We start from the raw sequence: 72089 nt of genomic DNA, 5'->3' as shown, positions 1-72089 counted from the left end.
GCTCGAGTATCAGCGACCTTTGCCGCTGCCCGGACCTCCATCTGAGCAGCCTCAGCATCAGCCTGATATACAGCAATGGACTTATCCGCCAAGACTTTCGACGACTCAACCTCCGCCTTAGCCTCAGCAAGTCATGTTTCAAGCTCCTCAATCTTCTTAGCTTGAACCGACCCCTTTTGCTTGACACTTCGAAGTTGAACGTCGGTCGATAATAATTTTGTTAAGATGGTCTCTTTTTCCGCTGCCAGGCAGTCGAGGGTCTCCTTCCACCGATTGCATTCAGCTCGGATTTGATCGACTTCTTCTTGAAGTAACCCGATCTTTTCGATCTTTTGCTGCAACTGAGACAACGAAGGGTTAACTTCCACGGTTGAGTCAGACCTATACTTTAACAGAACGAGGCTCACCTGCTTATCGAGCTCGACCCTTTCTTCACGGACCTTAGCCAAATCCGCTTGGAGGTCCTTTATAGCCTCGTCCTTTTGGCTGCAAAGAAGCCGCAGGGCATCTCTCTCACTTGAGACCTTCCGGAGCTCGGCCTCACACTGGCTAAGATCGACTTGAAACCTACTAATGGCCTGCACAGTAAGAAACAAGAGTCAAGTATGGAAAAGAACAAATAAACAAAGTATGGAAGAATCATTACCCGACTGAGCCTCCTCTAATAAAAGAGAAGTGTCACCGATATCGGAACCATTGTCGACTCCAGTAAAACAATCCCTAAAAGGATCCCCTGCACCAGAGCCTGCGCCGATATCGGGAGTCTTCAATTCTCGAGCTTCCTTCAGCGCCTCCTCAGAAAAAGATGGAAGAGAAGGCGAATCACCCATTGTCATATCCCCGAGCAAATCGCTCGGAGTACTCCGGTCAAGATTCTGGTCTTCGGAAACAACCCCGACAGACACAGCTGCCATCGGCTCGGGAGCTCTGGCAATCTCGATGGCCTCCGTAGACCGGACTACCAAAGCCGAGGAGCTATTTTCTTCTTCTTCTCTCAGTCGTTGGACCGAGTCAATCGAAAGGGCAATTGTTTTTCTCTTCACCCTGCGAGTTTTGGGCTTGGGGTCCTCTGACCGAGAGGAAGCTTTTCGCTTCTTATCTTCCCCCTGTTTAGGGACCATGGACTTGTTTCCTTCTTCGCCGCTCGAAGGCCTCAAAGCGACATCCCTGGTTACGCCTGCACAAGAGGAAATCGGTAACGAATAGAACGCAAAGAATACTTCGAAGGAAACAATAAGCAAACCTCACCATGGTTCTTGGCCTCCCATCTGCCTTTTGCCAAATCACGCCAAGTACGCTTGGCATAAGAGGAGGTCGAGGCCAACTTCCGAACCCAGTCCTCGAGGTCGGGCACCGCTTGTGGCATCCAAGGGGCAGCTGAACATCAGGGAAGGACATCAGAAAAAATCGAAAAAGCACCTGAAAAGTGAACAAAAATCACTTACGGTCAAAATTCCATTCTTCAGGGAACGACATCTTCTCCTCCGGAATGAGATCACGGGTCCTCACTCGGATATAATGACCCATCCAACCTCGATCTTTGTCTTCATCGATGCTCGACATCAATGCCTTCGATGCCCGACGATGAAGTCTGATTAGTCCTCGAAAGATCTGAGGCCGATACAGTCGTATGAGGTGGTTCAGAGAAAAATCCAACCCCCCGGCTTTGATAGAGAAGAAGCGCAATAAGATCACTATACGCCATAAAGAGGGATGGATTTGGAAGGGTGACTTGATACCTTTTGCAGAAATCAATAATCACCGGGTCGATAGGTCTCAGTGTGAAGGGATAAGTGTAAACACTTAAAAACCCCTCCATGTAAGTGGTAACATCCTCATCGGAAGACGGAATTTGCAACACGACCTCGGAACCCCAGTTGCAGTCTTTTCGGATGGCCTCGAGGTGATCCTCCGTTATAGAGCATGTATACATCGATACGTGTTCGCATCGACCCAGAACGGAGGAAGGGTTCTCCACCTTAAAATCAGTTTTCAAAATGCACGGGCCAGGAACATAGTCATGAACTGACGGCTCCGCCGGTGCCTTATCATCAGACGGCCGTGAGGAAGAGGCTTTTTCCTTCTAAGGTACGGTTTTGGAAGTTTTCGCCATTAATATGAAAGGAAAGAGTGCAAAGGAATAAATAGACAGCACCAAAATTCTGGTATGGACGACCCCATAGCAGCGAAGTAGAGAGGATAAATAGGAAAGTTTGGAAGAAGAGAAGGCGCAAAAATGGTAAAAGTTGTATGGAAAGACTATTTATAGACTAAGGCCTGACGGTTCGGTATCAGCGGTGGCCGACCACCGTTTGACACACATTAAATGCCTCGGTAAAACCGAGCCGATGGGATAGCTATCACATACGTCGAGATCGGGTTCGATAGAGACGTCGGCATAAATTTGATCGAGCCGCAGGAAAATCATATCGTTCCTCGCCACATCCTTTCCGAGAAACGAGGGGACTATCTGTGTACGGTCAAAATCGATTCTCAGTCATAAAGACCGGTCGAGACAATGACGTTTCAATCGAAGGGTATCCGCATGGCGAGCTCGGACGAATTTCGAAGTAGAGACGTCGAGCTTCGAGCTATAAGACCAATCAACGGCAAAACTCGATATCATTATCGAGCCCGTATCCAAATCGGACTATGGGGTAACGCCGATCGACACAGGCCCCGAATATCGATGCTCCAAGGCTGAACCGAGCTCGAACTAAGACTGGGGATTCGATCTAGCACCAAGCTCGAGTCAGCGCCAAGCTCGCAAACAAGAGCCGTTACAACCGCACCAAGGGAGAGAATCTTGGCGAGAATCAAGGGAGAGACAAACCATCATGAGTTCTCCACTATATGTATTATTTTATGTTGTTATAGATAAAGTAGTGACCCTCTACTATAAAAAGGGAGATAGACTGCAATAGAGAGAGGTCTCCAAGATATATTAAGATTTTATTGTGCTTGTTCTTCTAATATTTTTCAGTCTTCCCGTCTATCATTTCCCATTTCATAGCAAAAAATACCTGTATTGTCATTTTGTATCAAAGAAATTTGCATACCCTTAGACCCATATCTAAATTTAACGTTATCCGATTTTTCGGGTAAACACCTATTTCTTCCGAATGAAATAAAGATCGACTATCTCCCTGCGGCACCACGGTGTAGTTACCTATTCATGTACAAATTGGTATTATATCACCTTAAATGTAATACGGGTTTTGATTGTTATTTAAATTTTATCATGTAAAATTGTTAAATGATCTTTGTTATCTAATGATGGAAATGCCCGTTTTATGTAAATGAAAATGTAAGCATATTTTTGAGGGCTTGCCATCGAAAAGTTATTAAATCGAGATTTATTTTTGTACTTTTCGACAGAATGCCTTCGGAATACTGGAACTGCACTACAATGGAATGCACATTTCAGATGGGCCCAAAACCCATGTCTCGTTTGAGATATTTTGATGGGCCCAAAAGCCCTTTGGAGTTGGATCTTTACACAAATAGCCGATCTTATTCATTATTTACTTTTTCTATCCATATATATTGATTATATATATCTATACACATATAATACATAAATTATATATTATACCTCCACCGGCTATTTTTAGTTTAAGCGGTTGAGTGGACGGCTATTTGGGTTAATTCTTAACAATTATTACTACAAAGATTTTCTTAATGGCTTTCTCTTGTGTCCTATCAATTAGCCCCGAGTATCTTTGGAAGTTATTTCTCTTCGTATTTTAGATGTTAATACTGCGTTCATTTTTTTTTAAAGTCTTACATATTCCCTCAGTCACAATTTTTTTTTTGGGTCATGAGTCACAAAATTTACTTTTCTGGTCAATTGTCACTTCCCAGAGCTCTCTAATAAAAAGAATCAATAAAGATGTTTTAAGTTTAGTTTTAGACTTAGTTTATTTTGATTCTTTCTTACTTTACGCCTATACTAATAAAGAGGCTAGCCTTTTCGTATGTGCTTCAATTCTTTTGTGATCAAAGACATTCTTATTATTTTGATGTATTGAGAAATAATTAGTTATGTATCAAGTTGTTAATTTTTGGACTTGAAGCTGGGACCAGCTAGCTAGATTAATAATTCATCACTATTAGTTTGGGGTTGATACACGACATGCTGCATCTATCGAATTGGTTTTAGGCATTAATATTATACTCAATGAGCGTAGGAAAGATGACAATATATTATCCGTCGCTTCAAGTGTTCAGGGGGAAGTAGTGCAATCTCCAGAAATAGTAGTGACCATATACATTTTTATGAGATACTAAAACAGACGAAATTCAATCTAGGGACTTAAGGGCACCATCTAAATGCTAGGATTTCATTTATCTTTTTCCTCCTTCCTTCGGGTTTTTCCACCTAATAGAAACTCTATCATTGTAATTAACTAACAAAAGTCACACCTTTTCATTGAAACACCACCACCCCATTTATTGAAGAACCCTAAAGTTTCAATCAACTAAAACCAACCAAACCCACTATTATGTTTACCTCCTTCTTTTTAGTATTTTTTCCTTTCTTACCTTAAATTTTATCCGTTATTCTCATTTTACAGAATAATACTCCATGACTATGGTAATCACTGTGTTTACCCATAATTACTATTTCCATTCTTTCCATTTAACAGAAGCATTTAATATATTATTATGATCCATGCATTTGATTACCCCTATGTTATATAACTCGAGCATTTTGTGTTCCATGGACTACTCGTGCAGAAAACTTTGGCAATCAATTTTTGGACTCAAAGGCCAAACTAATTAATAGCAACTCAAGAATTTGAAAAATAGAAGAATGAAATTGTTCAGAACCCATCCAATTATGTTATTTTCGTTTTCTTCCATTTCTTTTCATTGGTTTTGACTCTCTCGCCATTTAAATAAAAGTTGGTATCTTTGTTTTTCTTTCATCTGTATATATTAATTTTTAAAATTATTAAAAATCTTATAATTATATAGCCATAGGGAGGAAAAAACAACAAAGCGTGAATAATTGGAGAGGAAGGCTTTCTTCTTTCCTTTTTTCCATCAAAAGTAAAACTTTAAAAGTTAATATGTGGAGATTATTGAATTGTATAAACTATTTTATTTACAGTTTTATGTTGACAAAGGATATGAACTTTTTACTTTTGGAAAAAATATGAGAGTCAATTTACTTTTTCTTTCATTTTCCTCTATATATATTTATTTTCACAAATAATTAAAAATCTTATAATTGTATAATCATGGAGAAAAAAAATAACTAGGCGTGAATAATTAGGGGGTGGGGGTGGGGGAGGCTTTCTTCTTTCATTTTTTTTCTTCATTCTTTTACCTTTAAAAGTAAAAATTTAAAAGTCAATGTTTAGTGATCGTTTAATTATATAAACTACTTTATTTATAGTTTTATGTTGATTAAGCACATGAACCTTTTACTTTTGGATAAAATTTGGTAGTTAAATTTGAAACACTGAACTCTATCAACTTTGAATCTAGGATATATTTGTCAATAAATAATAAATGTTTAATTTTACGTTACATGTTATTTCATTAGTATTTTTCAATATGGTTTGAAAGAGCACGTAAGTTCAGTTCTATTCAAGAAAAGAATTCAAAAGAGATTGATGCTAACAATATGAGCTATTTTACTTTGTGAGCACCTAAATTTTGACCATACTTGAATTTTTTTTCACTCATCTCACCAATACCTCACTTCTCACTCCATATTTTTCGCTCACATCTTCCCACGCGTGTCCCCACCCCACTTTCCTTTGTCCCACATGCTTGTCCCCCCACACTTTGTCCACACTCCACTTTCCCTTGTCTCACATGCTTGTCCCCACTCACAACCCCCACATGTCTCCTCCTTCATAAAAAGATCAGCCATGAACACCCCACGGGTGGTCTCGAATTCCAGCTTCAAAACAGTCTAAAAAACGAGCCAAAATCCAGTCACCAACACCACCTAAGAACACCATCCAAACCAGCAATTTCAGTCATAGTAAATCCAGCCAAAAACTCCATTAAAATAGTCGAAATTGCAGCAACTTTTCCTCCACGAATCATCTCCTTTAACACCCAAAATCCATCTGAAAAAATAGCTGAAATCACCACCACATAAAGCTCGATCAGCCGAATACAGCCATAAAATAGCATCAAACACCAGCAAATTCCAGCCCCAAAGCAATAAAAAATGCAGCACCATTAGCCCTCTGAAATACACCCATAAACGCGGCAAAGGTCCAACTTTGTCTTCCCGTTCAGTCGAGTTAGAGGTCGCCGCCAAGGTCGTAGTTCGTAGATCTGTTCGTGGTTCCAACAAGATTTTCAATCATGGGTCTAGTGTTACTGCACTAGCTGCTAGTGGAACTTTATAGAGTTTCTCTATGTATTGCAAATCTGAAATTACTTCACTCAAGGTCCATTTCTACTTTTGATCTTTATTTCGTACATGGCATGGTGTTTAATGTTGTTGAGCTTACACTACTGGTGCACTATTTATATGTTTATGGGTTGATTTGTTCATAGTTTGAAAAACTATTGTGATGCTATACTGATTTTCAGTTTCTCTTTATTAGCTTTACAACTGCAATCTAGTGGTAATAGTTATGGTTTTAGATTCCATTTGTGTGTTTCTAGTTATTTGTTAAATAAATCAGGTGAATAAGGTTTCATTATAATTGAACTTGGTTTAGAATTCATAAAGATTGGTTTGGTATTTTACTGATGGGTCAGCGCCTTTTCTTATAAAATTGAAGTGTGTCGTGTGATTTAATTTGAAGTTGGGCCCATTTGAGCTACTGGATACAAGACTAAAATCAGATTTTGACTTAAGAATACTTGCTTGGTTTTGAAAGTATGTGGGCCGAAGGAATTCAATTATGTGGGGTATGTAGAAATGAATAACATATTTACCCAATATTTTTATAATCTAGTCTAATTAATAACTCCAGTAATGTTGCTAGAATGTAGTGATCTCCGACTCCTTGCTTAGTGTTATTTGACATTAGACAATTAATTTCATCAATAAGATCATACTATTTTTTCACAATAATTTCATAATCATGCCTCACAATTATCTCAAACTTAAGAAATGACTATTGAATGCGATAGTATGCTTTAGGCGCGCTCTTAAATCTATTATCGTGATTATGCATACGTCTGCGTGACTTAGTTACGATTTTCAAAAATAAAGGTAAGGTATGCGTCCGCGCAACTTTGACGAAACAATATCAATAATAATAATAAAGTGTTCTTAATTGTGTACACGTACGCATGACACCAAACAAATGAATACACACATATGGTTCGTTTGAAGATAATTCCTTGATTACGAATAATCAACCAATAAAAGCAGATAGATAAAACATGAAAACCAATAAAACACAGTTTATCCAAAAATAATATAAGCCAAATATAGTTAATAAAATAACCGTTCTAGAACCACGAAATTCGGGAAATGCCTTACACCTTCTCCCCGGTCAACAGAATTTCTTACTCGAGCTTTGTTTTCGCAGACCAATAATAATATAGTCAAACTTTCCTTTGACTAGGGATTCAAATAAAAGGTGAGTTGGAACACCAAAATTAAATTTCAAGTGGCGATTCTGTAAATAAAATCATCCCTACTCAAATTTGTCACTTTAAGTGAAAAAATTCTTTAACCCACAACAATAACACACATATTCTTTTGAGGTAGAAAAGGGATGTGACAGCTCTGGCGACTCTGCTAAGGAACTCTCAAGAATTCGAGCTTATATATTGACTTTATTTGGCTTTATTATTTTTTGTATATATTGCAATTTATTTGGGCCTAATGTACTACTTGTCCATTTTTTACCGCTTTAATATTGTTGAACTGTACATATAAATTGTATCCTCTTTTGCACCCCTCTGAGTCTTCTGATAGTTAGTTATGCTGTGTTTGCCTACCAGCATCTCAAAATTTCTGTCTTGAGATAAAGTCAGTTAGTCTACCAGCTTCTGGTGAAGGATTCAGTCACACATATTTAGGCGGGAGAGCCATTAGCTAGCTAGTGTTGTTCTACTACTGGTGACGCTTGACACTCCTCAGCTCGGGTTGTCCGCCCGGGTAAGCCAGGTCTAGATATCACCCCCTTTAGAATTTAAAAAATTAGAAGAACAAGCCACAAGCAATTAATATCCTTAGTAGGCCACGCTTTATTTGCATCATGTGCGGTGGACTTAGTGGGACTCGGCACAAGGGCTAGGCCCATCTAGGACATGTACCAATTTTTCAGACCAGCATGTTCATATTTCTGTGCTATATGTAACATTACTTGATAGGATTTACTCAAATGTTGACCGGCTTTAGAATAGATTGATTGAACACAAGAGAGAGAAAGGGAACATTTCCTCCACGTTTTCATAAAGTTCCAATTTTATAAATAAAAAAAAAGCGTTGAAGGGTTCTAATGGGTAAAATCACAATTTTCAAAATATTTTTCTTTATTAATTTTGACCGAATTACGCGGGTCTGATTCTCACCTGGTGTGAGATACGTAGGCAAACCTCATCGGTTTCGGCCCATATTTTCAAAAATCCAAAAAAATATTTTTCTTTAATTCTTTTTTTTAAAGTCTTTCTTTGAGACATCAAATCCAAAAATATTTTCTTCCCTTTTTAAAAAAAAAAGTCTTTCTCCCAAAATTCAAAAAAAATAAATATATTTTCTGTCTTTTTAAATTTACAAAAAAAAAATAAAAATCCAAAATATTTTCTTTCTTTTTTAAAAAAGTCTTTCTTCAGAAGATTAAAAACAAAAGCAAAAAAAGCAAAATCAAAAAAAAATAATCTTTCTTTAGAAGTTTTCTTTGAAAAAAAATATCCAAAACAAAAATCTCAAAAAAATAAATATCCAAAATATTTTTCTTGTTAGGAGCTTTTATGGGATTATTTGTATGAGTAAAAACAAAAATAGTTAGTTTATTTACTTTATTTCTAGATTTGACCGAATTACGCGGGTCTGATTTTCACCAGATGTGAGATACGTTGATAAACCTCATCATTTCCGGCCCCAATTTATAAAAAAAAGAATTCCAAAAATATTTTCCCTTTCCTTAATTTCTTCTTAGAATTCTTTCCTTAGAAAATTCAAAAAAACAAAATCAAATCCAAAAATATTCTTCTTTTTCGAAGTCTTTCATGCAAAAAAAAATCAAATAAAAAAACTTTCTTTCTTTTTTAGAAGTCATTCTTTCGAAAATCCCAAAAAAAATTAAATTATAAAACAATATATAAAACATCAAAATCCAAGAATATTTTCTTTATTTTTAAAGAATTTTCCTTTCAAAAATTTTCAAAAAAATAATATAAAAAAAAAATTAAAATTCAAAAAAATTTTGCTTGTTAGGAGCTTTTGTGGTCTGTTTGTATATGAAAAAAATAAAGAAAAAAAGTTATTTTATTTATTTTATCCCTGAACTATGTAATGATCTGATTCATGCGGCGTCATGATACGTAGGCAATCCTCACCGGATTCGATCATATCCATAAATAAATTGAGTGAAAATATAAACCGAAAAAAATTGAATGAAAAAAAAGAAAGAAAAGAGTGACAAAAAATAATAGAGAAAAACAAGGAGTGAAAAAACAACAAAAGAGAGAAAGAAAAAGAAATCAACATATAAAAAGAAAAAAGAAAAAAAAAAAAGAGCCCCCGAGATGGAATAAGTTCACCACTGTTAGTGAATCATACTCGAGCTTGTTCCAAAAGCTAGTCAGGCTAGGTCTACTGCAGCCAGTAGCCCCGAACTGGCCAAATCATGAGTCCCCATCGTACCGTGCTAAGGCTAGATGTGAATACCACTCTGGAGCAGTGGGACATGATACGGAAGACTGTTGGACTCTTAAGAGAGCAGTGGAAGACCTCATCGAGGTCAAGGAAATAGTGCTTAAGGATGAAGAGGCCCCTAATATGATGAACAATCCTCTGCCTACTCACACCAATGGGCCAATAGTCAGAATGATCTGTGAAGATGAGGAATTTGATCTGGCACTGAAGGCCATTGCCGAGACATAAGAAAAGCCAAAAAAAAATGGTCGCCAAGCTTGAAAGTCCCCCATCAGACGGGAGTCTCGGTAGTCAGTCTTGCTATCCTTTCTGTGTTCGGATTATCTCAGGGTGTGATCCGGATGTTTTACTTTATTGTCTTACTTTCCAATGTGAACCCTTCTATCTTTAAAATTCAAAAGAAAAAAAATCAAAAAATAAATAAAATAAAAATCAAATGAAATTAATATTTCGTTGTCCAAGAATCTCTTTTCATAATCTTGTCACTTTTCTTATTCTCTTTTCAGTTCTGTTAATACACATTTTAATGACATGACATGCTTGCGGACTTCATGCCCAACTCCTAAAATGATGTCAGACTTTGAAATAATGATTCAAGAGTCAGAATGCGATGAAAATAAGTCTAAGGAAATAAAACAAAGAATCGGAACAACTAAGAAAAAATTATATCCAGATTGGAAAGGTCCATACATTGTAACGAGAGTACTGCCAAAAGAGAGTGTTGCACCTGGAAAATATCGAAGGAAATGTCCCTGAAATAACTGTTAAATCAAGTGCAGTCAAAAGGTACTATGCTTGATCCTCTATATAGCATTAATGTTCTCCGGTTGGGATGAAGAAGGCTTTCTTTCTCACTATCCAAATATTCAACCATTTGCAAACCCTTTGAGCCAAAAATTTTTAATTACCCTCTTTGGAACCTAGAAGTTATTATTGAAAAAAATATTTGAATGATAAATGAAAAAAAAACAAAAATAAAGAAAAAAATAAGGAAAAGAAAAAATAAGGAAAGAGAAAGAGGAAGAAAAAGAAAAGAAAACAAAAAATCCAAACAAGTTCATGTTCATTGAACTACGTTTGACTTGATTCCGAAAGGATACGTAGGCAGCTTCTCTCTGGGGTTCAATCATACCAAAATAAAAATTCGCATTCCCCTAAAAGTTGAAACTGGGGAAAATGTTACAATGGTTCGGCGATGGTCTCGCCTGAGAGGTTCCAAAGTTGTAATTCAATCCAAATCCTTTTTACCCAAATCCTTTTCAATTCCTTCCGATAATTAATGAGAATGTTTAAGAGTTGGAGGATACAATCACTTGGATCAGATGCCACCAAAATAAGAGAAATAAAATGAGAGAGTTTTATTGGTGAAAATCCTCACGGGCACCATAGGGCGATGACGAGCAAAGCAAATGAAAATGAGAGAGTCTTCTTAGTGAAAACCCGCAAAGGGCACTACAAGGTGATGGTGAGAAGATAAATGAGAGAGATTAGCTGGTGAAAATCCGCAAAGGGCACTACTGGTCGAAAAGAGGATCTTCGCAGCCATTGGTATTGACAGACGTGGGCAAGGTTTCTCGGTTTCGAGGCAAAAGTTGTGATGAATTTCTAAGTGTTGGACGGTTTACACAGATCAGGCATCCAGTCCAAATGGCATGTCATATTCATTGAAGTTCACATATACTCCAGATAAGTTCTTCTTTCATTCCCCCGAAAGGGATACCTCTTGTCTAAATTCATTATACATTCCATTGTTTGTTTTTCTTTGAATCCCTTTCGGTCTAACTCTGTTCCAATACTAAGGCAAACAAGGGATAGCAAGACTGATTTACAGGGCTTTCGTTTGATACAAGCTAATATTCAAGAGGTACCCAGCCTTGGCAGGGGCATCAAGTCAACCCCGACTGGCCATGGTAGATGATGCTTTGAAATCAAAAACTCTCGAAAGGAGAAATTAAAATTGAAAGTGCCTACAAGGCAAAATGAAGTTGAATAGTTTAAGTCCCAAGTAGCTAACCGTTTTGGCAAAGTTTGAAAATCCAAAGGTTCCCCTATGCTCTAAAATTGAAAGTTGTGGAGGAAAGAAGTCAAAAGTGAGATGCCACAAAGGAAAAATAAAGTTGAAAAGGTTAAGTCCCACGCGACCAACCGTCATGTAAAAGTTTGAAAAGTCAAAGGCTCTTCGGGTCCAAAAATGCAAGTGGTATTCATGAAACATTTAGTGGCAGGTTGAAATCATCATCAAAAGAAGATGGGCACAAAACCAAGCTGCCAAAGTCATCAAGGCCACAAACCGACCACTACTTTTTAAAACTCACAATTTTTCTTTGTTAGTAGCAAGAACAAAGCAGTGCAGAATGGCGATTCCTAAAGAACGAATGTCACCAAAGGTAAGTCCCTCAAAATCTCTATTTTATTTTATTTTCAGCATCCATCACTACTGTCCATACCTCTAATTTTTGTAGCTTAACCCAGGTAGAACCTTTTCGCCTAGGGGGATCCAGCTCATATTTCCAGGTAGAAGTACTCTTCGCCTAGGCTTGTTTTACGTAGCTTAACCCAGGTAGAACCTTGTCGCCTAGGGGGATCCAGCTCATAGTTCCGGGTAGAAGTACTCTTCGCTCAAGATGTTTTATAGCTTAACCCAAGTAGAACCTTTTCGCCTAGGGGGATCCAGCTCATAGTTCCGGGTAGAAGTACTCTTCGCTCAGGATGTTTTACGTAGCTTAACCCAGATAGAACCTTTTCACCTAGGGGGATCTAGCTCATAGTTTCCGGGTAGAAGTACTCTTCGCTCAGGATATTTTACGTAGCTTAACCCAGGTAGAACCTTCTCACCTAGGGGGATCCAGCTCATAGTTCTGGGTAGAAGTATTCTTCACCCGGGTTGTTTTACGTATCTTAACCTAGGTAGAACCTTTTCACCTAGGGGGATCCAGCTCATAGTTCCGGGTAGAAGTACTCTTCGCCCAGGTTGTTTTACGTAGCTTAACCCAGGTAGAACATTTTCGCCTAGGGGGTCCAGCTCATAGTTCTGGTTAGAAGTACTCTTCGCCCAGGTTGTTTTACGTATCTTAACCTAGGTAGAACCTTTTCACCTAAGGGATCCAGCTCATAGTTCCGGGTAGAAGTACTCTTCGCCCAAGTTGTTTTACGCAGCTTAATCCAGGTAGAACTATTTCTCCTTGGGGGATCCAGCTCATAGTTCCGGGTAGAAGTACTCTTCGCCCAGGCTTGTTTTTCGTAGCTTAACCCAAGTAGAACCTTTACACCTTGGGGGATCCAACTAATATTTTCGGGTAGAACATTTTCACCTAGATCATATTTTCGGATAGAAGTACTCTTCACCAAGGTTTTCTTTTCATAGTTTAACCCAGGTAGAACCTTTTCGCCAAAGGGATTCAGTATTTTTTCAATAATACAGGGCACCAACCCCTGGTTACATTTCCTTTTCAGTAATACAGGGCACCAACCCCTAGTTATATTTCCTTTTAGTAATACAGGGAACCATCCCCTGGTTACATTTCTTTTTAGTAATACATGGCACCAACCCCTGGTTATATTTCCTTTTCAGTAATACAGGACACCATCCCCCGGTTACATTTCCTTTTAGTAATATAGGGTGCCAACCCCTGGTTACATTTCTGTAACGATCCGGCCAGTCGTTTCGGGAGTTATAGCCCTATTTTTCCCCATTTCTGTTTCCTTTATGCTCTTAAGCTATATTATGATATACCGCCTTAGTTGGTTTGGGTCCGGAGTGGTTTCGGAGTGGAATGAGACACTCAATCTCTTATTTATAACCTTAAGTTGGAAAAGTCAACTGGATGTTGACCTATATGTAAACGATCTCGGATTTGAATTCTGATAGTACCGTTAGCTCCGTTAGGTAATTTTGGACTTAGGAGTACGTCCGAAATGTGATTTGGAGGTCCGCAGTAGAATTATGCTTGAATTGGCGAAGTTGGAAATTTGGCGATTTTTGGTCGGCAATGAAAATTTTGATATCAGGGTTGGAATGGAATTCTAAAAGTTGGAGTAGGTTCGTAGTGTTAGTTGTGACGTGTGTGCAAAATTTGAGGTCATTCGGACGTGGTTTGGTTGGTTTCGGCATCGGTTGCCGAATTTAGAAATTTAGAAGTTCTTAGGCTTGAATCCGAGGGTAATTTGGTGTTTGGATGATGTTTTGAGTGACTCGAAGGTTCGACTAAGTTTGTATGTTGATATATGACTTATTGATATTTTTGGATGAGGTCCCGAGGACCTCAGGATGATTCCGGTTGGTTAACGGATTTGTCAAAGTTGGAAAATGCAGTTGAAGTTGCTGCTATTGCTATTTCCGCACCTGCGGAAGGAGGAGTCGCATGTGCGTTTGGGGAAGCCACAGATGTGGAAATGGAAGGCCAAGGCTGGGAACGTAGGTGCGAAGAATTTGCCGCATCTGTGAGCCCGCAGGTGCGAGGTCTTGAGCGCAGATGCGGAAAGGAAGAGTTGAGCCGGTTCCGCAGAAGCGAAAGTGTTACGCATGTGCGCGCCCACAGGTGCGGAACCTGGGGTCGCAGATGCAGAATTGAGGGCTTAAGTGATTTTTGCAGGTGCGAGGATTCAACCGCAGGTGCGGTTCTGCAGGAGCGGACATATGGTCGCAGGTGCAATGGTGCTGGGCAGAAAAGCCCCACCTCGTGTGTTTTGTCTTCATTTTCCATTTTTGGATTTGAGAAACTCGGGAGAGAGGCGGATTTTCGAAGGTTTTCAAGGAGCAACGTTGGGGTAAGTGATTCTAACCCATAATGGTATAAATTTCGTGAATCTATGGCCTTGTTCATCATTAATTAGTAGGATTTTGGAGTGAAAGTAGGGGGTTAGGGCTTGAAATTTTTAAGAGTTTAATTTAAGGATTTGAGGGACCAAATGATGTCGGATTTGGATAAATTTTATATGTATGGACTCGTGAGTGAATGGATTTTCTAGTTTTGTACATTTTGTCGGATTTCGAGACGTGGGCCCGGGGGCCGGGTTTGAGCCAATTTCGGGGTTTGGTCTAATTTTGTAGCTTTTCTTATGGAATTTATTCCATTAGCACGTATTGATGGTATTGTACTGATTTTTAATAGATTCAGAGAATTTGGGGCCCGAGTCCAGAGGCAAGAGCATTGCGGGGTAGAGATTTTACCGGTTTGAGGTAAGTAACCATTGTAAATCTAGTCCTGAGGGTATGAAACCCCGGATTTTTGTATCATTCTACTATTTTGAGGTGACGCACATGCTAGGTGACGGGCGTGTGGGCGTGCACTGTTGGGGATTGTGACTTGGTCCATCCCGTAGCAACTGTAAAGTTGCATATTTTGTGGAAATTATATAATACTTATATGTTTTAGAAAGAGTTTCTGTAAATTTGGCTGAATGCCATGTTTGGGCCTTGTGCCAGTATTGTTTGGACCCTTATGGGCATTTTATTACTATCCTCTCACTGTTTTCGATTGAAAATCTATACTCAGTCATGGTTATACTTGTTTACTGCATAACTCAGTTTTATGACTCTATTTTGATGCATATAAATGTTGTTTTGGGCCGAATGCCTTGCTTTTTACTGAAATGTCTGAGTGGCTTGAGAGGTTTACGACTGAGTGAGGCCGAGGGCCTGATTTGTGAAGATATTTATGGGATCGGGCTGCACGCCTCAACATGTTTGATACAGGCCGAGGGCCTGAGTGATTTATGCCATAATTTGGCTTGATATAGCACTTGGGCTGAAGGAGACCGTCCGAAGTCTGTACACACCCCTAGTGAGCGCAGGTACCTACTGAGTGCGAGTGACGAGTAACGAATGACGAGTGCTGAGTGACTGTGAGGCATGAGTGATTGTGAGGTAGGCCCGAGTGGCAAGAGTGATGGTGAGGTATGCCCGAGTGGCACGAGTGACTATGAGGTTTGCCCGAGGGGCTGCTTATGATTTCATCATTTTTTCTCACTTTTGCATTGAGCCTTTGTTTGAAAAACTGTTGAAAATATCTTTAAATGATTTTTACTGAAACCGAGTTTAACCGAGATGATTTGATTCAAACACTGATTTTTAAAGTATACTGTACTTTACTTAATTTTTGTGATATGAACTTGATATGCTTTATTGTTCATCACTACTGCTCAGTCTTTATTTATTATTGTTACTTACTGAGTTGGCGTACTCACGTTACTCCCTGCACCTTGTGCGTAGATCCAGGTGTAGCTGGACACGGTAGCAGTTTTTGAGTATTCTAATTGCAGATTTTCTCGGGGATAGCAAGGTAGTTGCTTGGCAACCGTAGCCCCTGCTCTTCTCCCTCTTATCTTCCTTTAGTTCTATTTAGCTATTTTCCAGACTATGTTAGTCTCTATATTGTCAGACAAATGGTAGTAGATGCTCATGACTAGTGACACCCCGATGCCGGGCTTTTCTTTTCCGCACTTTTATTTTGATTTGAACTCCTTTACGAAGGTGTTTATGTTAAATAACATTAAAATTATCTTTGAAATGAAAATATCGGTTTGTTTTGGAAATGAGTCGGCTTGCCTAGTTTCACGATAGGTGCCATCACGACAGGGGTTAGTTTGGGTCGTGACAGATTGGTATCAGAGCCTAGGTTACATAGGTCTAACGAGTCATGAGCGGGTTTAGTAGAGTCTTGCGGATTGGTGCGGAGATGTCTGTACTTATCTTCGAGAGGCTGCAGAACCATTAGAAAGATTCCACATTCTTGAATTCTTGTCGTGCGAATATGTTGACTCTAGTAACTAAATATCTGTTATTTCATTCTCTCATAGATGGTGAGGACTCGTGCTACTGGTCAGGAGGGCCAGCCACCAGTACCACCAGCCAGGGCCGCGGTAGAGGCCGTGGTAGGGGTAGAGGTGCAGCACGTACAACAGCTGGGGCAGTACCTGTAGATCCACTGGTTGTCCCAGACCAGGACCAGGTTCTAGTTGTTGATGCACCAGCTCAGGCACCACCTGTACCTATTGTGATTTCAGGCCTTTAGGAAGCCCTAGCTGAGATTCTGACAGCGTGTACCGACCTTGCTCGGGCGGTCTCTATCTCAACCGCCGCAGCCACTTATCAGGCCAGGGGAGGCACTCAGACTCCCGTCGCTTGCACACCCGAGCAGGTTGTTTAGGGACTGCAGACACCGGACGCACCACCAGCCCAGCCGGTTGTAGTTGCTTAGGATTATGTGGTTCCTGCTATGCCTGGGGATGATCAACGTAGGTTGGAGAGGTTTGGGAGACTCCAGCCACCACTTTTCAGTGGCACAGAGATAGAGGATGCTCAGGACTTTTTGGACAGGTGTCAGAGGATACTCCGTACTGCTGGTATTCTGGAGACTTGTGAGGTATCCTTCACTATTTTTCAGTTTTCTGGGGCTGTACTCAGATGGTGGGAGACTTACGAGAGGCGTAGGCCTGTTGGCGCAGCACCCCTTACTTGGCAGTAGTTCTCCATGGTCTTTTTGGAGAAGTTCGTGCCTCGATCTCGTAGAGAGGAGCTGCGCAGACAATTTGAGCGGCTTTGCCAGGGTGATATATCTGTGACACAGTAAGAGATGCGATTCTCTGAGTTGGCCCGTCATGAGATCTGGTTGGTTCCCACGAATAGGGAGAGGATCATGAGGTTCATTGATGGTCTCACTTATCAGTTACAGTTGCTCATGATTAGATAGAGGGTTTTAGGTGCTACTTTTGATGAGATTATCGACATTGCTCGGAAAATTGAGATGGTTCGCGGTCAGGAGAGGGTTGAAAGAGAGTCCAAGAGGCTTCGTGGTCAGGGTGGATTCAGCGGTGCTCCTTTTGGGTGTCAGTTTCAGCACGGTAGAGGTCGTCATTTCAGACAGGCTCAGTCAGCTCGGCCATTTCACCGTGGTACATCATCTGGCCATGGTTCTCACAGTTCTCATTAGGGTCACTCATCACTTAGTGCCCTTCCTACTCAGAGTTCGTCCCGTGCTCTACCTGTTCAGGGCTCCTCTACGCCAGGTTCTTCTACCAGTTATCCCGGTGCTAGGGGTTCCCTTCAGTTCTCGCCACCAGCACCAATGAGTTGTTTTGAGTGTGGGGAGTTTGTGCATATATGGAGGCATTGTCCTCGTCATCATGGAGGTCTATCTTAGCCGAGGAGTCGGCCTCTGACTTCAGTACCAGTTACCTTACCAACCGCCCAGTCAGCTCGGGGTGGAGGTCAGTCAGCTAGGGGTCGCCCTAGATGAGGAGACAGATCAGGGGGTGGCCAGGCCCATTTCTATGCCCTCCCTGCCAGACCAGATGCTATTGCTTCAGATGCTGTGATTACAGGTATTGTCTCAGTTTGTCACCGAGATGCCTTAGTATTATTTGACCTTGGTTCCACGTATTCATATGTTTCTTCGTATTTTGCCCATTTTCTAGATATGCCCCATGAGTCTTTAGTTTCATCTGTACATGTATCTACTCCTGTGGGCAATACTATTATTGTGGACCGCGTATATCGGTCATGTGTGGTGACTATTGTGGTTTGGAGACACAAGTAGACCTTTTGCTACTCAGTATGGTCGACTTTGATGTGATATTTGGTATAGATTGGTTATCTCCATGTCATGCTGTTCTAGATTGTCACGCTAAGACGGTGGCGTTGGCTATGTCGGGAATTCTGAGGGTTGAGTGGAGCGGTTCTGTAGATTATGTACCAAGTAGGGTGATTTCATATTTGAAGGCTCAGCGTATGGTTGAGAAGAGTTGCCTATCTTATTTGTATTTTGTGAGTGATGTTAGTGTAGAGACTCCTATTATTGATTCTGTTCCGGTGGTACGTGATTTTCTGGATGTTTTTCCTGCAGACCTGTCGGGCATGACGCCTGACAGGGATATTGACTTCGGTATTGATTTGGTGCCGGGCACTCAGCCCATTTCTATTCCAGCGTATCATATGGCACTGGCAGAGTTGAAGGAATTGAAAGAACAGCTTCAGGAACTCCTTGATAAGGGGTTTAATCGGCCTAGTGTGTCACCTTGGGGTGCACCATTTCTATTTGTGAAGAAGAAGGACGGTTCCATGAGAATGTGTATCTATTACAGGTAGTTGAACAAGGTCACAGTCAAGAACAAGTATCCTTTGCCTCGTATTGATGATTTATTTGACCATCTTCAGGGAGCGAGGGTGTTCTCCAAGATTGATTTGAGGTCCGGTTATCACCAGCTGAAGATTCGGGATTCAGATATTCTTAAGACATCTTTCAAGACCCGATATGGACATTATGAGTTTTTGGTGATGTCTTTTGGGCTGACCAATGCCCCAGCAACGTTCATGCATTTGATGAACAGTGTATTCCAGCCCTATTTGGACTCATTCGTTGTTGTATTCATTGATGACATCCTGATGTACTCTCGTAGCCAGGAGGAGCACACTCAGCATTTGAAGATTGTATTACAGAGATTGAGGGAGGAGAAGCTTTATGCAAAGTTCTCCAAATGTGAGTTTTGGCTCAGTTCAGTAGCATTCTTGGGGCACGTGGTGTCCAGTGAGGGTATTCAGGTAGACTCGAAGAAGATAGAGGCGGTGCAGAGTTGGCCCATACCATCCTCAGCCACAGAGATTAGGAGCTTTCTTGGTTTGGCGGGTTACTACCGTCGCTTTGTGGAGGGATTTTCTTCTATTGCATCGCCCTTGACCAGATTGACCCAAAAGGGTGCTCCATTTAGGTGGTCGGATGAGTGTGAGGAGAGCTTTCAGAAGCTCAAGACTGCTTTGACCATAGCTCCAATGTTAGTTCTACCATCAGCTTCAGGTTCTTACACCGTGTATTGTGATGCCTCGAGGATAGGCATTGATTGTGTTTTGATGCAGAAGGGTAGGGTGATCGCCTATGCCTCACGCTAGTTGAAGACCCATGAGAAGAACTATCCTATCCATGATCTTGAGTTAGCAGCCATTGTTCACGTCTTGAATATTTAGCGTCATTATTTGTATGGGGTTCATTGCGAGATCTATACTGATCACCGGAGTTTGCAGCATCTGTTCAAGTAGAAGGGTCTTAATTTGCTTCAGCGGAGATGGTTGGAGCTTCTTAAGGACTATGATATCACTATCCTGTACCATCCGGGGAAGGCCAATGTGGTGGCCGATGCTTTGAGTCATCGGCCAGAGAGTTTGGGGAGTTTAGCATATCTTCCAGCAGTAGAGAGACCTTTGGCATTGGATTTTCACGCCTTAGCGGGCCAGGTGGTCAAATTGGATATTTCGGAGCCTAGTCGGGTATTGGCTTGTGTGGTCTCCAGGTCTTCTCTTTATGACCGTATCAGGGAGCGTCAATATGATGACCCCCATTTGCTAGTTCTTCATGACAGGGTTCGGAGAGGTGATGTTAGGGATGTAACTATTGCTGATGATGGCGTGTTGAGAATGTAGGGCTAGATATGTGTGCCTAATATAGATGGGCTTTGAGAGTTGATTCTTGAAGAGGACCACAACTCGCGGTATTCCATCCATCCGGGTGCCGCAAAGATGTACCAGGATTTGAGACAGCACTATTGGTGGAGGCGGATGAAGAAGGATATAGTTGGGTTTTTAGCTTGGTGTCTCAACTGTCAGCAGGTTAAGTATGAGCATCAGAGACCGGGTGGCTTGTTCAGAAATTAGACATTCCGGAGTGGAAGTGGGAGCGGATCACCATGGACTTTGTAGTTGGGTTCCCACAGACTTCGAGGAAGTTCAATGCTATTTGGGTTATTATGGATCGGCTGACTAAGTCCGCGCACTTCATTCCAATTGGTACTATTTACTCTTCAGAGCGATTGCCTGAGATTTACATCCGAGAGATTGTTCGCCTGTATGGTGTCCCAGTTTTCATCAATTCATATAGGGGCACTCAGTTTACATCGCAGTTTTGGAGGGTAGTGCAATGAGAGTTGGGTACTCAGGTTGAATTGAGCACAACTTTTCACCCTCAGACGGACGGGCAGTCCGAGCGCATTATTCAGATATTGGAGGACATGTTGCGCACTTGTGTTATTGACTTTGGGGGTTCATGGGACCAGTTTCTGTCACTCACGGAGTTTGCATATAACAACAGTTATCAGTCGAGTATTCAGATGGATCCGTACGAGGCTTTATATGGGAGGAGGTGTAGATCTCCTGTAGGATGGTTCGAGCCAGGTGAGGTTAGGCTCTTAGGTACAGACTTGGTCCAGGATGCATTAGATAAGGTGAAATTGATTCAGGAGCGGCTTCGCACGGCGCAGTCTAGGCAGAAGAGCTACGCGGATAGGAAGGTCTGTGATGTGTCTTTTATGGTTGGGGAGAAGGTTTTGCTAAAGGTATCATCCATGAAGGGTGTTATGAGGTTTGGGAAGAGGGGCAAGTTGAGCCCCCGGTTCATTGTGCCTTTTGAGGTACTTCAGAGGATAGGGGAGGTGGCCTATAAGCTTGCCTTTCCATCCAGCTTGTCGAGTGTGCACCTAGTGTTTCATGTTTCCATGCTCCGGAAGTATATTGGAGATCCGTCCCATGTTTTGGACTTTAACACGGTTCACTCTGAGGGTGATATGACTTATGATGTGAAACCGGTGGCTATTTTGGATCGGCAGGTTCGAAGGTTGAGGTCAAAGGATATAGCTTCAGTGAAGGTACAGTGGAGAGGTCAGCCTGTGGAGCAGGCCACCTGGGAGATTGAGCGAGAGATGCGTAGATATCCACGCCTATTCGAGACTCCAGGTATGTTTCTAGACCCGTTTGAGGACGAACGATTGTTTAAGAAGGGGAGGATGTAACGACCCGGCCAGTCATTTCGGGAGTTATAGCCCCGTTATCCCCATTTATATTTCCTTTATGCCCTTAAGCTATACTATGATATACCGGGTTAGTTGGTTCGGGTCCGGAGTGGTTTCAGAGTGGAATGAGACACTTAATCTCTTATTTAGCACCTTAAGTTGGAAAAGTCAACTGGATATTGACCTATGTGTAAACGATCTCGGATTTGAAATTTGATGGTCTCATTAGCCCCGTTAGGTGATTTTGGACTTAGGAGTGCATCCGAATTGTGATTTGGAGGTCCGCGGTAGAATTATGCTTGAATTGGCGAAATTGAAAATTTGGCAATTTTTGGTCGGCAGTGAAAAATTTGATATCGGGATCGGAATGGAATTCCGAAAGTTGGAGTAGGTTCGTAGTGTCAGTTGTGATGTGTGTACAAAATTTAAGGTCATTCGGACGTGGTTTGGTTGGTTTCGGCATCGGTTGCCGAATTTGAAAATTTAGAAGTTCTTAGGCTTGAATCCGAGGGTAATTTGATGTTTGGATGATGTTTTGAGTGACTCGAAGGTTCGACTAATTTTGTATGTTGATATATGACTTGTTGGTATTTTTGGTTGAGGTCCCGAGGGCCTCGGTGTGATTCTGGGTGGTTAACGGATTTGTCAAAGTTGGAAAATGCAGCTGAAGCTGCTGCTACTGCTATTTCCGCACCTGCGGAAGGAGGAGTCGTAGGTGTGTTTGGGGAAGCCGTAGATGAGAAAATGGAAGGCCAAGGCTGGGAACGCAGGTGCGAAGAATTTGCCGCATCTGCGAGCCACAGGTACGAGGCCCTGAGCGCAGATGCGGAAAGGAAGAATTGGGTCGGTTTCGCAGAAGCGAAAGTGTTACGCATGTGCGCGCCCGCAGGTGTGGAACCTAGGGTCGCAGGTGCGGAAGTGAGGGCTTAAGTGGTTCTCACAGGTGCGAGGATTCGACCGCAGGTGCGGACATATGGCCGCAGGTGCGATGGTGCTGGGCAGAAAAGCCCCACCTCGTGTGTTTTGTCTTCATTTTCCATTTTTGGATTTGAGAAACACGGGAGAGAGGCGGATTTTTGAAGGTTTTCAAGGAGCAACTTTGGGGTAAGTGATTCTAACCCATAATGGTATAAATTTCATGAATCTATGGCCTTGTTCATCATTAATTAGTAGGATTTTGGAGTGAAAGTAGGGGGTTAGGGCTTGGAATTTTTAAGAGTTTAATTTAAGGATTTGAGGGACCAAATGATGTTGGATTTGGATAAATTTTATATGTATGGACTCGTGAGTGAATGGGTTTTCTAGTTTTGTACATTTTGTTGGATTTCGAGACGTGGGCCCGGAGGCCGGGTTTGGTCTAATTTTGTAGCTTTTCTTATGGAATTCATTCCATTAGCACGTATTGATGGTATTGTACTGATTTTTAATAGATTCAGAGAATTTGGGGGCCGAGTCCAGAGGCAAGAGCATTGCGGGGTAGAGATTTTACCGGTTTGAGGTAAGTAACGATTGTAAATCTAGTCTTGAGGGTATGAAACCCCGGATTTTTGTATCATTCTACTATTTTGAGGTGACGCACATGCTAGGTGACGGGCGTGTGGGCGTGCACTGTTGGGGATTGTGACTTGGTCCATCCCATAGCAACTGTAAAGTTGCATATTTTGTGGAAATTATATGATACTTATATGTTTTAGAAAGAGTTTCTGTAAATTTGGCTGAATGTCATGTTTGGGCCTTGTGCCAGTATTGTTTGGACCCTTAGGGTCCTTTTCTTACTATCCTCTCACTATTTTCGATTGAAAATCTATACTCAGTCATAGTTATACTTGTTTACTGGATAACTCAGTTTTATGACTCTATTTTGATGCATATAAATATTGTTTTGGCCGAATGCCCTGCTTTTTACCGAAATGCCCTAGTGGCTTGAGAGGTTTATGAATGAATGAGGCCGAGGGCTGATTTGTGAGGATATTTATGGGATCGGGCTGCACACCACAGCATATTTGATATAAGCCAATGGCCTGAGTGATTTATGTCATGATTTGGCTTGATATACGCTTGGGCTGAAGGTGCCCCTCCGGAGTCTGTACACACCCCAGTGAGCGCAGGTACCTACTGAGTGCGAGTGCTGAATGACTGTGAGGCATGAGTGATTGTGAGGTATGTCCGAGTGGTAAGAGTAATGGTGAGGTATGCCCGAGTGACAAGAGTGATTGTGAGGTATGCCCTAGTGGCACGAGTGACTGTGAGGTTTGCCCGAGGGGCTGCTTATGATTTCATCATTTTTTCTCACCTTTGCATTGAGCCTTTGTTTGAAAAACTGTTGCAAAATATCTTTAAATTATTTTTACTGGAACCGGGTTTAAACGAGATAATTTGATTCAAACACTAATTTTTAAAGCATAATGTACTTTACTGAATTTTTGTGATATGAACTTGATATGCTTTATTGCTCGTCACTACTGCTCAATCTTTATTTATTGTTGTTACTTACTGAGTTGGCGTACTCACGTTACTCTCTGCACCTTGTGTGCAGATCCAGGTGTAGCTGGACACGGTAGCGGTTGTTAAGTATTCTGGTTGCAGATTTTCTTTGGGAAAGCAAGGTAGCTGTATGCCGACCGCAGCCCATGCTCTTCTCCCTCTTATCTTCCTTTAGTTGTATTTAGCTATTTTCCAGACTATGTTAGTCTCTATATTGTCAGACAAATAGTAGTAGATTCTCATGACTAGTGACACCCCGATGTCGGGCTTTTCTTTTTCGCACTTTTATTTTGATTTGAACTCATTTACGAAGGTTTTTATGTTTAATAACATTGGAATTATCTTTGAAATGAAAATATCGGTTTGTTTTGGAAATGAGTCGGCTTTCCTAGTTCCACGATAGGCGCCATCACGACAGGGGTTAGTTTGGGTCGTGACAATTTCCTTTTCAGTAATACAAGGTGCCAACCCCTAGTTACATTTTCTTTTCAGTAATACAGGGCGTCAACCCCTGATTACATTTCCTTTTCAGTAATACAAGGCGTCAATCCCTGGTTACATTTCCTTTTAGTAATACAGAGCACCATCCCCTGGTTACATTTTTTTTTAGTAATACAGCGCGCCAACCCCTGGTTACATTTCCCTTTCAGTAATACAGGGAGTTAACCCCTGGTTACATTTCAGTAATACAGGGCACCACCCCCTAGTTACATTTCCTGTTAGTAATACAGGGCACCAACCCCTGGTTACATTTCCTTTTCAGTAATACAGGGCACCAACCCCTGGTTACATTTCCTTTTCAGTAATATAGGGCACCAACCCCTGGTTATATTTTCTTTTTAGTAATACAGGGCGACAACCCCTGGTTACATTTCCTTTTTAGTAATACAGGACACCAACCCCTGGTTACGTTTCCTTTTAGTAATACAGGGCGCCAACCCCTGGTTACATTTCTTTTTTAGTAATATAGGGCGTCAACCCCTGGTTACATTTTCTTTTCAGTAATACAGGGCGCCAATCCCTGGCTATATTTCCTTTTCAGTAATACAGGGCGCCAACCCCTGGTTATATTTTTTTTCAGTAATACAAGGCGTTAACCCCTAGTTACATTTCCTTTTTAGTAATACAGGGCGCCAATTCCCTGGTTACATTTTCTTCTCAGTAATACAGGGTACACCAATCCTCTGATTACATTTCCTTACTAGTATAGGGTACACTAATCCCTAGATGTGTTCTCCAACATAGGGTACACCACTCCCTATTTGATTTGATCTGAAATGCAGGATACACCATTCCCTGATATCATTGCTAATATAGGGTATCACATTCCCTGGCCACATTTCCCAACATAAGGTACACCAATCCTTAGTTGAAACATTCTTTTGGGACAATAAAGGAATATTATCCAAAAAAAATCATCATGGCCTTTTCAGGGTACACCATTCCCGATCTTTTATTGTTTTTAATAAAGAAGTAGTTTAGAATTTTGTTACAGGGGCAGAAAAATTTCGTTCGTTTGTTTGTTGTGGTGTCTGAGTAGGTTTTACCTCGAGGCACATGGTTTGACGTGAACAAAAGAACAAGTCTCAATCCAAAATAAATGAATAAAAAGAGAGAGAAGTGAATCCCAATGCAGAAGCAGATGGAAAGGATATAGACTGCTCAATACGACTGAAGTCACGAGCATTACATTTCACGTTTTGATTAGAAGAAGTCGTAGAAGAATGAACTAGCACATGCAGTTAGCAAGCATCAAGGTTCAGATCAGAATCTGCATGAAGAACCAGTCAAGACTCAAATCAAGTTTTAGAAGACTTATAGATAGGAATCTTGTAACTCATAGCTGATAGGTTTGTTTATTTTCTTTTGATTTTGATGTAATAACTGGACTACAAACCGAAGCCTCGACAGAACCTCACTCGACTCTCCAACTCAGCATTTTATCCTTTTTCCTTGAACTATACACGGTGTTATTTCCCTGTAACCCGGGATATGTGGGTTGTCCATAACCAAGACCCGGTCACACTCTTTTCTCTTATCTCTTCCCTTTTGAATGATGGTATAGCCAAAAATTAGTCATATCGCTCATCTTTTCTTTGCCTGAAAACTCTTCGTGTTTTCAAGAAAAGAGGGGCATGCTGTGAGCACCTAATTTTTTACTATGCTTGAATTTTTTCTCACTCATCTCACCAATACCTCACTTCTCACTCCATCTTTTGCGATCCCATCTTCCCACGCGTGTCCCTACCCCACTTTCCTTTGTCCCCCCATGCTTGTCCCCCCACACTTTGTCCCCACTCCACTTTTTCTTGTCCCCCATGCTTGTCCCCACTCACAACTCCCCACATGTCTCCTCCTTCATAAAAAGATCAGCCATGAACACCCCACGGGTGGTCTCGAATTCCATCTTCAAAACAGTCCAAAAATTAGCCAAAATCTAGTCACCAACACCGCCTAAGTACACCATCCAAACCAGTAGTTTCAGTCATAGTAAATACAGCCAAAAACTCCATTAAAACAATCAAAATTGCAGCAACTTTTCCCCCACGAATCATCTCCTTTAATACCCAAAATCCATCTGAAAAAATAGCTAAAATCACCACCACATAAAGATCAAAAAATCAGCCGAATACAGCCATAAAATAGCATCAAACACCAGCAAATTCCAGCCCCAAAGTAATAAAAAATGCAGCACCATTAGCCCTCTGAAATACACCCATAAACGCGGCAAAGGTCCAACTTTGTCTTCCCGTTCAGCCGAGTTTGAGGTCGCCGCCAAGGTCGTAGTTCGTAGATCTGTTCGTGGTTCAAACAAGGTTTTCAATCATGTGTCTAGTGTTGCTGTACTAGCTGCTATTGGAACTTTATAGAGTTTCTCTATGTATTGCAAATTTGAAATTATTTCACTCAAGGTTCATTTCTACTTTTGATCTTTATTTCGTGCATGGCGTGATGTTTAATGTTGTTGAGCTCACACTACCGGTGCACTGTTTATATGTTTATGGGTTGATTTGTTCTTAGTTTGAAAAACTATTGTGATGCTATACTAATTTCCGGTTTCTCTTTATTAGCTTTACAACTGCAATCTAGTGGTAATAGTTATGGCTTTAGATTCTATTTGTGTGTTTCTAGTTATTTGTTAAATAAATCAGGTGAATAAGGTTTCATTGTAATTGAACTTGGTTTAGAATTCACGAAGATTGGCTTGGTGTTTTACTGGTGGGTCAGCGCCTTTTCTTATAAAATTGAAGTGTGTCGTGTGATTTAATTTGAAGTTGGGCCCATTTGAGTTACTGGATACAAGACTAAAATCAGATTTTGACTTAAGAATACTTGCTTGGTTTTGAAAGTATGTGGGCCGAAGGAATTCAATTATGTAGGGTCCGTAGAAATTGATAACATGTTTACCCAATATTTTAATAATATAGTCCAATTAATAACTCCAGTAATGTTGCTAGAATATAGTGATCTCCGACTCTTTGCTTAGTGTTATTTGATATTAGACAATTAATTTTATCAATAAGATCATACTATTTTCCATAATAATTTCATAACCATGCCTCACAATTATCTCAAACTTAAGAAATGACTATTGAATGCGATAGTATGCTTTAGGCGCGCTCTTAAATCTATTATCGTGATCATGTATACGTCCGCATGACATAGTTATGATTTCCAAAAATAAAGGCAAGGTATGCGTCCACGCAACTTTGACGAAACAATCTCAGTAATAATAAAGTGTTCTTAATTGTGTATGCGTACGCGTGACACCAAACAAACGAATACACACACATGGTTCGTTTCAAGATAATTCCTTAATTATGAATAATCAACCAATAAAAGCGGATAGATAAAACATGAAAACCAATAAAACATAGTTTATCCAAAAATAATATAAGTGAAATATAGTTAATAAAGCGACCGTGCTAGAGCCACAGAATTCGGGGAATGCCTTACACCTTCACCCCGGTCAACAGAATTCCTTATTCGAGCTTTGTTTTTGTAGACCAATAATAATAGAGTCAAACTTTCCTTTGACTAGGGATTCAAATAAAAGATGACTTGGAACACTAAAAATCAATTTCAAGCGGCGACTCTGTAAATAAAATAATCCCTACTCAAATTTATTACTTTAATTGGAAAATCTCTTTAACCCACAACAATAACACACATATTCTTTTAGGGTAGAAAAGGAGTGTGACATACTTATGCTAGAAAGTGACATCTTTTATTGTAAAATTAGCTATTTGAAATTCAAGAAAGTGGTCTTTAGCTAATGATACTCAGATATGTGCTATAGTGTATTAAGCCTATCCTATTGGCAAGACAATTGTTTCTTATTGTTTGTTAGGAGATCTATTGAGATTAGCTCGAAACTGGAAAAATCAAGCTCATGCAAAACCTCCAATGGAGGTTCTCGAGAGTTCTAAGAGATCAGAGAGAGAGAGAGAGAGAGAGAGGGAGAGAGAGAGTAAAGAATAGAATGTGAAATGATATTCTGCTTGTCTCAACATTATTGCAAAATGTGTATATATGTACATGTACACGTATGACAGCTAATACAACTAGACTAATTGTATAACTACTGTATAACTACTACAACTAACAGTGTATAGTTACATGCTGACTCAGCACAGATATGTACAACTACACAATAATTTAAGACTCACAATACCCCCTTCCCCCTCCCCACCCCCGCAAGTTGGATGGGAGGATCTCACAGCCAACTTGCCAAGGACAACAACATGTTTAACTCCTGTGAGGGCTTTAGTAAGGATATCATCCAACTGATCATTAGTTGCTACATGATGGAGAGAAATCACACCTTCCTGGAGTTTAGTCCTGACAAAATGGCAATCCACCTCAATATATTTGGTCCGCTCATGGAACACAGGGTTGTGAGCAATGTGGATGGCAGATTGGCTATCACAAAAGACAACAATAGGACTGGACTGTGGGATAGTAAGTTCCTCAAACAACTTGTTCAGCCACACTAGTTCTCTAACAACTTTTCTAAGAGACATGTATTCAGCTTCAGCTGATGACAAGGAAATGGTGTCTTGTTTCTTAGATTTCCAGCTAATAGAACTATTTCATACTAGAACAATGTAGCCAGTAATAGATCTTCTGGAATCAGGACATGCTGCTCAATCAGAATCACAATATGAAGATATGGAGCAATCAGCACTATTGGAGAAAAATATCCCTAGTGTGGGATCCTTCATGAGATATCTGAGAAGGTGGAAAGCTGCAGTCAAGTGTGTGTCTCTAGGTGCTTGCATGAATTGACTGAGGAGCTGCACGTTGTACTCTATATCAAGTCTGGTGTTTGTTAGGAAGTTCAGCTTGCCTATTAGTTTTCTGTAATATGTGGGATCTGGCAGCAGAGTCCCTTCATTGGCCTTTAATTTCAGAGTAGGATCAAGGGGAGAAGATAAGTTATTGTATGCAAAGCAGTCATATTCCTTTAACAAGTCTAAGGCAAACTATCTTTGAGAGATGAGAACTTCATCTGGTTGTAAAGAACTTCTAAGCCTAGGAAGTAGTGAAGTCTCCCTAAGTCTTTGATTATGAATTGTCTATTAAGAAAATCCTTCAAGTTGGCTATCTCTACTGAATCAATACCAGTGATGATAATATTATCAATATACACTGCTACAAAGACAGTGGGGAATGAGGTCCTCAGAGTGTTTGTACCCCATTGATGACAGGGCCTCAGTTAGCTTGATGTCCCACTGCATGCTGGCTTGTTTCAGTCCATACAAGGATTTGTTTAGTTTGCAAACCATCTTATGTGAGATAGACTGATCAATCAAAAGACCTGGTGGCACCTCCATATATACTTCCTCATACAAGTCACCATGAAGGAATGCATTATTCACATCAAGTTGGAATACGTCCCAGCTTTTCTTCACTGCAACAGTAATCAAGGCTCTAACTGTTGTCATCTTGACAACAGGAGAAAATGTCTCTGTGTAATCAATCCCTGCTTGTTGAGTATAGCCTTTTACTACTAGTCTAGCCTTAAATCTTTTAATGCTTCCATTTGCCTTATGCTTAACTTTGTAGACCCACTTACAGCCTATTTCCTGCTTTCCAGCAGATAGGGGAACTAAATCCCAAGTATGATTGGCATGAAGAGCTTCAAATTCTTGTGTCATGGTTGCCTGCCATGCAGGATTAAATGTTGCCTCTCCATATGAGGATGGCTCACTATCATGGCAAACACTTGTCACTAAGTGCTGACTTTCAGAACATAGAGCATCAGTGCTGATGTAATTATGATTGGAGAATAGTGCATTTAAAGAAGGTGAGCATTGAGAAGTAGTAGGTTGGGTTCTGTTAAGAAGGGTGTAGATATAGTCTTTGAAGTGGCTAGGTGTTTTGTGTGTTCTGTTGGACTTTCTGATTGTAGTTATTTCTGATTGATTAGATGTGGGTGAACTAAGGTCAGCAGCCTCATAAGAAGATGCATGAACAGGGTTATAAGAGGATGAGTTATTAGATTGTGTTGAAATGTCATTAACATGAGAGAATTCAGGTATTGGTGCAAACCTGGAGATGTGATATATACAGCACCTTGAACATCAGGAAGTGCATTTTTACTTTCAATACAAGCAAGAAATGTGACTGATTTGAAAATACTGTATGGGGAAATATTCTTGGAACTCAAAGCAAAAGGAAAAATATTTTTATGAAATATGGCATCTCTAAAGATGTGTATCTTCCTAGTAGCTAGGCTTAGCACTTTGTAACCTTTTGTCTCAAAAGGATATCCTATGAAGACATGAGGAGCTGTTCTGGGCTCAAATTTATCCCTATGTACTTTAGGTGTAGTAGGGTAACAAAGACAACCAAATCTCCTCAAGTGAGAATAATTGGGTTTCTTATGGTACAAAAGCTCAAAAGGGCATTTGTTGTTTAGGTAGGTGGTAGGCAATCTATTAATTAGGTAGGTGGCTGTCAAAATACATTCTCCCCAATATCTAGTTGGTAATTTAGATTAAAACATAAGTGCCCTAGCAGTTTCTAGGAGATACTTGTATTTTCTTTCCACTACCCATTTTGTTGTGGTGTGTAGGGGCAAGTTTTCTGATGAATGATGCCTTTGGATTGGTAGAATATGGTAGCTTCATGATTGGTAAACTCCAGCCCATTATCAGATCTGATGGTCTTAACAGAGGTGTTAAATTCATTTTCAATCATGGTTGTAAAGGCCTTGAGGGTTTGAAGAGCATTTCTCTTACAGCTTAATAAATGTGTCCAAGTGGATCTACTGAAATCATCCACTAGTGTGAGGAAATACTTGTAATTGTCATGAGTATTGACATGGTAGGGACCCCATATGTCAATATGCATCAACTCAAATATTTGGGTAGAGGTACTGATTCTTTGTAGGAATGGAAGTCTGGCTTGTCTAGCCATAGGGAAAATTGAACAGATAAATGATTGTCTAGGTGAGAAAAGTACAGGTATTGAGGATATTCCTCTCGTTTTGATAAAGGGAACATGACCAAGAAGAGATTCACATCATACTTATCAAACACAACTGAGGACTCATTCTTATTATTGTGAGTGGATGTATTTACATTTGATGAATGATGATATGAATGAGTAGGACTTCTGAAGCCTTCACTATTTACACTAGTAAAGGAAAAACAATTGCAACAAGAACCTGATACATAAGAATTTGAGAAAGTGCATTTACCCTTTAGACTCGATAGTATAGTCCCTCCCTACTACTACCAATCACCTGAGGCCTCTTCACTGAAGGGGCATGTAATAGACACAATGCATTAGTGAAGAGCATAATACATTTAAGATGCATTGCAAAAGAGTGGGCAGAGATTAGATTGTATTTGAAAGAAGCAACATAGAGGACTTTGTGTAGGATGATTTTAGGAATGAGTATCGCATCTCCAAATTCAAGTACTTTCACCCTATATCCATTTGGTAGGCTAATCAATAAAGGATATGGTAGAGTGGTGATATTACTAAGTGTTATCTTATTAAAAGTCATATGGTTAGATGCTCCTGAGTCTATGATCCAAAGATCAAACTTTGATTCAAAGCATTTGCATGATGGTTTGTCAAAATCAATAGAAGAGGTGCAGACTACAATACCTGCGAAATTGACAACAACATTAGTGATGTTGGCATTGCCGGAGGGTCCTCCTGTGTTGCCTGTCTGAAAGTGCTGCAGCAGACTCATTATCTGCCCATACTAATCTCTTGTTAGGTTGACATTTTGATTCTCATCATGTGCAACTGAATCATCTTTCTTCTCATGAAGTAAATCAGATAGAACTCCATGTACATTTTCCACAACTCCTTTTCCTCTGTTGAACTTGTGACCCTGAGTCTGATTTGAGCTGTTATTCTTATTGAACTGTTAAGAATTGGCCCGATTAAAATTCTGATTGTTGTATGAGTTGCCTTGGGGATACCCATGTAACTTGTAACATTTCTCCTTTATGTGACCCAGTTTCTTGCAATAGTCACAGAATGGGCAACCTCTGTTGTTTGCAGTGTAGTGTGTTTTGATGTTCCTAGCTCCGAATAGATTTTGATGTTGTATAGATGTGGCATTCACATATAGTGAAGTAGACTCGAGATTCAGTTGATTACTTGGCCTGAATTCCCTTTGTTTCTCTTCTTGTATTAGGTGGGAGAAAGCCTGTGCCAAAGACGGTAGAGGTTTCACCATCAAAATGCTTCCTCGCACTATTGTATAGACCTTATTTAAGCCCATCAAAAATTGAATGTGTCGTCGATCCTGTTCTGCTTTATGCATCGTTTCCTTTGATCCACACGTGCAAACACAGTTGCACTGAGACTTAGCATTCAGTGTGTTTAATTCTTCCCACAGTCTCTTCATTCGTGTATAGTAGGCAGTGATGTCTAATGAGCCCTAAACAAGGTCGTTGATCTCCTTTTGGATTTGATATAACTTCACTTCATTTGTTTGATCATATCGATCTTCCAGCTCCCTCCATAGCTCGACTGAGTAATTAACATACTCAACACTGTTAGAGATCTCTTTTATGAGGGAATTGAGAATCCAAGAGGTCACCATATCGTCACATCTCTCCCATTGGCAAAATTGAGGTGAATTAAGGCTAGGTTTCTTACATTCCCCATTTATGAACCCTAATTTATTTTTGATCGATAGAGCTCGAAATACACTTCTTCTCCAAGACCTATATCTAATTCCATCGAATGGAACCGGCACTGGCATTACTCTAGGACTGTCCGAATGATGAATGTACAGAGCACTGCTCGCATCGATGATCGGCTGGTCATTTCTGGTCGTATTGGGCGTTGTTTCTTCGCTTTGATTGATGGCCATTTGAGAAGGTCTAATCGATGAAATTAACCAATATATCAACCTACTTTGTGAGTAGATAGATCGATTTCACTGAAAATCTTCGATTCATATGAAAATTACAGTATGAATCGAGGAATCTAAAAACCCTAGTATACGAAAGGGAAAAAGAGATTTTGAGATACTGAAAGAGGAATTCCGGTAGACTTCAAGTAGATACGTTCAACCGGGCTCTGATACCATATTGAGATTAGCTCGAAACTGGAAAAATCAAGCTCATGCAAGACCTCCAATGGAGGTTCTCGAGAGTTCTAAGAGAGTAGAGAGAGAGAGAGAGAGTAAAGAATAGAATGTGAAATGATATTGCTTATCTCAACATTATACGTATGACAGCTAATATAACTAGACTAATTGTATAACTACTGTATAACTACTACAACTAACAGTGTATAGTTACATGCTGACTCAGCACAGATCTGTACAACTACACAATAATTTAAGACTCTCAATAAGATCAGAACTATATAACGTATCGAGAATTTATAAATTTCAAATGTAAACAAATTACTATAACCTTGATATATTTTCTTCTCTTTTTTTCCGTAGTTGGCTTACTTCAACATGTATGGTAGAGGTGACAATATGCCATTGCTATAACGAGGTATTTGATTTGCTGCTCCTCAAGAGATGAAAAATTAGAGAAAAATTTTATTGATTGTGTAATATATGGTGACTTCTATTAGTTTAAAATAATTAATAAGCATATAAAAGTAATTAGGTATTTTTAGAATTTAAGTAATGCTTTTCTTTTGGGAGGAACAGCTTATTACCCTAATAAAGAAAGTAAACATAAAGGTTCTTTCTTAAACTTTCCTCTGAGATAAATAACGAACTTGCAAGTGTTACCGAAAACTTAAAAGTATGATGATCAATTTTGAAACTAGATCTTGACGGACAATAGTCTTAAGTTTTCTATCCACTTTACTTTATCTTAAACATCTTATAATATGATATGGACAACAATCTTGCAGCTTATTGAAAAAAATATTTATATTCGTAAATCAATGTATTGAGTTAATTTTTGTATGCATACAAATTGTAACTTTACTTGTACTTGGACTAAATTTATAGAAAATTTATCGAGTCATTAATTTTTTGTACAACCGCGCGAAGAGCGGCAAACTCACTAGTGTAATATAATTAGGTTCCCTTATATGCAACTAGCGTTGAAGAATACAATTTCGTTTATGTTTTGTTCTTGCGCTACTATTTTCCGTTTTCACTACAGCCGAGTTAATTCCTACTATACATCCCTCATGTGCATTTATTAGAAGTGATTTAAAAGAAGTTCTTTGAAAATTAGGAGAGCTAATACATGGAAAGTTAACAAAAGGCTAAATTTATTTTCTTGTTATAATACTACGCAATAACGGACCAAATTACAAGTAAAGTTCGTGACAGAATTATCTATGCAATATAAAATCAAACCCACAACATTCATTTGCGGACAATATTCCACAAAATTTGAATGATGGAGAGAGACTAATCAAAGTCCACAACGTCAACATGTTTCCCCTATTCCTGTGACACATTTCTTTATTTAGTTCAAGATTAAAGTTTTCAAATATACCGTTATTGACATGCTGTTCTACTCATAAATGTTATGACATATTTAACACTACAAATTCTAAGAATAACAAACGTTTGAGTCTCTCAACATTATCCCCGCAAATTAAAGAAACCCTCGTCCATACGTTAAAGAAAAACCCTAAAGACTAAAGCTTCCTCGTTAAGCTTCGCGTTGCGTGGCTTCTCTGATAAGCTTTAGTTTCATAATTATATAATGACCTTCGTTTTGAATAGACAACTTATAAAAATATCCTAAACGTGTCGGCTGCTACAAGTTTGTGTAATGTGAAAAAATAAGAATTTTTCTACTGTTCTTCCGCTATGCAATTCCTACATCCTTTAGCCTGTCACCTATATAAGAGAACATAATTCTATTACACTAGCATAAATTTCAAAAAAAATTATTTATACATAAAATATTGTTACACAAAAATTAGAAGAAGGTAATGTTTGGAATTAAAATGTGAGGTACGGGTTAGTTTGTTACGCGAAGAAAAGAAAGAGTAGAAAATACAAGTTAGGTTGAAATTCAGCGTTTGTTACTTTCACATTTGTTGGTACGTATATATATGTATATACCAAACCTATCTTCTTATATATATATATATATATATATATATATATATATATATATATATGCTTTAAGAACACTCCAGGTTGACACTGCAGCTAAAGCCCTCTCTTTCTTCTTGTTAAAAGAGGTGAAATGTCCTCCAAGTATTTCTCCTTCTCCCTTCTATACTCCATGCTATTCTTAATACCAATAGGTTAAGTTAATAAATCATTTATTAATTTAATTACTTTGGTTCTACAGTTATATATGAATAAAATATTGATTACGAATCAAAGAATAGTAAGAAAAGCGACTTCAAAACTGTTAATTATACTTTGGTTCTACAGTTATATATGGATAAAATATAGATTAAGAATCAAAGATTAGTAAGAAAAACTGTATTTAATTTATTCTCTAGTACTAGTGTATTCTGGTACATGTGTATTTACATAAACATAACCAAACTTGACATCCAAGCAACTGATTTACTTTTCTTTTTTCTTTTTTTCTTTTTTCTTCCCCTCTCACCTTTTCTTCTCATCTCAAGAAAAAATATTAATTCCAAATTAGTTTGTTCCTATCACAGATATTTCTGACCTTTTTTCCTCCTCTCTCTCTCTCCTTTCTCTCTCTTTCAGGGTTTTAACTCAGCAGCTAGTATTGGAACAGTTCCAGCAAAGAAAAGAAGAGAAACTACAAAAAGTAAGAGAGCTCAATTCCTTCCCAACATCAAGAACGAACATGAAAGAAGAATTTTTTATTTATTTAACTATATTCCTTTAATTTCTGCTTAATTAATTATTTTTCTCCTTGTCTTTACACCTTACATATGTATTTTCTTTCCTTTATTGGGATTTTGCTTAGCTCGGAGAGGAGAAAGAAATTGACCAAATTAATTAATTAATTTGGGATGTGTGCATAAGCAAGAGCAAATATGACATGGTGCAGTCAATCCAATAGTGAAACAGCTCTCCCAATTATAATATCAGCTCCTCCGTCAGATGAAAATAACGTTATGATCACTTCAAAAGTTGATCATGAAATTAGAATCATTACTTGTCCTTCGTGTGGACATAGCATAGAGCTTGAACATCAGGTATTTGATATTAATGATGATTAATTTTCTTTTATCAAGAACAGTAATTGTTCTATAAATGAACTAAATTATTAATAGGTGCAATTTTCTTTTCTACTTATTTTGAGTGTGTAATGAAAACAAAATTTTTACTACTAGAGAGGAATACATGATTTGCCTGGTCTACCAGCTGGAGTGAAGTTTGATCCATCGGACCATGAGATTCTTGAGCATTTGGAAGCAAAGGTCATTTCAGATACCCTTAAACTTCATCCCCTTATTGATGAATTCATTTTGACTATTGATGGCGAAAATGGCATTTGCTACACTCATCCTGAGAAACTACCTGGTAATTTTCCATTTTATTCTAGTTAAAATCATCTGTTTACAATAACGTATTATGTACTATGTGTGAATTCATCATAAATTGACCAAGTTAAGTAGACTAGTTGTTGTCAATCTACTGCAATCCTCCTTCTTTATCCGGGCTTGGTGCCGACAATTAATTTGAGCAAGCACGCACATGAAGAGTGTAAAATCACATATTTCAATTAACAAAAATGAAAGTAGATAAACTTAGAAGATTTGATGTTTTCTTGTCCGGATTTTATTCCTTTCAGGATTTATATTCGGATTTGTTATTAGAGTGGGACACGCTTATTCACTGTTAAATTAAAAAAATTCCTAATTTAGGCAATTTTTCTCTTTACTAAGTATGAATCTTTTCGTTTTCTTCTTGATTCAATTTTTTGTGAAATCTTCAATCAGTAGGGATAACTCTGTATGTAATATTGTGCTAAGTGTCAAAATTAATTACTGATGGTTTAGGAAATTTCCCAAGTGAGACGGTTTGCTTGCAAAAGTTAATTGCTTATAGCATTTGGATTCTAAACTTGTTTCATTCTTTTTGTGGAAACTCCACGCCATGAAAATCTGTTAATATCTTCTTGCTTTTTCCTCCTTTTCTGGCTTTTTATTCTACAAGTTCATGTCCTTTAGTCACTTGGTTTGAGGAGTTGTTACTAACAAAAACACCCTTTATTAGTGGCTGTTGAGGGTGCCAACTGGATTGAGAATTTCATTCTTTCTTCAATGATCCAAAAGTGGAAAATACTTGGTTAAGGGAGCTAAGTTACCTATTTGGCAAAAAGATATTCATGTTATATAAATCAGCAAAGATAAAAGATTCTTGCTAGAGTTTCCAAAATACCAATGTCAATGGAGTGTCTTAATTATGGGAGTCTTATACAAAATATGATGTTGGTTATACATGAGTTTAAGTTCTATGCATTGACGGTATAAGAAATTAATATTTACATAATCAAGTCGCTTAAAAAGTAATTATTGCTGGTAATTCTATATAATACACATTATTGGTAACATGGAATATATATATAGATGGAAATTAACTAACGTGTTGTAAAGATTTTTATGTGATTATTTCATATTAAACTAGATCAGTTTTACGGTAAGCAATGAGCGATTCATAAGATGGTGAATCCAATTAGATGAAATAGGAACAAGCTGGCTTGACGTAAGGTATTATGCTATGCCTTTTACCATATATAGATCAAGTAAATTCTTTATTCGTTACTGTGACTACTGAAAAGAATATATGTAAGGAGTCGTTTATCAGCAAGTTAATTAATATGAATATGATTTGTTCAGTACTTTATTTTTTATTTTTATAATCAAGTGTTAGATGACTTAATTAATTATTGCAAAGAAGAAGAAGACAAGGAAATACTATAAAAGATGAATTGTCAAGTATGATTGGCTCCATTACCTCTAAATACTGGAACTTTTATGCTATTATGACTGTTCCAACTTCTTTCAAAAATTCTATCATTTTCTAAGAAAACATTCATTCCTACTGTTTGCATGCACTATAATCTATACGTAGGGCTGAGCAAGGATATAGAGTAATTAATCTATATACACTCCATTTGCATCTATTACCCCAAAGAAGTTGCGAATACGTTAGAATTTTGTACTATTTGCATTCATTGACTAAAAATCCTGAATACGCTACTGCATGCAGGGGTGAACAAGAATGGTCAAGTGCGTCATTTCTTTCACCGCCCATCAAAGGCATACACAACGGGGACTAGAAAACGACGAAAGGTCCACACTGAAATTGATGGTGGAGAAACAAGATGGCATAAAACAGGCAAAACCAGGCCAGTTTACATAGGTGGAGTTCTCAAAGGTTACAAGAAAATTTTGGTACTCTACACAAACTATGGTAGGCAAAGAAAGCCTGAGAAGACTAATTGGGTAATGCACCAATATCACTTAGGTGAAAATGAGGAGGAAAAGGATGGAGAATTAGTTGTTTCAAAAGTTTTCTACCAAACACAACCTAGACAATGTGGATCATTAAGCATAAGAAAAACAGTTGACAACAACAAGTCAAGATCTTTAAGCAGGCAAGATAGCCCTATCCTGAAAACAACGAATTTCGTCGATTATTATAATCCTCCTTTTGCTTCATACGATATTGGGAGCCAAAATAGAGATATCCCACCTCAGCTAATCCAAAATTTGGTTGTTCATGGTGATAGCTCATCCTTTGTTATACCTTCAAATGCAAGCAAAGAGAAATGAGGAAGTAGGGAGCAAAAACAAAATTACTAAAATAACAGATGAAAATGACTGTTGGGACGGTGGTGGTTCTTGTTATATGTAATAGTCAAATAAGTTAAAGATTGAGCTGCTAATGAGGAATTTATTGTCTTTGTAATGCACAATAGAGAGACCTTATTATTGATACTCTTGTTGTTTAGGAATTTTTTGTTTTTACAAGGTAGATAATACAGTGTTCATTATTCACCTTTTGCCTCAAGAGTTATGTATTAAGATAAAAGGCGAACAATCACGTACGTGTTCTGCTTAATTTTGTAATTTCTTTATGTTCAAATTCCAATGACTTGTATTTTGCTCCTTGGTAGTTGGTACCTCTTGGCAGTGTAGATTGATATGTCATCCCTCTTTTTTCACGGTTAAAGTTACCCAATAGAGATCTGGGCGGTGTTGTATTAGCAAAAACGCACAGTGAGGGCCGGGGCTAGACCTGACCTCATATTACAACACAATGGTGATGCCATCACGAGTTATCTACTACCTAACATCCTTCTGGTCAACATATACAATTTTCTTTTTAATACATTCAACTAACAAAATAATTGGCTTTGTCATACCTACTCCTAAGACTTGGCATTTCTATAGGGAGCTGCGGAAAATTATAGAATATTGAGTTATGATCCATTGTGGAAGCAAGCGTTGCCGGATAGTCTGCGACCTGAAAGCAAACAAATTCGTATATGCTTTCCTCCCCAGTGTTGGATAGCTAAATGAAGGGAATTCTTTTCCTTATTAAGGTTTAAAGGATACTCAGGTAATAGACGTTATTTGATTGTTTGATCACAACGAACAATTTGGAAAATTGGATGATCTCCAAGAAGATTAGTTGTTTGACATTTTCCTTAATTCTCTTAGGAGAATATTATACTAATTACAACTTCATAATTTGGCCTACTAAGAACTTTGAGTTGTAGCCTGACTGTGAGAGTAGCATGTACCATCTAAGTAGTAGTATATCACAAACTTTTTTTAAAGAAGAAAAAGAGGAACACTGAAATTTATAAGTTTACCTTTGCAGGCAAACATTAAGGTCCATATAAAACACAATCCGCTATGTTTTTAAGTCCATCACAGTTGTTAAATTGTAGTTAAAGTAGTCTTGACGACACTGTTTAATTATTGCTTGATATTTTTAACAAAATCGAATCTCTTTTAACGACCACGTTACTAGATTTCATTCCATTGTTCATGCCTTTGGTCTTCCATAATTTTCTCACTAGGCCACACATTGAGACCCTAATTTTCTCCTCTAATTAGCTCAATATTGTGATTTAATAATAACCAAAGCAATACTATTCTTGAGTGAGATTGAACATGAGAACTCAAGAGTCAAGACTTAAGAGTACAATTGGACAGTCAAACTACAAGCCCGTTTGACGCATGCTTAGTAGAGTTTGAAAAGTACAAAGTATAATGTCTGTAGCCTGTACTATTGAACCAAACATAGGTATTTGATAATTGCAAGAGTGAAAACGGAAAGCAAAACCCTGAAGAAGCGTTTAGCCTTAGCAGAGCTGCTAATGCCTCTCTTAACTATCATATGACAACTAAATACTAAATCAAGAAAAATGAAACAATTCGATTTTTCAGTTGACAGAATCAACTATAGTTTACAGGAAACGAAGTTAGAAAGGAAAAAAGGAAATCAACTACCTGAACAGGAATTCTTACACCACATGCTTGTCCTGGGAACTAGGATTTACACAACATGATCCTACCAAATACCAACCACTAATAATCTGCATAGAAAACAGAGAAAGAAGAAAAGAATAAAACAAACTTAAAACCTAGAGGCATTCCTAAAACGAGGGTCATTACGCATACTAGTAGTCTCTTCAATCCACTAATCTCAACTCTGACTCGCAGCAGCTCACTAAGTAATCTTCCTAAAACAGCCTACCAACGAACAAAAAACATGTCTAATAAAACAGTAGAACACACTCCAGATAGAATACATTAAGTTACACCAACGGTTAAGTCAGCAGCAGTAGCAGATATACCAAGCATCTGTCATAATGTGGAATAAAGCTCTCCATTTAAAATCTTGTAAGATGTCCGAGATCACCTTGTCAAATTTTCATCACAATCCGTGTTACTTAAAACCTTTCTACAAAGCAGCTTGGAAGCTATGATTTCTGGAGAACACATTTTTCGTATAAAGCCAGAATGTCCTTCTTGTTCAGATTCTTCAATTGGAGCAGTTCAGCCCCAAAATTATGCTTCGTAAGCTCTTGCTTCAGTTTCTGCACCGTGTATTTAGTATAATCCTCAGTATTTGTTTGTTGACTACTAGTATCATCATCTCCCCTAAACACGGAGCCCCCATCTTCTGGACCAGTGAATTTCAGGGGGCTGGTCGTACTCTTTGACCTCTTATTTCCCCTGGTTAGTCTATCATTTGTGCCCATATCAAGAACAGATTCGACACCAGCTTCGTATTCATCTATCCTGGCACGTTTTCCATGGGAAGCAGTTCTAAGTTTGCTATCTAATGCTGTTTCATTCAGCCGAACTGCAGTTAACTGTTGCTGAAGAAGGTCCAGCTTTCCTTGTGTAGCTTGCAACTGAACAGATAGTGCTTCTGCCCGATTGGTTGCCTCAGCACGTGCAGCACGCTCAGTCTCCAACAGACTCTCAAGGACTTGCACAGTACTGGCTCTCTGTTCATTATTTGATTTCAGAAGTGACTCAATTTCCTTTTCCCTTTCCTCGACTCTGGCCTCCAGTATTGCAACTTTTGACTGCGCATCGAACTCAGATGCATGAAGCTTCTCTACTTCATAAGCCAATTCATCGTTTTGCCTCCGCAAGTTTTCTATACTTCTCTCGTGCCTCTCAATCTGAGCCAATCTTTCCATAGCTACTCGATGGATTTCACTCTTCTCTTTCTGGGCAGTAGCTGCTTCGACCCTTGCTTTATCAGCCAGCTCAGTAGCTCTTTTCGCCTCTCTTTCAGCTGATTTATATCTATCCTGGACATCTTCAAATCTACTGAACTCAGACCGATACTTCTGCTCCAGATGGACTTTCTCCTGTTCCAGAATCCTAGCTTCTCTTTCAAATGATTGTGCAGTAGCATTGATGCTCTCTAACCTTTCACCTAATTCCTTAATTTCAAGCTTTAAGGATGATACTTCTAGATCATAGTTCTTTATCTTTGACTCCGCAACCTGTGTAAGGTAAAGAACTTAGTATAGCCATTAGTACTAACACATTTTTTTCTTTATTGAGAAGGTAAGGTGCCATTATTACAAATACTTGCGCATATATTCTGCTATGTTAACGATACTACAGGTGCATAACGAGTCATATTGCTAGAGCAGCAAGTTGGACTTCTTATAAAGTGAGATATTAATATACAGATCTAATGGACTACTCTTTTCATATTACAGGGAATTATCTCAGGTATATGACAAGCATCTTACATGACAAACTATCTAACCAATACTCAAATGTCAATACATGGCTACCAATAACAACAGTGCTGGGAGACAAGTTTCCATAAATCTGAGGAACAGATATTGGATGATGATGGTAGCGATGGCTTCTGCAAGCATGGAATTTACAGGGTCGGATAGAGCAAGTTTCATCTCTCTCTCCCCCCCCCTCCCTCCATCTCTCTCTCTCTCTCTCTCTCTCTCTCTCTCTCACACACACACATACATTTTTCTCCATCCTGTTCAAAAGATATTTTCCGGATACAATTCCGGTGCTGATAAACAGTGAAATAGTTTAAAATAGCAGACGCTCACCTTCAGCTCCAGATTTAATGTTGTCAAACGCTGCTCAGCCTGCTCAAGCCTTGATGCCTTCTCCTTAATCTCCTCTTCCTGCAGTTTCACAAGAGAAAATCTCGATTACTATACCAGAAAAAAAGAAGTAAAAATCTTAATTACCATCTCAGAATACCTAAGCAAGCCAGTTAGCACAGTTAATCAAGCAAAGTACAAGAGAAAACTTAAAAGCATGGAGTTAGGCACCACTTTAACATTTTACTGAGGTTTGAAGGTGGAGGGAAGAGAAGCAAAAGACACTAGCATCAGTCTATTAAGTAAAAATTCACCTTTTTAACCAAAGTACTCGAAAATTCATCCCTTAAAGCATCTTCTCTCATTTGTGCTTGCTTGTTAGTGCGCTCTTGGATGGCTGCTGCCTTCTCAAGAGCATTCTTTGCTTCCTTGACAGCAATGTCATATTTACGCTTCCACTCCTCTGCCTCCTCTTGAGCTGATTCAGCTTGCTCTTTGGCAGCATTAACCCTGGCTTCGGCAGCACTAGTTCTCGCCTTCAGAAAACTTATTTCTGCATTTGACTGTTCCTCCTCAGCCTTCTGCTTTGAGAGTACCTGTTCATATTTCCTTTTCCATTCCATAGACTCGAGTCTAGTAGAATCTAATGTTTTTGCTAAGTTGGTATATCTTTCTTCTAATGCACTGTGTTTACTCTGCAAATTTGCAATACGGCTTGCATAATCTTCTGCAAGCTTCTTCTTGTCACTGGTAGCATCTTCGTAGCGCTTCAAATATTCAGATTTAAACTTCTCACTAGCTTCCAGTTGTTTGTTAAGGAAACTCATCTTATCCTCGATGGAACAACACTTCAATGCAAGAGCAGTTTTCTCTGACCCAATTTGGTCTATTTGTTTTTTAATGAGATCAAGAAGTGGCCCTTCTAAACTGCAAAATTCAAAACGAAAATCACATATACATTCCAAAACGGAATTGCTTCAGTAAGAACTGTGGATACAAACCTTTGTTGTATGAAGACAAGTAGTTTTCTCCATTTTTCAGGACCTTGACACATAGCTTCATATTTGGACACAGAATCATCAAGAACCTAGATAAGACATGGATATACAATATAAACAACTCATTGCACAAACAACTTTAGTCTAGCTACCCAAATAGGTGCTAACGTCTATAATGAAGACTTACTTTTAGCACAGTATCTACTTTTGCATCAGGAGCATGACATGCCTTTCTCAATCTATTTTCCATGTCCTGTATCGCATTTGAACATTGTAGAGAAGACTCCCTAAAAGCATCCTTTCTAATGTCCTACGCGTTAGAATCAAATGGAAATCAACATTTTTTTAGGAGATATTTCAGAGCATGGTTAAATATGGAAGCAAAGATTTAGACACAACTGAGTTGGCTACAGGTCCAATCATTTTAAGGGCGAAATTAAGCTTTCACCAACAATACATGTCTCATATGGACCTCTTCTCCTAAATATTACGGGAAAGAATGGTGCAGAAATAATCAGAACCTCAAATGCTTTCTTTATGAAATTCTGGAGACGTTTCTCATATTTGGTTCTGATGGATCCAGCCCCTACAGCTGTACTATTAAATGAAGCCATGGACTTATGGACAGCATCTTCATGTGCTTCTCTTAGTGCTGCCTACAATTACAAAAATATCAGTAGATATTCAAATGCATTATTACCTATCAAACGCAGAAGTACTTACTTCCTCCGGAGGCTTAGAACGATCAAAAGAAGACATGTACATTTCAGCAGCCAAATCATATGCCCTTTGACACTCAGCTTCCTCAACACTCTGCCCCAGAGAAATCACAAAACAAAATTTAATATCATGTGCGAGGTACAGAGGATCCAAAAATTGATTACTAGTAGTACTTATGCTTCATCTGAAAACTACTTCACAAGATCCTCCATAGCTATTCACTAGTTTTATTTCTATGGGTGGTAATTTTATTAATGTTGGGAAAATCATCGTATACAAGTAGTATGCCAAAAAGTCGAGAAACCTAGACCAAGATATGGTTCTCCGTCTATTCATCAGTAGTACATCTGACATGTTTGTGTCACTCCAATTTACCATCAAAAGTGAATAGAAAAAGGCTCACTTGCAAACGAAGTGGAAAAGGAAGAAAACAACATGCAGTTAAATTTATGTCTAATAAAAGCACCCTGAAAAGAAATAAGTCATCCATTTCTTCAAACTGCAGATTAATGCAATTTTAGCCACAAAATGAACCGCAACCACTTAATTTGTCATTGAAGCCTGGGATAAGCCCAAGACTAGGCAGAGCAACCACCTGGCTGCAGGATTGCTCCCCTACTTCTAAAAACTATCAGCAAGTCCTTTCCAACTCAATTATCTCACATAGTTTAGAAGATAATGCGCACTTCTACAATCATCCCACTGGTCCCAGCATGTATTCCAAATTCAATTTTTCTGATTATTCAATAGTCAAAAATAAAAACCTAAAAGAGCTGTCTGTAAGTAGTAAAATCGAATAAAAAAAAGGCAGCAAGAATAAAGGAAAATGATAAGTGCCAAGCACAATCTGTGAGGACATATTTTACAAAGAAGGTCCGCAGAGCAAGATAAACAAATAATTCAACTTTAGAACAACAGACATGGTGAAACTTTAAGTGCTAATTTATGAGAGGGAAGAAAGGCAATGTGAGCTTAAAGACGTCGTTAGTTATTCTTTTGTCAAACAAAATTATCAATAGTTGACTTAGTTCAAAGCAGAGCAAATAAAGCTACTCTATTAGATAATATCACAACATGATAAAGAAGAGTTTTTGTTCCTTTATAAAAGTCATGACAGGAATATAAATACCATCAAATATAATTAATGACTCCCATATGTATCAGTATTCAGTCCCTTGTGACACAACCTTTACCATAAAACCGAGAAACGCATGGGTTGGAGACAAATGACAATATGTAAAGTTCACAAGCCTCTTATACAAAAAATCAATAACTCTTGGTTACAATTCACTAGAACATTTTTTTTTGAAGTAAGGTGTTATCATTAAATACAATTCACTAAAACATGATGCACACAAAAACATCTAGAGTATGAATAATCTTTTTTCCCCAGTTTATTCTCACGGTGTCTGTGACCAAATAATAATATAACAATAACTCAAGCTCCTGCAGATACAGATAAGAACATCAAAGACATCAAGCCGATTGAAGAAACAAAACCTGCTTACATCTACAACACTAACAAGTAACGAAATTGACCTGCCATGAAGATGTAATTGTGGGCACTGCCCCTTTGTTAAGAGCATCGAGGAAGGACTGAGTTATACGGGCAAATATTGGTCCTGTCATTACAGTAGCTCCAAATTGCTTCGGTCTAGTCCTCTCAAAAACAAATCTTGTCAGAGCATCAAGACCTGCTTTAAACTCTGGCCTCATTTTTTCCAACTGCAGGTGAAATGAAACCACAGTAAGAAAGCTATAAAGGGTTACTCCCAATACAAGAAGAGTAATCAGACAGTAATTATAATCTTAGAGAATGTAGGGAATGAATTATGAGCACTGACAGGTATTTGGTCAAGCCGTTGGAGCTCATTTTCATTGCTCAGTGGCCGCACAAGGGTGAAGCATTCTCTGTCAGGGAAAAGAGCACGAATGGACTCCCTAATCTGCAGTCACAAGTTTTTTTTTTTTTTTTGATGAAATAAATTGTTGTATTAAAAGGCATCAAGAAGATGCAAGAGTACAAGGTGCAGTCACAAGTTTATATTATTATTTACCATGGAAAGTTTAAACAAATATGGGACAAAGATATCAAATGCAAGTATTCTACAAGATACGGCTCGCCAGTCCTTAGGATAGAGAGGATACTCTTTGTTTAATATGAAAAGAAGAACTACCATTGAAGTCCTTCGGATAGAGAGGATTACTAATAGCAATTGAGCTTTTGTGGATACACAAAATGGAAGAACAATTTAATGCGAGTACCTCATTTTTAGCGGCTACATCTCTCCGGCCACCTTCGACTGGCCGCAAAGCAAGCTCTAGGTAGTCCCGTGGTGTTATCTTGCGATTATCCTCAACCAAGTCCAAATAAAAATCCTAATCAAAAGAAAAAATAAATACTTGTATGCCACTTACTTATGATCCGGAAGAGAGTACCTTAAAAGAACCTAAACTGGTGCTGACAAATAAATTCTAAATTACCCTTAGCAGCCAAACAAAGATTGGGGAGAACTGTCCAATCTCAGAGGCACTGGTCCTTCCTCCAGAGGCTCTAACACGTATATGCTTAGTCATTTCAGTGACCAGAGAGAGGCGGTCAAGCGCAGCTTCATCAATACCACCCATCTAAATTGATAAGAATATTAGGAAAGTGGACTAAATTGGATACAAGTCAGACAAATATGTGCATAAAAAGCAGATTGTGAAAACATCAGAAGTATATGATTCAAAAGAGGAGGGGGTATCTCGCGAGAATGTCTTTTTCTCATTAGTCACCAAAAGTAAAAGTACATTCACATGCCCTTAGTCTTTTGTGATTAAATGATCTATCTCATAAGAAAGATCCATGCCTGAGTAGTTCAAACCTGGTTATAAACGAACATACTCGAGAGGAGGACCGCCAAGGAGAATATTTGCGTGCTGTATGTTCCCTGTTGACAACTAAAAGATGAATAAGGAGGAAGACATAAAGAGAGAAAGAGAGGACGGACAGAAAAAAAAAATGGTTTTGGGGGGGGGGGAGACAAAATGTATCCGTTTAGTTACTATACATTAAAATTTAATCAAACCCAAAATGTATAAGAAAGTGAGGAACAATTATGCAGAGTACTACCCCAAACAAAAAGGGAAATAAGAGTGTGGTGAATGAAAGAATGTCATCCCTTTTTTTTCCAGTACAACAATGATAAAAATGTTTAAGCATAAAATCTAACCGTTTGATCATAAGCATCTATTCCTTCTGTGTCCAGAAGTAGAAGGTTGTATTCTGTTCCATCAAGAGCTGTTCTTCGCAAAGGTGCACTCCACAACCAAATGCCTTTGGTACATGGGCGATGAGTTGGTGCTACTTGAAAGCCACTGCTCCTCCCAAGAAGCTAAATCACATGCAGGAAACTCAGTTATATGATTCTTGATAACTAGGAAGCTCTCCCTTACAGCAAATATCTAACATCAGAAAGGAAATGGCCAAAGAATGAAAGGAAGTTTGTTTTGACATCTTGATAAATTTATCCATATGATAGATCAATCTAGTCTCTTAAAGCAAAACACTAGCTATCACTGTATGGCTTTGGACCAAGGGTTGACGACATCCTACACTATTTCTTTCAGTAAGGCTTAACAGCAGTATATGCAAAATGAGCTTAAAAATTAAAGGGAAAAAATGAAACACTCAGCACAATGGAGATAAAGTTTACTTCATGATGCAAAAACAGGAGTTACTCCACGTAGATCAAGTTTACTGCTTGAGGAACACGATAAGGAGTTCTATGAAGAAACACACAGAAAGCTAGCATCAGGTTTGCCAGGAAACTTTCCCCGTTTGAAGAGCGTTTCCTAAACGATCCAACACATCAACAGAAACTGCAGGATTTGATGCCCTAGACAATTATGAAGCCAAAGAGGCTTCTCAAAAGTTTTCGGATCTCCATTTCTAGACAATGAGAAGACTGGTCTAGTCATAAAGCCCTAAATTGAAACACTAATACAGAAAAACTGCACTAATTAAAGCAATCCCATATCACTTAAGTGTCTGAGTGACACGAAAAAAGAGTTATCGCTTCTGATGGGTTAAGTGATGCGGGTATTGCTAAGAGCGAGTACACGCCTCAGATGGTGAAGCGCAAAGCAACTCAAGCAAAAATAGGTTTTTTTTTAGAAGTTAAATGATGAAAAAAGAAAAGTACTAGGACCCTCTCCAAGTTCACTATGGCATTCTGTTTGTTGTCTTCCTCTCCTTCTATGTTGAATGACTCTTCTCTTATTACTCTTTCTTCCTTTCTCAATACGTTTTTGATGAGTAAAATTTTGTTCTCTTGATTCGTTTCGCACTTACTCCCTATTCCATCTTATGGCACGATTTTAATTTTGGTCCATTCCAAAAGGATGACACTGCATGTTTGGGAACTCTTTAGTTATAACATTCTCATAAGCCTTCAACAACATGCTCTTGTAGGAAAGCCATGGGCATGTTGAAAACCATAAGACTCTTAGATAATTGTGATATATACACATACATATGTTCAAGCGAAAGTGAAGATAAAACAAAAGAATTGACCGTTTAAGTATTCCAAATTGAATGGCAAAATGACAGGAAGAGAGACATGTAGATGGGGTATATATCAATCCATATTGAATTGCGGATTCCAAAATGATAAAATCAATTTTGATTGGACAAAAAAAAGTCTCCAAAGAAGATAGTTAAGAAAATCAAAGAGGAGAGAACATGTTTCCGAGATAGAAATCGGTATCTAATGAATTCAATGGTTCCAGTATAAATGAAAGAAAAAGAAAAAAAATGACATCACAACAAGATCCTAATCTCAAAAGTCAAAACAAAAGAAAGAGAGTGTGTGTGTGTATGTATAGAGAGAGAAAGAGGGCTTATGTTTTCTCTCCTAAACTACATGCCCAATTAAACACCATATAAAATCAAACAGATATAGAAAAGGAATAAATATAGTGATAATTTGATTCTTCATTGCCGTAGTAAATAGAAGAGAAAAATTGATCTGCACATATGTCTTTATTCTTAGGTGAGGGTCCTCTTCTACTACTTCTATTTTTGGGCCTCTTTTCTTCTGCTATTTCTTGTTGTCAGTGATTCTATTTTCTCCTTCCACATATGTTTTTTTTCATTCTCTTTAAAAAAAAAAATTATAAGGTAAAGTTTTATTAAGAAACAGTATCAAGATAGTACAGCAGCAAATACAAAAGGCAGGACTTGTTTTACATTACATATTCAGAGAATCTAACAAGGCCAGCATGTCATTCACTTATTAAAAAAAATTCCAGTATATCATTCAAATTCAAAACTAAATTCCCTTTCATCCAATAGTAAAAATTCTGGAAACATCAATATTTAACAGCAGTTAACATCTCTTTTTATCTACAAAACATCTCTAATTTCTTTCGAGGCAATGCACAGAGGAATAGATATCCATATCTTCTTGTGAAAACTGCCAATATAATATGTCTTCTCCAACAGCATAACAAACTTTTAAAGTTGTGAAGTGCTAACCAATACACTCCCGTTTTTCATATAAGGTTGATTATTTTAAGAATATAAAATGACTTTGTAATTGAAACTGCCTATGTGTATAATTACTAAACCAATTAAATATGATATTAAATGTTCTGAATTAGCCATCTTGACTGAAGAATTGAAAACTGAAATCAATTTTTGCTTGAATTTTTCTTTACCTGAACTTCTAGAATTATGTTTAAAATGATCTTTTGTTACTTAATTACGTGTAAAATGATGTTGAAATCAGGTCTTTAAATGATAGCATCATTGTTATATATTGGATGTTCCATTTCTAGATATTAAAATGACATCATTCTAGTAATAATACTACTTTATGCCCTCAGTGCTTTAGTCTAGCCATAAGAGCGCAGCGTGTGATCTATGGATTAGGCACACATAACAGGTTTGAACCGTGCTGCAGACAAAAGACTGGTACTTAATTTGAGAAGGGTAGACGGACAAGCCAACTATCCTCCGGGGACTAGGGGAGTCATCGGTTATCAAAAGTATTATAGTAATACCATTTTACAATTTTCACAATTTTCTAGAGCTCAAATCTATTTAGAAAATCATATTTAAGTTTTGATGCGATATTTTCTCACATTAATTTTTCATCGTTGCGTAAATATTTTCTTCGACTTCCACAACTATGTCGAACTAATATATTAAATTGGGTACCTAATCAAGTAGTGCCACATAAAGTGGAACATAGAGAGCATATGTTAAGTAAATTTCATATTTTCTGTGAGTTGTGTACTTCACTTCGAAGAGATGCACGCTAAGCTTCTAGTTTCTAACTTAAACCCCCATGAGCTTTTTCGGGCTTTTCACTTGATGCTTTTCTATTCTCCTGCAGAAACCCTCCATTGCATAGTTCTGTATTTATCTAGTCAATATTTTAAATGAGTATTTCCATCCTTTTTTGGTCACATCTACAATGATCATCTTTTATTTAGTGCTGACATGATAAATCCACTTAATAACAGCCTAGAAGGAACTTTTTCATCTGCAGTCTCAGAACTACAAAACTCACCCCTACTTTAATCACTAACATGACATTTGCAAACCACTTAAAGTAACATATAGTTTTCCAACAGCTGCAACACATTATCCAGGAAACTTCTAGCCCTAATTCCCCTCGCCTACTTGTAACGACTCGGCCGGTCGTTTCGAGAGTTATAGCCCCGTTTTCCCCATTTCTACTTCTTTTTGTGTTATTCAGCTATATTATGTTATATCGGGTTAGTTGGTTCGGGACTGGAGTGGTTTCAGAGTGAATTGAGACACTTAGTCTCTTAAGTAGAAACTTAAGTTGGAAAAGTCAACCGGATGTTGACCTATGTGTAAATGATCTCGGATTTGAATTCGGATGGTTCCGTTAGCTCCGTTAGGTGATTTTGGACTTAGGAGTGCGTCCGGAATGTGATTTGGAGGTCCGTGGTAGAATTAGGCTTGAATTGGCGAAATTGGAAATTTGGTGATTTCGGTCGGCAGTGGAAAAATTGATATCGGGGTCGGAATGGAATTCCAGAAGTTGGAGTAGGTTTGTAGTGTCATTTGTGATGTGTGTACAAAATTTGAGGTCATTCGGACGTGGTTTGGTTGGTTTCGGCATCGGTTGCCGAATTTGGAAATTTAGAAGTTCTTAGGCTTGAATCCGAGGGTAATTTGATGATTTGATGTTGTTTTGAGTGATTCGAAGGTTCGACTAAGTTGGTATGTGTCTATATGACTTGTTGGTATTTTTGGTTGAGGCCCTGAGGGCCTCAGGGTGATTCCGGGTGGTTAACGGATTTGTCGAAGTTGGAAAATGCAGCTGAAGCTGTTGCTACTGTTATTTTCGCACCTGCGGAAGAAAGAGTCGTAGGTGCGAGGCCGCTGGTGCGCGTGGGGAGTTTGTAGGTGCGGGCAATGCTGGGCTAGGCAGGTTGCGCAGGTGCGAGTTGGAGGTCGCATCTGCGAGCCCGCAGGTGCGAAACCTGGGGCGCAGATGCGGAAAGGGGAATGCTGGGCAGGCTTCGCAGAAGCGAAGGAAAAGCGCAGGTGCGCTTTCGCAGGCGCGAGAATTTGCTGAGCAGATGCGGAAAATGTGAGGCCAAGGCTGGAGCGCAGGCGCGAAGGATTTGGCCGCACCTGCGAGCCCGCATGTGCGAGGCCTGGAGCGCAGGTGCGGAAGCTGGGGAATTAAGTGGAGTTCGCGGATGCGGCGCCTTGACCGCAGGTGCGAAAAAACCTGGGCAGAAACCATAAATAGAACCCTTCGCGAATTTGGTTCATTTCCACCATTTTCAAGTCGGTTTTGGAGCTTTTGGAGTGATTTTTGAAGGGTGATTCAACGGCTATCAGTGAGGTAAGTTGCTGGAGCCCTAATACTTGGATAAATGGTGATTTTCCGTCGTTTAGTCATTGTAATTAGTGAAAATGAGGGGTTAGGGCTTGGGATTTTTGGAGAAGTAATTTAAGGATTGGAAGGACCAAACGATGTCGGATTTTGATGAATTTGGTATGGTTAGACTCGTGAGTGAATGTGCTTTCTAGTTTTGTAAATTTTGTCGGATTTTGAGACGTGGGTCCGGGGGCCGGGTTTGAGCCAATTTCGGGTTTTGGTCTAATTATGTAGCTTTTCTTGTGGAATTCATTCCATTAGCTCGTATTGATTGTATTGTACTGTACTGATTGTGAATAGATTCGAAGTATTTGGAGACCGAGTCCAGAGACGAGGGCATCCCGGAGTAGGATTTTTACACTGTTAAAGTAAGTAACAGTTTTAACTCTGGGTTTGAGGGTATAAACCCGGAGATTTGACATCACGTGATTGTTTGGAAGTGATACCCACGCTAGGTGACGAGCGTGTGGGTGTGCACCGCGAGGGATTGAGACTCGATCTGTCCCGTGAGGCTGTGAGGCCTAATGGCTATTATCTGTGGTTATGTGTTTATTTGTTGTTGAACTTGTTTGCATTCATGTTAGAGATCATGCTTAGGCTTTATTCATGCTCACATTATTTGTATTCAGTCATAGAAATTATTGTACATGTTTACCTCAGCCTCTATTATTTGTTAATATGTTGTGATACTTGATGTGGGTTGTGTTCCCTTATTTGTTGATGATGGTGAGGCTAGTGAGGTACATGATTGAGTGAGTTCGAGGGCCTGGTTGTGAGGATATTAATATCATAGCGCGTGAGTTGTCCGCGTAGCGCGTGAGTTGACCGTGCGGGTTCAGGTATTGATATCATAGCGCGTGAGTTGTCCGCGTAGCACGTGAGTTGACCGTGCGGATCCAGGTATTGATATGATGGCACGTGAGTTGTCCGTGTTTAGCGCTTAGGCTTTGGGAGCCCCTCCGGAGTCTGTACACACCCCCAGTGAGCGCAGAGTGTTGAGCGTTGAGTGATGAGTGCGAGTGATGAGTGATGGAGTGACATTGCTGTGAGGTTGCATTTACTTTTGTTATTGCTGCATTTACCTGTTAATTTTCCTTGTAGTCTTACTGATTTATGAAATTACATGTCTACTCCTGTTTGTACTTAATTGTGGAAATAATAATTGGATTATTCTGCTTAGCTCGTCACTACTGCTCAGTTCCTTAGTTATTTCTGTTACTACTGAGTTGGTTGTACTCATACTACACCCTGCACTTTATGTGCAGATCCAGGTGAGTTAGAGCGCGGCGATCGTTGAGTTCAGGCCGGCTATCTGTGGAGATTGCAAGGTAGCTGCTAGCGTCCGCAGGACCTTGTTACTCCTTTTGTCATTTCTTCTTTTGGACAGTTAGATAGTTTATATATCTTAGTTTATAGTTTTAGACGCTCATAACTTAGTGACACCCCGATGTTTGGGGCTCGTTTCTGTATTTTTCTATATTATATTTAGAGTTGATTTAGTTTATGAAAAATTTAAATGTTGAAATGTTTTATTAAATTCTTATAATCGGTTTAGTAGTAATATTTTGGGAAGTAGGCTTGCCTTGTAACACGATAGGCGCCATCACGACCATGGTTAGATTTTGGGTCGTGACACTACTTTTTCTTGCTGGTTTGGTTCCTTCGTATTTATTTGCTATTTTGTTTCTTATTTCAGAGTAATGTGCTTTGCTAAACTAGTTTATCCAAACAATTAATTACAAGGTCACAAAGTCTCACGTAAAATTAAGAACTGCAACACCAGAAAGTAAAACCCTAATAAATAAAGGAGGATGAAAATATTCTATTACTGAAATTTCAAATTTAATTTACCTGGTTTAATATAAAGCTCTTGCCTTGACGAGCGCGACCGCAAACGGAGACAACGCCAACTGGTTCTTTGACAAGCTGAAGTACCGCTAGGGCTTCAGGATCAATCTGGAACTTTCCTTTCTCATCGCAATACACGAAACGTATCGGTCTCGCTGGTCCCGTAGCGACATTGATAGAGGACCGCTGTGGAGGCGATGGAGACGGAGACGTCGGCGGTGACGGTGACGGTGACGGTGACGGAGAATATTGCTGCGGCGAGTCTCCGGCGGAGCCTATGCCAAAAAACCTTCGCATATTTTCACACACGGGGCTGTTCTCTGTGGAGTTCTTTTTTGGCCGTTTATTTTATAAATGGAAAAGAGGGAAAAAGGGAAAGGACAGGAGGCCCGGAAGTATTTATATGACGTCGATTGAGAAGACCCGATATTACTACTTTACCCTTCAGAATGGACAAGGTTTGAGAGTACGTACAGAAATGTAGTTAAGGGGTTTTATGGAATTGAAGAGAAATGGCGTGACAGCGTGTTGGTAAAGCTAAACTGGCTTGCCTTATTATCTTTTCTTTCTTTTCCTAATGACATCGTTGGCACGTAAGTTGATTAGTTATCAGATAATTGATATTCTAACTTGTCACTTATTACATTGTTTCTCCTTTGCCCCCAATCACTCTTTGAGGACACAACAAGTTGTTTAACATAATCAGTAAAGTTCTTTATCTGTGAAAAGCTATTCAATTTTTTAATTTTCATTCTATTCTTTAACTAGCCAACTCATGATAAAATGTTAAACCAATCTCATTATATTGAAAAAATCATTACTAACATTAAAGGGAAGGGAATTATAATTTAACCAACTAATTATCACAAAATTATATTTCCACTTATCCAAAATATAATATTTTTTGGTTATCCAATAGTCTATCTAAAAAAATTGATACATTTTTATATTTAAAAATAATTCAACTTTAAACTTTTCATTTTATCGATGAGAAATTTTTATAGTAACTATACAAAATTATGGTCCCACAGAGCTTTTACCCTTTAAGTTTTTAAGATCGAAAGTTTCAAAAAAAAAATTAAAACTACGTGCCGAGTTAAACTACCAAAAATTTATAAATTGAAAAAAAAATGAAATAAAGGGAATAGTAATAATATTTGTTTTAAAACCTGGAATTTGTAATTTGGGGGCTAAAAAGGTTTGAGTATTAGCTAATGCATAGGACACCAACTGTTATTGGCTTTGTGTTTCTTTCCACTGTTTATACAGCAGATATTTTATGCATGAAAAATGTTTCACGGACACCGTAAAAGAACCTAAGTTGTTGGAACTCTTTCACTTTTAGTGCCGCACTCGTGTCTACATGACGTGGGTATGGGTATGGGTGTGGGATCCGTGTCGGATCTGGTCAACCGATTTTGGGTACTTTGACCAAAATCAACGGAGAAATTTGGGACATATACAATGATTTTTGAAAACAAATCAAAAGTTACGGTGATATGGAATAAAATTGAATACCTTGTATATATAAATTTCTATGTCAGTTCTTTTCCTTTTATCTCCTTCTAAAATTCTACTCTTGTTCAATATTTTCTCCTTCTCGGAATACCTTATAAGTTTTCCACATAGACATATTTTTATAACTCTATTTTTAAATAATTAAATTATTTTTAGCCGAATCCCCGCACTTGTATCCGTACCCCCGAATCTTTAAATTTAGATCATGAAGAATCTCACCTCTAGATCCGCACCCATATCGGATACCCACACCACCCGAGTCTGAGCAACTTAGAAAAGAACTAAAATCTTATAATGCTTGTGGTTCCAGTAAAGTTGCAGCTTCAATTTTCCATCAGAGCAGACACGGTGCAAAAACAACACCACAAAGCTGGTTCTGCGTGTCAAATGAGATCTCAAAAATACTAGTCATTCATGAATTGTGAGAGAATGGAGCCTCGATCTTGTTTGGAAACATTGCAACTTGTTCATCTAAAGCTCCAAGGGAAAGAACTCTTTTGATGGTTTCTTGTATTGAACCACCTGTTTGTAGTCTATATATCCATGTAAATTTAAATAATCACTTTTCTGTGCATATATATATATATATATATGTCTCTCAACTTGTAATTCATTTCTTCAGCTCTACCGGCCTTCTTCTCACAGCCATCAACATGGTTAGGAAAAGACCTATGGTTCATGTTTGCACCATTTTCAATTTTTTGATCCATGGAGTTGTTTCTACAACTAACTCTACATAGAACCCATTACGTAATTAGTTCATATTTGTTAAATTGTGCAACCATCTCATAAAAGCTTAAATTAACCAGCAAAATCACACCTTAACCAAGCTAGTTATGTTTTTAACATGCATGCCTCCTTACGTGCTGGATGGACTTGATTCTTTTCAATGAACAAACACTTGAACTTAGGATCTGGATACTATATTGAATTGTGCGACGGTCTCATCTAAATATTTAAGTTGTAACTTAATTATGTCTTGACCAACAATATATATATATAGAGCCTGTATCTCAGTGCTACACATTCATGAAATAGTACAAACCAATGAAGTTGATGTAGCCTGTATGTACACTGTTTTTCATTGTATTATTCTTGTTCTTTCGGTAGTGTTAGAGAAAGCAGGGCAGCTTAACCTCATTGATCCTTCTGATGACCTCAAAGAAGTATGGCCATAATTAACAAGCCTATACTCGTACATCGTCCAGTCAGTCTTAGCTTGGTTCCTTTTGGAGCACGACCAATATAGAAAACGAGGGTATTCTTAACCCCAAGGCACTGCGATGTAATAGAAGAAAGAATCGGTTTGTCAGTTCCAAGACCCTGATGCAGCTGATCTGTTAGGACGAACACCATTAGGATATTTTCTGCACTGGGGACTGTAGAAAAACCATTCTCTCTCTCCAAAATAGGCCTATTGCCTGGAGTAACATATATTAGAAAAATGATGAGTAATTGCTACATAGATCATCTGGTATTCTAAACTATAAAACACCAACTAATACTTCTATCTAATTTGCAGTGTTTTTAGAAATAAATTAAAGATAGGTGTGCTCCTATGGCGTGGTTTAACAGTTCCATCTGCCTATTCCTTTGTAGACATGAGGGTTACCAGATATCTGAATAGGTGGTGATAGCAAATACTTGATGGACTAATCAAGGTGCGCAAGCTTGCTCTTATACTACAGTTATTAAAAATAAACACAAACATTGAAAAAGGACTTACAGTGTATAGTAATTCCCATGGGTTGAACTTGTAGAGATCGATATCGGCTATTATAGAGATTACTGGATCTGGATAGGAAGCTGAGACCTTCTTCTTCAGATAACAATCAATGAGCTCCTCATCAGTAGGGTGAAATCTAAATCCTGGTGGAAGAGACCTGTCCATGCCTAGCATTATGAGATGAAAAATGTTTTCAAACACTTTCTGAAATGAAGGAATTTAAGATTGTATATATAATAGTGTGAGGTTTAGACTAAATCATTGGAAAAATCACCAAACCATATGATGTTTTAGTCGTTTTGTATATGTTGGTTTCTGATGGATTCTTCGATGTAGAGGTGACCCTAGTAGCTTACATGCTGTCTAGTACTATATATATGGTGCAAAAATGAGAAAGTTTAATGTCTTGAAAGTTATTAAAAATATTTTTGAGAACTTCTATCCTTTGTTGTTTGTATTACTATATATAATTGCTTATGTCATTTTCGTCAAAGCATAGTGTTTACCCGGAAAGTCGAATATAGTTGAATTTATAAGTAGTTCCAAGGAGAAAGCTTCCTCTTCACGGTCGTCCGGTGACATGGCGCCGGTGGAGCCGCCTCCCCACGAGTATGTTCCTTGCCCATGTACTCTGAAGATCGATTTTAAGGTTGAAAATCCTTAGTCGGTTCCGAGTCGATGTGAGCATATGTCGATGTACATGTGCTCGATAACAGAGGGCCATCTCAAGGCTGTGAGGAAAGACTGTAACTTGGGTCCCGAGGTTGTGTTGCAAATTCTCTCTCCCGAAGAGAGCGTCATCACTCATGTGGATGGATTTTTAAGTGTTTATACTTGCCCCTTCACGTTGAGTCCCGTCGACCCAGTGATCATTGATTTTTGCAAAAGATATCAGGCCACCCTCGGTCAAATTCATCCTTCTCTATGGCGCATAGTAACCTTACTTCGCTTCTTCTCCAACAAGGCCGGGGGCTGGATTACACCCTAAATCACCCCATACGATTGTATCAGCCTCAAATCTTTCGAGGACTAATCAGGCTCCATCGTCGGCCATCGAAAGCTTTAATGTCTAGCATCGACGAAGACAAGGATCGGGGTTGGATAGGCCATTATAATCGGGTGAGGACCCGTGACCTTATCCCGAAAGAGAAGATGTCGTTCCCCGAGGAATGGAATTTCGACCGTAAGTGATTTTCATAAGGTGTTGCTTTTCGTATCTTTCTCTGATTCTATCCGATATCCCCCTCCGATATATAGCTGCCCCTTGGATGCCACAAGCAGTACCCGACCTCGAGGATTGGGTTCAGAAGTTAGCCTCGACCTTCTCTTATGTCGAACGCGCTTTGCGTGATTTGGCGAAAGGTAGGTGGGAGGCCAAGAATCATGGTAAAGGTCACTTCTCATGTTTTTCGAAACATTTCTTATGCTCCATTTGTTACTGACTTCCTTTTATGCAGACGTAACCAAGGATGCCGTTTTGAGGCCTTCGAGTGGTGAGGAAGGAACCAAGTCCCCGGTCCCGAAACTGGGGAAAGATAAAAAGCAAAAAGTTATCTCTCGGTCAGAGGACCTCAAGCCCAAAACTCGAAGGGTGAGGAGGAAGGCAATCGCTCTTCCGATGGACTCGGTCCAACGACTGAGAGAATAAGAAAAAGAAGAAGAAGAAGAAGAAGATGTTTTGGATTTGGTGGTCCGATCCGCGAAAGCTATCGAGGTCATCATACCTTCTGAGTCGATGACGGCTACACTGGTCGGGGCCGGTTCCGATACCCCGAGTCTCGATCAGAGCGTCCCGAGCGATTCTCTCGGGACCATGATAGTGTGTTATTCGCCTTCTCTTCCGACTTTTTCTGAGGAGGCGTTAAAGGAAGCTCGAGAATTGAAGACCCCCGATATGGGCGGAGGCTCTAATGTAGGGGATCCTTTTCGAGATTGCTTCACTGGAGTCGGTGATGCCTCCGATATTAGTGACACTTCTCTTCTCCTAGAAGAGGCCCAACGTTTCATTTCTCGGGTAATGATTTTACTCCGCTTGGTTTCTTCGTTCTTTTCTATACCTGATTTGTGTTTTTCCCCTTCTGTGTAGGACATTAGCAAGTTTTGAGTCAACCTCAGCCAGTGTGAGGTCGAGCTTCAGAAGGTCTCGGGGGAGAGAGATGTTATGCGGCTTCTTTGCGGCCAAAAGGATGAGGTTATAAGGAACCTCCAAGCAGATTTGGCTAAGTCTCGTGAAGAAGAGGCCGAACTAGATAAGCAGGTGAGCCTCGTTCTGTTAGAGTCTGAGTTTGACCCAACTGTGAAAGCTAACCCTTCGTTATCTCAGTTGCAGCAAAAGGTTGAAAAGAACGGGTTGCTTCGGAAAAAAGTCAATCAAATCAAGGCCGAATGTGATCGATGGAAGGAGACTATCGACCGCCTGGCTGCAAAAAAAGAAGAAATCTTGGTCAAATTATCATCGGCCAATGTTCAGTTTCGAAGCATCAAGCAAAAAGGTTCGGCTCAGGCCAAGAGGATCGAGGAGCTTGAAGCAAGTCTTGTTGAGGCCAAGGTGGAGATTGAGTCATCGAAAGTCATGGCAGAAAAGTCTATTACCGTGTATCGAGCCAATGTCGAGGCTGCTCAAATAGAGGCAAGAGAGGCATCAGATACTGCCGGCACTCAAGCACATTGGGTTGCCGAACTTGCTAAGTGTCGATCTCGAAGGGGGACCCTTGAAGAGATACACGCTTGAGGTTTCGATCTTGCTGAAGAGATAAAAAGGGCCAAAGAACTCGAAGCTGATGCCGAAGCCTTGGATTCTGATGGTGATGATGATGATGATGGTAGCAAGAGCGGGTCCGATAATGGGGGGAGCCCGGTGGAGAAGAGACCGCTCTCGATGATAACCCAGAAGCTTATCCCTTAGCTTTTATGTTGCATTTATTCACGTAAACAATCTTTGTATATTTATACTAATATCTTTTTCTTTTACTGACTTGCTTCTACTTTCTTGCCTTATGAAGATTGTATTCATGCCTTGCGAATGTTTTCATAAGGATTTAGGCGATTTCATCGAATTCGGCATTCGTAGCCTTTATGGCCAAGTGAGTGTTTGCTCGAACTTGAAATAAAAGTAGCCCACGGGCTTAGTAGTCGAGTTAACATTTCGAACTCGAAGTAAAGTATCATAACCCGTAGGCTTTTTATGATCGAGTGAGTGATTGCTCGAACTCAAAGTAAGATAGCCCTTAAGCTTTAATAATTGAGTGAGTGATTGTTTCGAACTCGAACTCAAAATATCTTAGCCCGTAGGCCTTTTATGATTGAGTGAGTGATTGCTCGAACTCTAAGTAAGATAGCCCTTAGGCTTTAATAATTGAGTGAGTGATTGTTTCGAACTCGAACTCAGAATATCTAAGCCCGTAGGCCTTTTATGATCGAGTGAGTGATTGCTCGAACTCGAAGTAAGATAGCCCTTAAGCTTTAATAATTGGGTGATTGATTGTTTCGAACTCGAACTCAAAATATCTTAGCCCGTAGGCCTTTTATGATCGAGTGAGTGATTTCTCGAACTCGAAGTAAGATAGCCCTTAGGCTTTAATAATTGAGTGAGTGATTGTTTCGAACTCGAACTCAGAATATCTAAGCATGTAGGCCTTTTATGATCGAGTGAGTGATTGCTCGAACTCGAAGTAAGATAGCCCTTAGGCTTTAATAATTGAGTGAATGATTGTTTCGAACTCGAACTCAAAATATCTTAGCCCGTAGGCTTTTATGATCGCTTGTATCAAAAATCCTTTTGATGGTGGTTGGCCTTTAAGCCTGTTTGAATCATGAAGCAGAAAGATCTTTTCAAAGTGCGAGATATCTGGAAAAAAAGAAGTTCTCCCATATAAATCATTATACATGTGTTTGTATCTTGTGCCAGAGTTAGAGCAAAACTACGTGGGCATGGTTCGTTTTGACCATTTGGTCCTTACACTTTTCTTTATCGAGACCTTGTTCGACATGAGTTTGATATGAAACAACTTTCTTGTGCCGAACTTGATTTATTCAATTGGTAGCCCCCCAGTATTCGAGGTTGATTACGAAGGAGCCTCAGATACTATTAATTTGTCCCCAGGTAGCACATAGTTGTTGTCTTGTTAAAAATCTTTCCGGAAAAACCCATTTGGGATAAAAGTCGAACTTAAGGGAAAAAGAGTACAACGCGTGATTTGAAACCAGAGGTCTTGATATTTTTTGTTGAATTCCTGCAATGAGTTAGTGTCGAATATACGTATATAGACGATAGTGAAGAGAAAACCATACCTTAACAGTAATATCGTTTGAGAAGCGATATGTTCCAATTGTTTGGTAATGGTTTTCCATCCATTGCTCCAAGTTTATAAGACCTTTTTCCGACTATATCAAGGACTTGATAGGGTCCTTCCCAATTTGGGGCGAGCTTCCCTTCATTAGGATCTCGAGTGTTGACGGTGACCTTCCTTAGGACCAAGTCCCTGGTCTTGAAATGGCGGAGGTTGGTTCTTCTGTTGTAGTACCTTTTGATTCGTTGTTTTTGTGCAGCCATTCGAACCAGTGCTGCTTCTCGTTTTTCATCTAATAATTCGAGGCTAGTATTCATTGCCTCGTAATTCGATTCTTCCGATGTATGTTGGAACCTAGTGCTTGGTTCCCCGACTTCGACCGTAATTAAAGTTTCGGAGACATACACTAAGGAAAATGGGTTCGCTCATGTACTGGATTTAGATGTTGTCCGATATGCCCAAAGGACTTCGGGCAAAATTTCTCTCCACTTTCCTTTAGCTTCGTTCAATCTTTTCTTTATATTTTGGATGATAATCTTGTTCGTTGATTCGGCCTATCCGTTCCCGCTAGGATGATATGGTGTGGACAGTATTATTTTTATTTTATGGTCTTAGAGGAATTTTGTCACTTTACCGCCGATAAATTGTTTACCATTGTCGCATGTTATTTCTGCTGGTATCCCAAATCGACACACGATGTGGTACCAGATGAAACCTATATCCTCTTTTTCTCTTACTTTTTTGAACGCCTGTGCTTCAACCCATTTAGAGAAATAGTCAGTCATAAACAAAATGAATTTAGCTTTACATGAGGCCGATGGTAGAGGGCCGACGATATCCATTCCCCATTTCATGAATGGCCATGGAGAAATGACCGAATGAAGCTACTCTGCGGGTTGATGGATCATCGGTGCAAACCTTTGACATTTATCACATTTTCGAACGAACTCCTTAGTGTCCTTCTCCATGCTATCCCAGTAGTACCCTGCTCTGATGATTTTGCGAATTAATGGTTCGGCGCCGGAGTGGTTTCCATAAGTGCCTTCATGGACCTCTCGTAAAACATAATCGGTGTCTTCTGGTCCCAAACATACCGCCAGTGGTCCGCCGAACGTCCTTCTGTATAACGTTCCGTCTTCAACCAGCATGAATCGAGCAGCCGTAGTTCATAGAACCCTCGATTCTTTAGGGTTCGATGGGAGTTTTCCGTTCTTTAAGTATTCAATATGCGTATTCCTCCAATCCCAGGTTAAGCTCGTGGAATTTATTTCGACATGCCCCTCCTCAATTACAAATCTAGAGAGTTGAACGACAGTCCCCGAGTTGATCTTATCTTCCTCGACCGACGACCCCAAATTTGCGAGTGCGTTGGCCTCACAGTTTTGTTCTTGAGGCACATGTTGTAGGGTCCATTCTTTGAAACGGTGTAGAGTTACCTGTAATTTGTCCAAATACATTTGCATCCTATCTTCTCGAACCTCGAAAGTTTTGCTTACTTGGTTCACCACTAGTAAAGAGTCACATTTGGCTTCAATGACTTCTGCTCCTAGGCTTTTAGCTAGCTCTAGACCTGCAATCATGGCCTTGTACTCGGCCTCATTGTTAGTTAATCTAGTGGTTTTGATGGATTGCCTAATAATGCCACATGTGGGAGGTTTCAGTACGATGCCAAGCCCATATCCCTTCACATTTGAAGCACCATCTGTGTAGAGGGTCCAAACCCCCGATGACGTACTCGAGTTTAACAAGGCTTCCTTTTCAACTACGGGTACGAGGGTTGGCGTGAAATCGTCCACGAAGTCTGCTAAAATTTGGGACTTGATGGTCGTACGGGGTTGATATTCGATATCGTACCCACTGAGTTCGATGGCCCATTTGGCCAATCGACCCGATAATTCGGGCTTGTGCAAAATATTACGAAGTGGGTAAGTGGTTAAAACGCATATGGGGTGACATTGAAAGTATGGTCTTAACTTTCTAGAGGCGCTTATTAGTGCTTCTCTAAGTGAGGGTATCTAATCTCTGCTTCTCCTAAGGTCTTACTTACATAATAAATAGGAAACTGTGTACCTTTCTCTTCTCGAATTAGGACGCCACTTAGCGCGATTTCCGATACCGCCAAGTATAAGTAAAGCTTCTCATCTACCCTTAGAGTGTGAAGTAGTGGTGGGCTCGATAGGTACCGCTTCAATTGTTCTAGTGCCCGTTGGTATTCCGGGGTCCATGCGAAATCATTCTTCCTTTTGAGTAGAGAGAAGAATTTGTGGCTTCGATCTGATGACCTCAAAATGAATCGGCCTAAGGCAGCTATCCGCCCGGTTAGCCTTTGCACTGCTTTCATACTATCCACGACGGTGATGTCTTCGATTGCCTTAATTTTGTCGAGGTTGATCTCGATTCCCATATTCGATACCATGAAACCAAGGAACTTTCCCGATCCAACCCCGAAAGCACATTTCTCAGGGTTGAGCTTCATGTTGTATTTCATTAAGATCTTGAACGTTTCCTGCAAATGAGTCAAATGGTCCTCTTCGTGCAGGGACTTAACCAGCATGTTATCAATGTAAACTTCCATCGACTTACCTATTTGTTCTTCGAACATTTTATTCACTAGGCATTGGTAAGTAGCTCTTGTGTTTTTTAGCTCGAATGGCATTACATTATAGCAATAGGTCTCGTACTTGGTGATAAATGAAGTCTTTTCCTGGTCCCCCGGGTTCATTCGAATTTGATTGTACCCAGAGTAGGCGTCGAGAAAAGTAAGGATCTCGTGGCCGGCTGTGGCATCGATCATGCGATCGATGCTAGGCAGTGGAAAAGAATCTTTGGGGCATGCTTTGTTTAGATCTTTATAATCTACGCACATTCTATGTTTGTTCCTTTTTAGGAACTACAACTACGTTGGCTAACCACTCGGGATATTTTACTTCCCGAATTGACCATATTTTGAGAAGTTTAGTTACCTCATCCTTTACAAATGCATGTTTTACCTCGGACTAAGATCTTCTTTTTTGCTTCACCGGTTTGAACCTAGGGTCCAAGCTCAGCTGGTGCGTTGTTATCGACGGTGGGATCCCTGCCATGTCTAAATAGGACCAAGCAAAACAATCTATGTTATCGATAAGAAATTGAATAAGTTTTTCCCTTAAGTTCGGGGGTCAATCCCGTTCCCAGGTATACCTTTCTCTCGGGCAGATATTCGATTAATATAACCTACTCCAGTTCTTCGATCGTAGATCTGGTGGCATCGGGGACGATGAAAGCTCGAGGTGTCAGAAACTCTTCCTCGTCATCCTTTATTTCCTATTCCACCGATTCGGTCGAGACTGGTGGCTGTGACTCTATTTGGTTTCTCGTCTATCTTTAGTGCTCGATCTTTCCGAGGCCGATAGCGTTGGTATCAGTGTTACCTCATCGACCACAAATATTTTCTTCGCAGCATGTTGCTCCCCGTATACTGTTTTCACGCCGTCTGATGTAGGGAATTTCATTACTTGGTGGAGGGTCGAAGGCACTGCCTTCATATTGTGGATCCAAGGCCTTCCGAGTAGGGCATTGTACCTCATATCTCCTTCGATTACGTGGAATTTGGTATATTGAAGCCGTTCAAAACCCGAGCTATGGGAACGACTTGATTCTGCAAACCGAGCTGCTTTACTACCCAAGATCGGATGATATTCGCAGAGCTACCTGGATCCACTAAGACACGCTTCACTTGAACTTTATTTAATAGGATAGAAATTACCAGAGCATCGTTGTGAGTTTGAGAGATGACCTCGACTTCTTCAATTCTGAATGATAAAGTGTCCTCGGGTACATAGCCTCGAGTTCGTTTTTCCCATGTGGCCGGTATCTTGCCGTATTTGAACACGGGTCTCTGTGGAGTATCGACCCACCGATGATTATATGAATGATATGCAGAGGTTCCTCTTGTTTATCTTTTTTGATGGCATCCCTTTCTATGAAGTGATTCTTGGCTAGGTCACTGAGGAACTCTCGAAGGTGGCCCTCATTGAATAGACGGGCTACCTCTTCTCTTAATTTTCTACAATCCTCGGTCCTGTGGCCATGCGTACCATGATACTTGCACATCGAATTCGGGTTCCTTTGGGAAGGGTCGGTTTGCATGGGTCTGGGCCACCTAGTATCTTTGATTCTTCCGATCGCCGATACAATGCCCAATGCGTCGACGGTAAAATTATACTCCAATAACCGAGGTGCCTTTATAGGATCGGCATATTTATCAAAGCCACTCTTTCTCATAAGCCCCTGAGAATTTTGTCCTTGATCATTCCTTTGATTGTTCCGAACGACATTGCGTGTTGAACCGTTGTTCATTCGATCTGTGACGTACGGTTGATATCGGTCTCTATTCGGCCTTTGCTCTCTGTCGATGTCCCTCTGGTTTTTAATAACTGTCCTATTCTAATGCATGGATCCGGAAGGAGCTCCCAACTAGTCGTCTTCGACCCTAATTTTTGACTGATATCGGTTGTGTACGTCCGCCCAAGTTATTGCTGGATAATCAATCAAATTTTGCTTCAGTCGACGTGATGCTATTGAACTTTGCTCGTTCAACCCTTGGGTGAAAGCTTGGACGGCCCAGTCGTCTGTGATCGATGGCAATTCTATGCGTCCATTTGGAATCGGGACACGAACTCACTCCCTTAGCATTTCATTACCCCTTTGCTTTACTTTGAAGAGGTCTGATTTCCTTGTTGCAACCTTTATGGCACCAACATGTGCCTTTACAAACGAATCCGCTAACATGGCAAAAGAATCGATGGAATTTGGTGGCAAATTATGATACCAAATCATCGCTCCCTTTGAGAGGGTCTCTCCAAATTTTTTCAATAACACAGATCCGATCTCATCGTCTTCCAAATCATTACCCTTGTTGGCACACGTGTAAGAGGTGACATGTTCGTTGGGATCGGTCGTACCATTATATTTGGGAATTTTGGGCATACAGAATATTTTGGGGATTGGTTTTGGGGCTGCACTCGAGGGAAAAGGCTTTTGAATGAATTTTTTCGAATCCAGCCCTTTTATCATTGGTGGAGCTCTTGGGATCTGATCGACCCTGGAATTATATGTTTCTACCTTTTTATCGTTCGCTTCGACTCGTTTTGAGAGTTCCTCAAGTAATTTAGTAATTTCGGGAGTACTCCCCGATTCTTGCTCTTTTGAATCCACTATGGCTGGCTCCGTTATGTGGGTGATTTCTCAAAGTGGATCGGGCTCTGGACTGCTTTGTACCTGAGTTTGGCTCTGCAATTGAGCTATCGCTATTTTCTGGGCTTGTAACATCTCGAAGATCATCCGTAAGCTGACTCTGATCTCCTTCATGTTATGGGCGTCTCGAGCTACGAATCGAATACCGCCCTCAATGCTTTTTTCCGATTTGGAACATTGGTTCGCCTCAAGAGCCACTTGTGAATTGACATCTAGAGGAACTTCGACTCGGATTTTAGGTACTTCGACTCGAGCTTCAGCGCCATCGTTAAGTGGCCTTCCGGCCCTGGGTATTAAGTTGTTGGTTTCATCCTGAAGGCCAACTTCATGGTCGATAGGTAAAGCCATCAATCGAGGATTTCCCATTGCTTATTCGGAGTTGTAAACTGGTGCATATTGCAGATTTGTATCAAACAACCACTGTTATCCTTAGCCCCACGGTGGGCGCCAAACTGTTTACCCAAAAAGTCAGATATAGTTGAATTTGTAAGTAGTTATAAGGATATGTGATATAACTTGACATAAATCGTACGTAGAAGTGGAAAACATTTAGATTCTTGGCTATAAAAATAGGATATAAATTATTGAACAAGAAGAGTGAGTATGCTGAGTAAAACAAGCTCAAGAGATTTATTCTTCAATAATTAGAAGTTGTCTTTTCTTACAATGTGTGAACTTTTTTTGTGCTTACAAGGATTTCCCCCTTTATAGTAGAGCGATCTTACTTTATTTATAATAAAAAAATATATAGTGGAGAACCCATGATAAATTGTCTCTTACTGCTTAGTATTTTACTTGGGAAAGAAATTAAATATACAGCTACAACTTAATAGAAATGATTTCTGTAGAAAATATTGGGTCCACCCATAAGGGGTGCTCTAAGGCCCAATAAGGTTATTAGTTAATCCTAATATTCTCTATATAAGTACACTTAGTGTGTACATTAAAAATACTCTGAGCAGTATTTTTTTTACGCTTAGTCTTCTCCCACATTTAAACTAGGGTTTAGACTGTGGAATTGGGGGTTGCTAGGTTTAGACTGTGAAATTGGGGGCTGCTCCAACACACCGTGACAACCACCGCCGACCAGTAATTCCAGTCGCAATTCATTCGTTTTCGCTTCACTAAGAACAAGTAAGTTCTCGTTTTACGATTTACGCACTATCTAATGTGTTTAGATTATCGCGTGTTCCTTCATTGATATCAGAGCCATAAGCTGGTTTTCTAGTCCGGATACATATATAGAATAGTTCTAAATTTATGTGTAAATCTAGAACATCATATACATGTATTTTTTATTGTGCAATTGAGACAGTTAATATGTTTAACATTTTTGTTATCAGTAGAAATAAGTTTTCAGATCTGATAAATAAATAAATAAATAGATAAATTATTAGTTAATTTTTTATATGAATCAATTGCGTTTTTTTTATCTATGGAATTGTAAATCACGTTTAGACAGTGATTGAAACATGTTGAATCGATGTTGAAACACATCTGGAACTTTGTGTTTCATAAGAGTGACGACTGGAACTTTATAATCTATCTTGCTACTGCAGCCACCAGCGTTACACCGTCGCCGCTGGTGTTGTTTTTTCATGCCAAAGAAAAAGTTGAGAGAAGAAAGTTTTCTCCTTTCACTGATAATTACAAATAAAAATGTGGTTGGGTGCTCCATAGCCATGGTAGAAAGAATAGAAGAAATAAATAAAGTTTTTCTTTCATCCACAAAAGTGACGGCGACAGTAATGAAAAAGGTGTAAAAGGGACTAGGGTTCTTTCATTTTTTTAAGATCCTAATTTTTTATTTTTTATTTTTTTTTTTTAAAAAAGGGAAATTTTCTGAAGAAGTTGGCGGCAGGAAGGAGATGAGGTTCTCCTTTAAAACCTAGTCAATACATAATTTTTAAGAAATTAGGCTTAGAATTTAGAAGTTGAGGGCTTCTTTTTTATTAAATGTAAGGGAAACTAATAGAGTTGGGCTAAAGGCCCACTTAAATTAGTCTGCAAATTTTATTGGTGTTGGGAGTTTTTATTTTTTTGTTGAAACTAGGCTAAAGGCCCGTTTTCCATGGCTGATGAAACTATAGGCTTCTCTTTTATGGCAGATACTTAAGACAATGGGCTGAATGCCCACTTTCATATGTCTTGTTTAATTTTATTTTGGGCTAATGGCCTAAATAAAATTTAAATTTAGTTATGTTATTTTTATAAAATCCAACTTTCGAAAATTAGCCATAGGACTTAATTTTCAGAATATAAATTTAGTATTTATATTCTTTTATGAAAATTAAAATAATTTTACCATTCCAATTGCTTAAAATGTTAATTAGTTTAACATTAAACTTTATTTGTTAATTTGTTTAATATGCTTGGAATGTTAATTGTTTTAACATCATTCTTGTTAAATAGTTCAACACATGCTTTATGTTAAAATTTTGAGCATGATATAAATATTAATTGGTTTAATATAAGCATCACTTGTTAATTTATTTAACATGTATGATATGTTAATTAGTTTAACATTAAAGTAAATTATATGTGAATTTGTATAGCATACAATAAATGTTAATTAGTTTGACATTAGTTTTATGTGCATGCTAATATAAGTTATTTGTTAACTTATGATCCATATGGGATTATAAAATTATGGAATATGAATATGTTGTCTTAAACATGATTAATACACTTAGCTAGATAATTGAATAGGTTAATTTTCATAATATTTTAATTCTTGGATGATGATTGGGAACATAGTGAACTTTCGACTCCATAATTAATATATGTGTTTATTAACTTAATCAATTGATGCTTAGTGTCATAATATGTATGTATGTAGAACATCGTGCCTTGCGTTATTTTTTTTTTACATGATCCTTATATTATTTTTTTATTTTGTTAAAGAATGACTACTGCTTCGAAAAACACTGTTGCTGAGCTCAACAAAGGGTTGAAACTCAATGGTGACAACTATGAAACCTGGAGCTTGAAAGTTCAGTATGTTCTAGAGGAGCAAGAGGCTCTAGAGGCCATCAACAATGTCATGAATGAGCCCGAGGAAGGCAACACTGCTCAACATAGGCGTGAGCGTGAAGCCTATGACAGTTGAAAGAAAAAGAACTCAATCGCTCGCTTTACGTTGTTGAGCACCTTAGATGATGATATTCTAATGGAGTTTAAGGATCACCAAAGAGCTATGGATCTTTGGAATGCTTTGAGAAAAAGGTTTGGTACTTGTTCCACTGCAAGGCTGCGATCATTAATGATTAAATTTGATTCATATAAGAAACGCCTAGAACATTTAATGAAAATACATATGAGGCAAATAACAAATATGATCGGGGAGTTGAAAGATGCTGGTCATTTATTGACTGATGAACAACAAATTCAAGTTGTCATACGCTCTTTACCTAATTTTTAGGATCATATGAAAATGTATTTAACCCATAATGAAAGAATCACAACTTTGGAAGATGTCCGGAGACACCTTGAGTTAGAGGAGGAACGACTTGAGGATGCAACGCCAATAGCTGGGTTGCACATGGAAACAACCTCTAAAACCAAGAGTGATTCAAAGAAAAAGAAATGGGAAAATAAGAGAGGGCCACCTCAAGTTCAGCCTGCTAAAAGAGCAAAGACTGAAAAAGGCAAGAACAGACGTCCCAAACATGTCAAAGTTGCTAAAGTAAAATGCTATAATTGTGACAAGATGGGTCAGTATGCCAGAGATTGCTCTGAGCCTCTTAGAAAGATTTTTCACGATGCTCGAATTAGTGAACTTTGTGTTTCTTGTTTTATTTTTCTAACTGAATCTAATCCTTTGTGGATTGTAGACTCAGGAGCAACGGACCACATAGCCTGGGAACGCAGTGCCTTTATTGAATTTCGGCGAGTTTCACGTGGAGCAAAGTGGATATATGTGTGCAACAACAATAAAGTTTCTGTTGAAGAGATCAGTACATACAAGTTAGTTATGCGTGGTGGTCGAGACCTAATACTACATGATGTTCTCTTTGCACCAACAATTCGCCGGAATGTTATTTCAGTTTCAGTTTTGCTTAAGCTAGGATTTGACTTATTTTGTCATGACAATTCTGCCAAGTTGACTTTTGGTTCAACTTTATTTGGTTTTGGTCATGTGACCAGAGGTTTAATTATTATGGATTTGGATTATGATTCATTTAATAATAATGCTAGTTTTTCTATGTTTGTTTCTTCACATAAATATGATAGTGATGTAAACATATGGCATGCTAGACTTGGTCATATTGACCAACAAAGAATGCAAAGGTTAGGAAAATGAGGTTTGCTTTCCAACATTGAGCATGTGGAATTGTCCACTTGTGAAAATTGTCTAGCTGGAAAATCTGCAAGAGAACTTTTTGGTATATCGTTTGCAATTAGTCCATTCAGACATATGTGGGCCTATGAATGTTAAGGCTAGGCATGGAGCAAGTTATTTCATAACATTTATTGATGACTTTACACGTTTCAGTTATGTCTATTTAATTTTCCACAAATCAGAAGCAATAAGTTGCTTCAAACGCTATATAAGCTTAGCGGAAAATCAATTAGACAAGAAGATAAAAGCTCTTCGAACTGACCGTGGTCGTGAATACTTATCAACCCAATTTAATAATTTATGTGATGAAAAGGGAATAATTCATCAGTTGACTATCCCAAATACTCCACAACAAAATGGTGTTGCAGAGAGAAGAAATGGAACACACCTAGAAATGGTTAGGTCAATGATGGCACAAGCTAACCTCCCAATTAGTTACTGGGGTGATGTGTTGCT

The 72089-nt window shown here is 39.1% G+C and overlaps 2 protein-coding genes across 2 annotated transcripts; one reads left to right on the top strand and one right to left on the bottom strand.

Moving 5' to 3' along the window:
• The first annotated feature begins 36140 nt into the window (after positions 1–36140).
• LOC104110393 (NAC domain-containing protein 73-like) lies at positions 36141–39596 on the top strand. Its single transcript, XM_009619879.4, has 4 exons — positions 36141–36279; positions 36442–36673; positions 36812–37001; positions 38694–39596. The coding sequence occupies exons 2-4, from the start codon at positions 36512–36514 to the stop codon at positions 39257–39259; spliced, it is 918 nt and encodes a 305-aa protein (XP_009618174.1). The 5' UTR covers positions 36141–36279; positions 36442–36511; the 3' UTR covers positions 39260–39596.
• A 1254-nt stretch (positions 39597–40850) lies between these two features.
• On the bottom strand, positions 40851–54891 carry LOC104110394 (uncharacterized). Its single transcript, XM_070195527.1, has 14 exons — positions 54527–54891; positions 47978–48139; positions 47630–47695; positions 47247–47390; positions 47028–47141; positions 46607–46708; positions 46302–46487; positions 44766–44855; positions 44564–44698; positions 44230–44352; positions 44046–44131; positions 43359–43971; positions 43048–43125; positions 40851–42465 (listed from the first exon to the last, which is right to left on the bottom strand). The coding sequence occupies exons 1-14, from the start codon at positions 54818–54820 to the stop codon at positions 41422–41424; spliced, it is 3237 nt and encodes a 1078-aa protein (XP_070051628.1). The 5' UTR covers positions 54821–54891; the 3' UTR covers positions 40851–41421.
• Between the last annotated feature and the right edge of the window lie 17198 nt (positions 54892–72089).

Source organism: Nicotiana tomentosiformis, chromosome 2 (genome assembly GCF_000390325.3).
Source record: "Nicotiana tomentosiformis chromosome 2, ASM39032v3, whole genome shotgun sequence".
Classification (NCBI taxonomy): Eukaryota; Viridiplantae; Streptophyta; class Magnoliopsida; order Solanales; family Solanaceae; genus Nicotiana; species Nicotiana tomentosiformis.
The sequence above is the reverse complement of the archived record's forward strand: the minus strand, read 5'-3'. Positions and strand labels throughout refer to the sequence as shown.

Bases quoted from the DNA above. Each gene is read 5' to 3' on its own strand.
- LOC104110394 (XM_070195527.1), bottom strand. From the start codon at position 54,820: ATGCGAAGGTTTTTTGGCATAGGCTCCGCCGGAGACTCGCCGCAGCAA. The intron at 48,140-54,526 runs GTAAATTAAATT...CATGTGATTTAG, and splicing joins AGAGCTTTATATTAAACCAG to CTTCTTGGGAGGAGCAGTGG. The intron at 47,142-47,246 runs GTAATTTAGAAT...TCTTTTGATTAG, and splicing joins TCTTTGTTTGGCTGCTAAGG to GATTTTTATTTGGACTTGGT.
- LOC104110393 (XM_009619879.4), top strand. From the start codon at position 36,512: ATGACATGGTGCAGTCAATCCAATAGTGAAACAGCTCTCCCAATTATA. The intron at 36,674-36,811 runs GTATTTGATATT...TTTTACTACTAG, and splicing joins GCATAGAGCTTGAACATCAG to AGAGGAATACATGATTTGCC. The intron at 37,002-38,693 runs GTAATTTTCCAT...TACTGCATGCAG, and splicing joins TCATCCTGAGAAACTACCTG to GGGTGAACAAGAATGGTCAA.